The sequence below is a fragment of the Chenopodium quinoa genome, unplaced genomic scaffold (assembly GCF_001683475.1).
Source record: "Chenopodium quinoa cultivar QQ74 unplaced genomic scaffold, ASM168347v1, whole genome shotgun sequence".
Classification (NCBI taxonomy): Eukaryota; Viridiplantae; Streptophyta; class Magnoliopsida; order Caryophyllales; family Amaranthaceae; genus Chenopodium; species Chenopodium quinoa.
In genome coordinates, this window is record NW_018745684.1 from 6978156 (window position 1) to 7050244 (window position 72089).

General features: G+C 34.5%; 7 protein-coding genes and 1 pseudogene across 7 annotated transcripts; 6 read left to right on the forward strand and 2 right to left on the reverse strand.

Annotated features, from left to right (window-relative positions):
* Window positions 1-6230: 6230 nt before the first annotated feature.
* On the forward strand, window positions 6231-12818 carry LOC110717478 (eukaryotic translation initiation factor 3 subunit I-like). Its single transcript, XM_021896191.1, has 9 exons — window positions 6231-6362; window positions 6670-6861; window positions 8063-8278; window positions 10040-10167; window positions 10365-10487; window positions 10574-10663; window positions 11305-11391; window positions 12115-12194; window positions 12330-12818. The coding sequence occupies exons 2-9, from the start codon at window positions 6678-6680 to the stop codon at window positions 12403-12405; spliced, it is 984 nt and encodes a 327-aa protein (XP_021751883.1). The 5' UTR covers window positions 6231-6362; window positions 6670-6677; the 3' UTR covers window positions 12406-12818.
* A 7647-nt stretch (window positions 12819-20465) lies between these two features.
* On the forward strand, window positions 20466-20831 carry LOC110718011 (IQ domain-containing protein IQM2-like). Its single transcript, XM_021896813.1, has one exon. It carries the CDS (start codon window positions 20466-20468, stop codon window positions 20829-20831), a length of 366 nt encoding a protein of 121 aa, XP_021752505.1.
* Window positions 20832-22164: 1333 nt separating this feature from the next.
* LOC110718096 (polygalacturonase-like) lies at window positions 22165-25816 on the forward strand. The gene is made up of 4 exons (XM_021896897.1): window positions 22165-23735; window positions 24560-24849; window positions 24974-25202; window positions 25332-25816. The coding sequence occupies exons 1-4, from the start codon at window positions 23277-23279 to the stop codon at window positions 25551-25553; spliced, it is 1200 nt and encodes a 399-aa protein (XP_021752589.1). The 5' UTR covers window positions 22165-23276; the 3' UTR covers window positions 25554-25816.
* A 2140-nt stretch (window positions 25817-27956) lies between these two features.
* LOC110717941 lies at window positions 27957-29432 on the forward strand. The gene is made up of 3 exons (XM_021896739.1): window positions 27957-28223; window positions 28433-28491; window positions 28933-29432. The coding sequence occupies exons 1-3, from the start codon at window positions 28045-28047 to the stop codon at window positions 29070-29072; spliced, it is 378 nt and encodes a 125-aa protein (XP_021752431.1). The 5' UTR covers window positions 27957-28044; the 3' UTR covers window positions 29073-29432.
* A 13590-nt stretch (window positions 29433-43022) lies between these two features.
* LOC110717687 lies at window positions 43023-45636 on the reverse strand. The gene has a single exon (XM_021896450.1). It carries the CDS (start codon window positions 45296-45298, stop codon window positions 43151-43153), a length of 2148 nt encoding a protein of 715 aa, XP_021752142.1. The 5' UTR covers window positions 45299-45636; the 3' UTR covers window positions 43023-43150.
* A 14366-nt stretch (window positions 45637-60002) lies between these two features.
* Window positions 60003-63216, forward strand: LOC110717690 (polygalacturonase-like). The gene is made up of 4 exons (XM_021896455.1): window positions 60003-60477; window positions 61070-61359; window positions 62279-62504; window positions 62760-63216. Exons 1-4 carry the CDS (start codon window positions 60034-60036, stop codon window positions 62979-62981), a joined length of 1182 nt encoding a protein of 393 aa, XP_021752147.1. The 5' UTR covers window positions 60003-60033; the 3' UTR covers window positions 62982-63216.
* Window positions 63217-66583: 3367 nt separating this feature from the next.
* On the forward strand, window positions 66584-70268 carry LOC110717637 (polygalacturonase-like). Its single transcript, XM_021896385.1, has 4 exons — window positions 66584-67059; window positions 67309-67598; window positions 68502-68727; window positions 69307-70268. Exons 1-4 carry the CDS (start codon window positions 66637-66639, stop codon window positions 69523-69525), a joined length of 1158 nt encoding a protein of 385 aa, XP_021752077.1. The 5' UTR covers window positions 66584-66636; the 3' UTR covers window positions 69526-70268.
* Window positions 70269-70481: 213 nt separating this feature from the next.
* The window catches only part of LOC110718012, an 11581-nt pseudogene continuing 9973 nt past the window's right edge, over window positions 70482-72089 (reverse strand).

Sequence of the window (72089 nt, forward strand, 5' to 3'; positions counted from 1 at the left end):
GGAGTAAAAGGTGCGGAAAGTAAAGGTGATCTGGTTCCTCCGAAGAGAGGAGTGATCAGGCTAGTTGCGGTGGGCAACCTTGGAAGGAGTGCAATTAACGCTAAGTAAGGTCTAGCAATTAGTATGCACGTGGGGTAATATCTGAATTAGTTAATCTCCGTTTAATGGAGGCTAATCATATGTATTTATAGCCTCAAAGTACGTGCCCAATACTAGGTTAAATGGTAAACCTAGGACTGATTGGGCTTGCCTTGGGATTCGGGCCTTTGACGGCCGTTTTCCAGGTTGGCAAGTTATGGACCACGTGGCGTGACTTGATTGGTCCATGTTGGACCTCCTAGAGTATGACACATGGCAGTCCTTGATTGGTCCACGTGGCTGACACGTGGCAGGTGCTGAATGGTCCACGTGGCGGGGAAAAATCCCCTAAACAGTATGCATGCTATATTTTGTCAAAAATTCTGGCATATTGTTGGTGATGATGTTTTAAATTTTGTTAGTAATATTTTATGTGGTGTGTCCTCCCTTAACCATGTAAATAATACTAATATTGCCCTTATCCCGAAAGTGAAATCTCCCACAAATATGTCTGAATTCCGGTCTATAAGTCTTTGTAATGTTCTATATAAATTAGTTTCAAAAGTGATTGTGCTCCGTTTAAAGTCTGTCCTTCCGGCGGTTATCACTGAAAATTAGAGTGCTTTTGTCCCGGCCCGGCTAATCACTGATAATGTTCTTATTGCTCTTGAGTTGTTTCATACGATTAAAAATTGGAGTCGGGGTAAAAAGGGTACAATTGCTTTGAAACTTGACATAAGTAAGGCTATGACAAAGTTGAATGGGGCCTTTTGCGGAAACTTCTCCTCACAATGGGTTTTGATGGTAGATGGGTTAATATGGTGATGCATTGTGTGTCTTCAGTAACATAATCTTTTATTATTAATGAAAGAGTATGTGGGAAGGTGGCCCCAACTCGGGGTCTGACACAAGGGGATCCACTTTTCCCTTATCTTTTTATTCTGGTGGCGGATGCTTTTTCTCACATGTTGCATAATAAGGTTTAGACAGGTGAATTGTATGGGGCGAAAGCTAGTAGGAGACTAGGTGTGGGCCTGCTATATCTCATCTCTATTTTGCGGATGATGGTTTACTTTTTGCTAGAGCGACTCGACAGGAGTGCGAAGTGATAGTTGATATACTCAATAGATATGAAGCATCTGGTCAGAAAATTAATTATGAGAAGTCGGAAGTGTTTTAGTAGAGGGGTAAGCGAGAAGCAACAAGAGGAATTAGTAGAGTTCCTTCATATGCGCACGGTTGCCATGAAAATTCCTACAATAGCAGGGAAATCGAAGAAAGTCATCTTCAGAGCTCTTTTAGACAGATATGGAAAAAGTTGCAAGGGTGGAAAGAGAAGTTACTTTCGAGAGCCCAGAAGGAGGTGCTATTCAAATCAGTCATTCAAGCTATCTCGACTTATTTGATGGGGGTATATAAATTTCCGACTTCGGTGATCCAATGCATACGTTCGGCTATGGCAAAGTTCATCTGGGGTCATATGGGCTCTCAAAGGAAAATTCATTGGAAATCTTGGGAGGCGATGTGTATGCCAAAATGCCTTGGGGGTTGGGTTTCAAGGATTTGGAAGTGTTCAATGTTGCGCTTTTGGGCAAACAGGCGTGGAGGCTTGTTCACAAGGAGAATTCTCTTTTTAGTAGAGTCATGAAGGCGAAGTACTACCCAAATTGTTCTTTTCTTGATTCTTATTTGGGAAGTTTGGGTAGCTACTCTTGGAGGAGCATATGGGGTGCAAAGGCTTTGCTAAAGGAGGGTTTGATCTGGCACATTGGTAATGGTTCCATGGTTAATGTCTGGAGAGACCCTTGGGTGGCGGATGAGGAAGGGAGGTATGTGACGAGTAAGGAGGTAGAAGGCTTGAATAACATGAGTGATTTGGTGAATATTTCAAAAATGGAGTGGGATGAGAAGCTTATATCTTCCGTTTTTAGTGAGAGAGATAAGAAATGTATTCTCTCTATTCCCCTTATTGAGCAAGCTCCGAATGATGTTATCACTTGGGCATTTTCGAAGGATGGGTTATACTCAACTAAAACCTCTTATCTGCTTGGTAAAGGGTGTAACTTTGATTATTACTTTCATCAAGCATAGGTCGAGCTTTGGGGGCTGGATGTATCACCGAAAGTTTACACCATTGCAGCGAACAAGCGCAAACCCAACAGTAATAAATGGTCTGCTCCTCAGACTGGTTTTTAAGCTTAACTCTGATGCTTCTTTCGGTGAAGATGGTTGGGTTGGTTTGGGGATGGTGGCCTATGGTTGTGATGGAAGAGTGCTACTGGCAGCAACTCGTAGAGTTTGTGCGTGGTGGACTCCGGAAGTGGCGGAAGGAAAGCGCTTCTCTTGGCTACAAAACTAGCTAAGAAGTATGGCTATGAGAAAGTCATCTTTGAATCAGATAGCCAAATCCTCGTCAATCGGCTCTTAAAGACTTCAGTTTACCTGTCGGAATTTGATGGCGTGCTAGATGATATTCTGTCTTTTTGTAGTGATTTTATGCTTTGTTCTTGGTCTCATGTTAAAAGGGATGACAATTTTGCTGCGCATCACCTTGCTAAATTAATGTCGTTTGGTGTTTAACAGGTTTGGGTTAGTCATTGTCCACCAATGATTTCCCCTTATGTACTCTTGGACACTTTGTCCATGAATTAATGTATTAGCTCGGCTTCCCCTCAAAAAAAAAAAAAAGAAAAAAAAAACAACTAGTATCTATCTAGTTTCAAAAAAAAAAAAAAAAATAGTATGTATCCCATTCAATGCATAGGTTTAACTTTTTATCAAATCTTATGAGTAATATATAATTTTAATAATATTTGCTAAATACTTATATTAATTTAAGATATTCTTTTTCAAATTATTAATAAGTGAAAATAATATTTCACTACTTTCCTATTTCAAAGAAAATTGATGTAATATAAAATGCATTATGATTTGAATAGTTGACAATAATGAGATTTTGATTTAAAAAAAATAGGGAAATTCACATGGTGGCCTCTAGGACTCAATTTTTCTACGTTGAACACAAAACTTTTTTCCAACTCTCTTAAGTGGCACTCAAGTTTTGATTAATTAAACATAGTGCCCATTTTTAGGTTTATGGCTAACTTTTTTAGTTTTTGGTTAACCATAATTAATATATAAATTAAAAAAAAAAGTAAAGAATACCACCAGCCAGCCACCCATGGCATCCGGCACCTACCAAACCCCATTGCCCCCGGCGACGCCACGCCCAGATTCCCCTCCTCGGGTGTCGGCGTCACCCGATTTCCCTCCCTTCCCCTTCCCTGCTAACAACCGTAACTCCCACTCCCACCAATCGAAAACCCTTAAAAGTTGCCCAAAAGTCCGGCCGCCCCTCCTCACACACCCGAAAACCTAGCATCGGCCTTTTCGTGGTGTGGGCGGAAAGGCGGTCGGACTTTTTCGGCAAATTTTTGGAGTTTTCAAGGGGTGGGGGTTGGGTTACGGGACTGGATGAGGGTCGGGTTACAAGGGTAGGGGTTACGATGGTTAGGGAAGGAGAAGGGGGGAGGTCATGGTGGCGTCGGCGCCAAGGGAGGGGATCTAGGAGTGTCGGTGACTCAGCGCCGGTGACGAGCGACAGTGAGGTTCGACAAGTGGTTAGGTGGGATGGCTGACTAGTGTTTTTAATTTTTTTTATTTTTTTAATTAATTATGGTTTACTAAAAAGTAAAAAAGTTAGCCATAAAATCTAAAAAAGGCCACTGTGTTTAGTTTTTCAAAACTTGGGTGCCACTTAAGAGAGTTGGAAAAATGTTTGTCTTTCACGTAAAAATTGAATCCTAGAGACCACCATGTGGAATTTCCCAAAAAAATAAAAAAAACTAATGCAACCCTTCGTGAAAAAAATTAAATGGAAAAGCAAAATAAATAATTTACAAATTAGAATTATAGAACCAAAAAATAATAAAAATGACAAATTATCACAACTCTTCATAACAAAAAATATTTATTATGGACCAATAAGAATATGACAAATGGCATAAGAATACAAAAAGTTTATGTTATTAAATATAATATAATTATATATATGTTGAAACCCTTGGCACTAACCAAATTTTTGTCTAGTTTAGCTTTTGCAAGCTCTACATTACATTGATAGATATTCAAGCTTATCATGGGGAGGCACATTGTTAAATTTTGGGGAAAATGTATTTTCTCATTGTATTTTTCCCATTCATTCAAATTTTGGGGAAAATGCATTTTCTCATTGAATTTTACCCATTCATTTTCTTCCCCACATTACAATATATATAGACAATAAGAATATCTAACCCTAAAACCTAAATACATCACAATAGCTCACATATTTCTTTTCACAAGACCTTAACTACCTAAATACTATTTAATACTAACTCCTAATATTAAGATAATATCATATGATATTATTTTCATAATATCATATCTACATATACATTCCTATCTCAATACGCATATATATAAATAAGAGCACATGAACATCTTCAATGGTAAGTTACAAATCTACAATACCTTGTAGTTTACCTTGATGCATCAAATTTTTAAGCTAGTATATTTTGTAGCTATAAAGTGCTCCAATGGTGACCAATTGCTTATTATAACTTGGAAAAATAAATAAATAAATAATTAAAGTAGTTTTTAACATACACATGTCATAATTTATAAGTATATGAAGTTTTCTTTGAAAAATCAAGAATGTAGCTTGTTAGCGCAGGGTTGCTTGATTTAGCTATAATAATATTATCTTCCAACGGTAAGTTACATCCTTGCAATTTTTTTTTGGGAAATTCTACATGGTGGCCTCTATGTTTTTAAAATTCTACATGTACGACAAACTTTTTTTCAATTCTATCAAGTGCACTCTGATTTTGCAAAATTAAGTGTAATGTCCTTTTTTTTTTGTTTTATGGCTAACTTTTATAATTAAAATAGTTAAACTTAGGTTTTTTGGTTTAAAAATTAATTAAATTATATTTTAAAATACTAAAAAAAAAATAAAGAACCACCACTAATATCCTCTTCCCAGCCACCACCATATCCGCCAGCGAACAGATCCATGTACCGGCCTCCTTTTTCCTCTAACACCGACCTTCCCCAACCCTCCTACCCCCTCGCTAGCAACCCCCATCAAATCGCCAAAACCCTAAAGAAGTGCGGGGGTTTATGGGACGTCGGCAAAGGAAGAGGAGGTTTGGGGTACCGCCGGGGTCGCCACTGGAAAAGGAAAGGAGGTGGATGGCTGACGAGGGGATAGGAGGGCTTCACGGAGGTCAGGGTAAGATAAGGGAAGGTGGGGGTTGACTAGGTCGCCGGTTCGCGCGCGGTGGAGGAAGGGGAGGGGGTTCATTCCGGTTAGGGGAAAGGGAGAGGGGTTGAATCGGAAAAGGAAAGGGGTGGGATTATGCTGGTCGACTTGCCGACGGCTGGGTTGTGGGGTTAGGGTTTCAGAGAGGTGGTGGTGGCTGGGTTGGTGATTGGGTTTTTTTTTTTTTAAAAAAAAAATTTATTGTTTATAAAATAATTTTTTAATAAAAAAATTTAACGTTAACCATTTTAATTATAAAGGTTAGCCATAAAACCTTAAAATGGCACTATGCTTAATTAATCAGAATATGAGTGCCACTAAAGAGAGTTGGAAAAATGTTTGTTTTCCACGTAGAAAAGTTGAATCCTAGAGGCCACCATGTAGAATTTTTCATTTTTTTTGTATTTTTAATTTACAAGCAGGTCCTTTTTGTATACCATTAGAGATGCTCTTATATTTTCTTTGTTTATTTTATATTCATCACTTTCTATAGTTTCAATTTAGAAGCATTACTTTCCCTTTTAGTTAATAAAATTTCTCTATCTCTCCTATCACATGGGCCTAAGCCCATCAATTTGGGTCAACAAGTCGGGTTCATGTTAAATTTCAAGTCATTTCATGTTAAATTAGGTTAAATCGGGTCAATTTCGGATCATTTGGATCGGTTCATTCGGATTCGGGTTCTCTTTCAGCAAGTCTTGTTAGGTCAAATCGGGTCAGGAATTCAAGTTTGATTGGAGGATGAAGGTTTAATTTTCGTTTGTTATAAAGCCCAGCCCGCTTGGGTGATGGATTAAGACCCAGCCCATTTATTTATTGGACGGATCTGACCCATTTATAACTGGGGCAGGTTAGGGCTTTTAATAACGGATCTCCCCTCTCTCCCAGACTCTCAGTTCTCCATTGAAGCGCACTCAACCTCGCAAATACGCACTTGACGTTCTCCATTACAATCTACTTGTTCTCAGCATCTTCTGAGGTAAATTATTGTTTCTTTTAGTAATCATCATATCAATTTCACAATCTAGGGTTCAATCTAGGGTTTAGTTTACACTATTGTTGATTTAATTGTCAGTTTAGTCAATCTAGGGTTCTTCTAAGGTAGATTTTTCAACTATTTGTTTGTAATTTCTCAATTTATGATATAGTATAACAATCCAATTTGCTACTTTACGCAATTTACGTTGATATTCATAAGCGAGAAGAATTTTATACCAATTATAATTTTTGTTGCGTAATTTGATAACATTGAACCTAATTTGTTTGCTAATTTGTTAATTTTTTAGGTTAAACTATGAGGCCGATTTTGATGAAGGGCCATGAAAGGCCTCTAACATTTTTGAAGTACAATCGAGACGGCGACCTTCTCTTCTCATGCGCAAAGGACCATAATCCTACGGTATGGTTCGCCGACAATGGAGAACGCCTTGGAACCTATAAGGGACACAATGGCGCGGTCTGGTCCTGTGACATCTCGTGTATTACTCTATACCTTTTTTTGTCTAAATTACTTTAAATTTGAGCTCAATTTAGTGTTTGTTTGATTAAATTGTATTGGTTTTTTTTTGGTTTAATAATACTTAGGGTATGTTGATGCTGTCTATATAAAACTAAGGTCATAGCTATCCTGGTTATGTTGATTATTGATATTTTGTGTGTAGTGAAAGCAGCTGCTTTTTTGGCGATTAAGATATAAAGATCGAATTTTTCTAGCATACTGATAGTTTCGTAACTTTCGTTATGAAGTTGGTATTGGGGTGATTTGGATGATTGTTATGTAGGTAACTTTTAGTTTGTTACTACTCCATGGAAGTTTAAAGAAGGATATGGTTGATGGTGATGTTTGCTTATCCATTAATTAAAGGAATAAGAGGAGAGTCCAGAGAGGATGAAGGAAGATAAGTGGTATATGGAGGATTTGAGGAAGGTTCTGATTTTTTCTTTTTTAAAGTGGTATAGAGAGGTGTTCTGCATTTAACACATGTCTCGCAATTGAAACTTGTTTTATTCACTGCGTTATTGCAAGTTTGGTGCTGGATAAATTTAATTTGTTGTTAATTCTGAATTCTCTCAAGTTTGGTTTAACCCTGGTCACTTTAGTTTCTTTGAAGTTGTATTTGTTCTGAGATAAGTATTATGGATGAACATTTGAGAAAAAGTTTACGAGCTATTTGGGGGGGGGGGGGGCGGGGTTGTTAGGACTGTAGTTATGCAAACCTTAAAGTTAAAATAAGGAAGGGCAAATCATAGTGCAGAGATAGGGTTCCATGCGGAAAAGAGGATGAAGATAGGGGATGAAGTGTTTTTATAAATAAGGAAAGGGGGGGGGGGTTGGTTTGTGATTTCTTTAATGGTGGTTAATTGCTGAGTTGGAAGGAGGAAGATGGAGTGGATAGTATAGGGAATTTTTCATTTAAACCTTATAATAATTCTGTTTAATAGATATGGCATTATTATAGATAACCTTTTAAGGTTATTGTCAAACTTCATATTGTCTTGGTATAACTGAAACTTGGGGCTGTTTACTGAATGTTGAGCAAACTTGCAATGATCCTAAATCTTTCCTTAAAGAGCTATCATAAAATGTGGGTTTAATTTCATTATGAATATATCTAAAGTACCTACACTTGTTTAAAGTTGTGAATTTGTGCCCTAAACTGATGATTTCTCTTCTTTCAGGGGATTCTTCTCGCCTAATTACTGGAAGTGCAGATCAGACTGTAAAGCTCTGGGATGTCAAAAGGGGAGAGGAATTGCATACTTTCAAGTTTGACTCTCCTGCAAGGTCTGTGGACTTTTCAATTGGTGAGAAACTAGTCGTTATCACTACTGACCCTTTCATGGAGAAGACATCTGCAATTCATGTATATCGCATTGCAGAAGACGATGATGAACGTAAGTCTGTCTTTATGTTTTTGATTTTCTGGACTTCTTGGCCATCATTTCTGGCTTAGCAATGTTCGTTGGTGTGTTTATTTTTAACTACCATTTATTTCACTCACAAGCTTTCTTTTGTATTTCCTCCGTTTCTTTTTAGTTGACACGTTTCTTTAGTCACGTTTGCCAATGCACAAATTAAACCGTTAATATCTTTAATTACTAATAAGCAAAAATTATAAAAAGTTTGATATTTTGAAAATATATATCGTGACGAATCTAATAAGATCCCACATGACTATATTTTTCATTACATATAAAGCACAAAACACGGTCAAAGGGAAGTGTGTTAATAGTGCTAAAGTCAAAACGTGTCAACTAATAATAAACGGAGGTAGTATACTGTTTGTCTGAAACTCTGAACCCATTCCACCCTTCTTTGGAAAGAAAGAAACTAAGGTTGTGTTTGGAAGCAATTTTATTTGTAGATTTTCAAGTTTTAGGGGCTGGTATTGTAGAGTTGGAGGTACCTTCTACAAACAGTGCTTTGGAATAGTTAGAATTTGTAGCTTTAAAGCTTTGAATTGGTAGATGCTGGTTTTAGAGGTAGAAATTAGTGTTTCATTTCTTTTTTCTTTTTTGTTTATTCCTAACAATCAGGAAGCTAATTTTACCCCACACTAATTTTTGACCTGTTGATCTACTTTTGCATTTAATACATCTAATTGCTAGTAACAACTACTATTCTTAAGGGTCTTAATAGGCTGTAGGCGTCTTTTGTTTATGAGATATGTAATCTTGGCAGATGATGCTTTGGGGGCATTATCTACTTTTAGCAAGCATGTAATTCTTTTTTTGATTTACATTTTTTTATTTAAGAGGCTTGGGATACTTTTTTTCAGCTGAACAGAATTATCTTCACGTTGAATGGTACTTTGATTTTCTTAATAACTAGATTAGCTCAACTTGTCAAGCTGAATTCTCGGAACTAATGTACAAACAAGCCCCCAAATGTTTTGCAGTCCTTCAGTTGTCACTAAGTTTTTTGCCCTAATTTGTGCGGTCTCAAATTCACTAAGGATAAATGCAACTGTCAATCTGTAATATATGTGACTACTGATACTTGAAAGAATTTAGAAGTTACAATATATCATCCTGATATGCCTAATTAAACTTGGATATGAGACGATGCACAAATTTCATGCTCTTTTTTTCTTGCTGGCATGCGAGATTGTTGTTCTGCAATTTTATGTTTGATTTTATTTCTCCACTTGCTATTCCTTGGCTGGAATACACTAAGGAATCGTTGTATTTTGTCACACATTTAGCGATGTCTTTTGCATGTAGGTCACATTTGTTTTCTTCACTATCAAAAGGTTGATATAGGATAGCTTGTGGCCTCACATTGTACAATGCTGCTTGTTTCAAAAGAAGCATCCTGTTCCCATTTCAGATGATCATGTTTGCTTACTATTTAGAGAATGTGAGAGGCAGCCATAAATTCAGCTTAGCCTTTTGGGCTCTTGTCACCCCCACCTTTTTTTTTAATAAGCAACACGCAGGCTCTGTTTTTCAGTGAACATTACTTCTCATATCATGTGAGGAATTCATTAATTAGGCTTAGCCCACCCCACACCTTCTCTTATTTTGTAGGCTTTTGGTTTTTGCTTCTCTATCTATATCTTATTTGTGTGCGTATAATCATACACTTTAATCCCCTCACTTTAATTCTCGAAATCTGCTCCTGAAGATGACATCATTGTTCATATTGATTTGCAGAGAGTGATGAACCTGTTCTTGTCATGAGGGGCCCAAATGGAAGAATTAATAGAGCTGTTTGGGGGCCTCTGAACAAGACTATTATAAGCTGTGGTGAGGATGCTATCATTCGTGTATGGGATCCTGTGGTAAGTAGCAGTACCAATTATATCATTTTATTTTGTTATAGTTGTTATATACTTGTATACAGATAGCCTTGGGTCTTGGAATTTCATGAAAGAACAGTGCACTTTTTAATCCTGTTATATGTTTTACATATGTTTGGGGTTCTTTTTTCTGCTTTTGCCATGTTTGGTGGTTTGACTTTTAGTGCTTCAATTTGCAGACAGGCCAAGAGATAATGTCAACAAAGGACCATGAAAATGGTCACAAAAAACCAATAACATCACTTTGTCTATCTGCAGACAAGTCGCATTTCCTCACTGGTTCGCTGGATAAATCAGCTAAGGTTGTATATCTCATGATTATTGAATGAATAAGTAGTGTTGATTGATGGTTCCTTTTGTACTAATGTGGTTTGTTTTCTTTCTTCAGCTCTGGGACACAAGAACTTTAACTCTTATCAAAACCTATGGTACAGAGCAACCTGTGAATGCTGTTACCATGTCTCCCCTTCTGGACCACGTATGTTACTTGATTTTTAATTTTATTTTTTAGTTTTTTTAATTTGTTGTTGCTAGTTTTACTTGCTGTGTGGTTTCTATATCTGTGCTGCTCCAGTTTCCCAAGGAAATCTTCCTTTGGGTAACAAATTTGGTATTTGAATGTTTTTCACTATAGGCTGTTTGATGCGTTTTAAGCTCAACTGGATCAACATCTATGTCTCTTTCTTCTTGTATCCCCAAACCAATTATTCTACTCTTCATTTTTTTTTTTTTTTTTTTTTTTTAATGTTAGACAGCAGTCAGCTGTCATCACGAAGCATGTTTAGTGAGAGATTTGTGTGTGATATCAAGGGTGGGATAACATAATGTGATTGATGTATTTAGTTTTTGTTGTGAAAAAGTGACTCAGTTATGTGCAATTATTATTTATTGTGAAGTGGTATACTGATTATGACGGCTTTTATCTGACTTTAATTATCCTGCTTGAGGTTGGAACCTTTTTAGAAGAGGTATTTGGGGTGATGATGATAATAAAGGATACCTTTAAATTGTGCATGTGGTGCAGCAGAGCTTTATGTTTGTCTGTGTATTCTGTAATCTCCTCATGTACTCCTACTGTTAGACTACTTCACATTGCTTGAACTGTGTTTTTTTCTATAGGTTGTGCTTGGAGGTGGTCAGGAGGCATCAAATGTGACGACTACAGATCATCGTGCAGGAAAGTTTGAGGCAAAATTCTATGATAAGGTAAATTACAAAAATAATTTTATGTGAATGAATTATTGCTTTTGCTATTAGTATGAATGGGTAAATATGGGACTGAAAGGACTTGTCAGCTTACTGATACTTTGAATTGCATTCTGTCCATAAATAGTATAAACTGCTTCTTTGTAAAGATTTATTGCATTTTTATGTCAATTCCTTCACGTAATGCATAACTGGTCTTAGAAAGAGCATGTAATCTCCCCAATGCTCATGCCTGTAGTATAAATATGCTTTATTTTACATATTTTTCCATAGTCAATCAAGATTACATGATATATGAGTATGTTATCAGCTTAAGCATTGCACATCATATGTTTTTTTGAACTGGCACCTATCACCTATCACCTATCACCTCTTAGTAGACTTGTAGCAAACATGTATCAAGGCTTTTGCAAACCAAACACCTTAAACACCTAACTTTTCTATTATAGAGCTTATTTTTGCCTAGTAAATTTAGCAATTCGCATCATATTTCTTTTGAACTGGTATCTAACGCCTCTCAGCAGACTTGTAGCAAACATGTCTCAAGGCTTTTTGCAAACCAAAAACTTAAATACTTAACTTTTCTATTTTAGAGGTTTTTTTTGCCTAGTAAATTTAGCAATTACTTTATGGTATTGGTTGGAAAGAAAAAATCAATATTCACTGTAACTTGCTGAATTTAAGAATTTCCTTCGTTATTAATTTGTATTATTTTGATTGTAGATCCTAACGGCAGAAATTGGAGGTGTTAAGGGGCATTTCGGGCCTATAAATGCCTTGGCGTTCAATCCTGATGGTAAAAGGTAAATAATCCCGCTAGATTTCATCTATATTTAGTGCTTTTTATTTATCAATTTTTCTTTGTTTTTTTCCTTTGGAAGAAGTTATCATAAGGGTTCATGGAAGATTTTCTCAAGTATTTCTGTTGTGTTATGCAGCTTTGCCAGTGGAGGTGAAGATGGTTATGTGAGGTTACACCACTTTGACCCGGATTATTTCCATATCAAGCTCTAACCATCTTGAATTAGCCTTTTTATCAAGTGTGGTTTGCAACGAAACAAGAAAATTTTCCAGAGCAATTATGAAGACACTGCTACTGTTTTTCGTAGAATAGCCTATACAGTAGCTTATAGTGCTAATGCTGTCCAGAAGCAGCTTATTGTATCTTAGCCTGGTTTGAGCTGACCTTTCTTTGCTTCTTGTGGCTTTGTTCTACTGGTGTTCTTCTGTTGTTTGGTAATAAATCTTGTTTTAATTGCCAAAAAATTAGTCCTTTCTATTTTTTTGGTTCACTACAAGATTAGTCTGTAGGCTTTCTTCTATTATGTCACAAAAACAGCCTTGTACTATTATTTATTACGGAGTTGTATTGTTACTATAAATTCACTGGTCTTCAGCAATACAAGTTTTTGGTGTATCCTTTTCAATGTTCTCTTCTTGGCTTGCCTTGTACTCCATAATTTAGAATTGGCAATCCTGACCCAGACCTGATGACCCGACCCATGATCCGAAATTGACCCAAAAAATCGACCTGAAACCCGAAATTGACCTAACCAGACCCATACCCGATCCGAAAATAGAGTTGATCTGATCCTGACCCGGCACCCAAACTGACCCGACCCGAAATTGACCCAAAGTTTTTGACCCGAACAAACCCGTTACCTAAAATTGACCCGAACAGACCCAACATCTGAAATATCCCGAACTAAAATTATTTTATAATTGAACTAAAAATGCCTGGTATTTAAAATAACTCAAATTGTTCGTCCTCAACCGTATCTAAGCTCATAAACTGATTGATAGTTCTTATTATAATAATAACAAAATATAAAATTATTGATTTGATCTTGATCCACAAATGGAACAATCCGAACATGACTTGACCTGGTTTTGACCCAACTCGAATATGATTCAAACATACTTGACCCAAAAATGGTCCGACCTGAAATTAACCTGACCCGAAACCCAAAATGACCCGACTCAACCCATACCCGACCCAAATATTACCTGACCCGAAATCCCGACCCATACCCGACCCGAATGACTCATTTGCCAGTTCTACTCCATATAGAATTGGTAAACCAATCTTTTAGAGCTACTTACTCAACTTTTACATATTGAATTAATGTAGCCTATGGACACAAATTTTACCTACTAATACACTATCTGTCTTTCCCCTTTACTTTTATACTATCACATTAGCAAGATCTTAATACAGTATTAAAAGTTCACACTTGATGTTTAGATGGGAAGACACTCCAATTTTTCGTTGGCCTCTTACTTTAATTTTCAAACAACAGCAAAGTCTTGGTCTCGAAATAATCCGGGGTCGGCAAACATGGAATAAGATTTTATCTTACGGAGAGTAAAAAATTTGAAAAGATGAGGTGATGTGTTAAAAGTAAAACCTATCCTATCATAATAGGACACTGTCCATGTCGAAGTGTCCAAATAAATAAAAAATAACGGGCACGATATTTAGGTGTGTCTGAGATGTATCACACTATCACTGGCTCACAACTCCAATAAGTTTTGATTTTCAATACGGACACGACTGTTAGGTGAAGTATCCATATATCGTAGGTGATATGTATGACGTATGTTAGTCGGTCAAAGGAAGTGAGTAATTAATTGGATAATTTGGCCATGCACGGTGCATAAGTATTTAACCCTAGTGTTGTACCTCTACCCAAATAGTTTCCTCACCCTCACTCAGGCACTCAGCATTCTACTTCTACCGGCAACGACGACAGTAGTGACAACCAAATTTTGCGACTACCATCCGATCTCTCCGATTTTCAAGGTTAATTTCTCATATTTTAATTCATTTTATTTGTTCTTGTAATTCATACGCTGTTTTCAGTTTTCTTATGTGTTCTATTATTTCTGATTAAGAGGTTTATGAGTTTTGTATGTGTAGGTTATTATTACCTTGCAAACATCAATAATAACTTGGATTTATTTATCATTCTTCATGCTGTGAAATTGTTGTTTACATGATTAATCTTGTGTGTACGTATATCTTTATCTTGGATTGGATTTAGTATTATTATTGATGTTTGCATTGGAACCTACCTAGAATCTTATTATTTTGACTGATTAATTAGTTTTGTGTTAACATATACTTTGTATTGGTGGATAAAATTATTAACATGATGTTTAATTTGGCGTGGCAATGTTTTCTTTAGTTAATCCCTTTCCTTTTCGAATCAATAATCATCTTAATATTAGTGACCAATTTCCTTTCTTTCTTTCTTTTTTATATATATATATATATATATATATTTTTTTTTTTTTTTTTTTTTTTTTTTTTTTTTTTTTTTGTGGTTTGAGTCTCTTATATAAACTTGTAACATTGTTAGTTTTGCGATTAAGAGTTGAGGCCTCAACTTATTTGCTCAATAATTAATTTGAAGGGAGGGAAGCTTATACTACCGCGATCAAGATGGCACGCAAAGGCTTGATGGAGCAAGACTTGAGCAAATTAGACGTGACAAAATTACATCCTCTATCACCTGAAGTTATTTCTAGACAAGCTACGATTACCATATTAGAAAAAAAAAAAAAAAAAACCGCATTACTAATTCCATTTGGTTTGCGGTTTAGTTCGATTTTAAACCTTCACCTCTAATCTTCACAGCCACCTCAACCACGACACGATGCCACTAGCATCACAACCACCACCATCATCACAGCTACCTCAACCACCCAAAACCAATCACAACTACCACCATCTCTGATCTCCATCATCCCGCCGACCTTCTTCCTTCTTCAAGCCCTTTAGGCCGGTTTACGACGGAACAAAACGAAACCCTAGTAACAAAGAGTGTTAAATAGAATCATATCAACCCCTAATGGAAAGTATATTCTTCGAACCAAATAGTGTAAATTAGGTCAACCGTGGTGGTGGCGGGAGCGTTGGTGTAGCTCATGGAGGAAGAAGGTGGTTTCTATTATCCGTCGACCTAAGCCCTATTACCTTCATAACTTTGATAGATCTAGCAGTTTTACTTTACTACGAGTACTTCTATTTAACTCAGGTTCCTCCCATGATAATCATTACAAGTTTATATGAACTTGTATTTTTTTTTTTTTTTTTTTTTTTAAAAAACTATTATTTTTCATTATACTCAATTATTCTCGTTAAATACCAAACGTAATCATAGAAAATTGACGGGAGAGTGATATGTAATTACAAACTAGTTTGGGAGCGCGGGTGATGCAACGATATTTTTAAATACCAAGTGAAAATATAAACTTTTTTTTTTTTTTTGAATGGAAATGAAAAGATTACATTGAGTGTAAATAATATCTTGTAACCATCACTTAGGTTTAAATAATAATAAAATAAAAATGGTAAAATGAGTTGGGGAAAGAAAGAGAGATGGAGTAGTATTTGTTTACAATAAAAATGCTTAAAAACTTTAGAATTTTTAATAAAAAGTACAACTTATGAATGTTAATTAAGTAATGAAGTAACATTAATTGTGGAATAGAAACAACAAATACAATAGAGTAAATATGAATTTTATTCATGGTAATTGACTACTTGATAATAACAGTGGTAATGAAAAGTTGGAATTCCAAGGGACGTAATGGTTTAAATCTAATCCAAATATTAATGTGTGGTGTCATGTCATCATTTATGTGGCGCTGTGTCATAAATTTCATGATGACATAAGAATGACATATGTCGTCAACATGTTAATCCCTTGAGTTTTAATAATATCTATACTAATATATTAAAAGGCGTTCCCAAGAATGTCCACATGTCACGTAAACCCCATCACTACGCCACGTCACCCACTCATTATGCCACGGGGCTATTATTTCCATTTGTGTTTTCATTGCATGTCATGTACTTAAAAAAAAATTAAAAAAAAAAAAAAAATCTCCACAAGATTTGAACACACAATCTCTAATTCTAGACCTAAGTGTCTTACCACCAAGCTATGTGATTTTTTATGCAATTTTTTAATACAAAATATTAATATGTAGCAAATGATAATATGAACAACAAATATAATTACAAGAAAATTGAATCACATATTACAACGTATATTAATGATCAGTTCCAAGTTATAATTCAAGACATCATGCGGGCGCAAAAACTAGTTATAAATGAAACTCACCTTTCCCCTACCTTTCTCTCCGTCCCCTTCCTTTCTCTCTTCTACTTTGTGATCCAACCAAAGTGTTTGTCATCTAAAAAAGATAAATGCTTCAGTAATTTTTGGTTATGGGGTTTTGGTTTTATATTATGTTTCCGTGAAAGAGAAATTTCACCTTTTGAATTGGCTTTTAGCCCTTTTATGGCTATTAGGGCAATTAGATGGTTTGTTAATTGTTATATACAAAGTTTCCATAATATGGTAATGAGTCGAATTTTAATGACACAACATCCTTAATGTTTGATGTTAGAAGTTGAGATTTGAGATAGGTCCTTCATGTTGATGTCTTGGATCATCAACCAATAACAATCTTCCTTTCTAGAAGTAGTTCTACGATTTGTTTTACAAATAGTGTGTTGTGTATTAGTCATTTTAATAATGATGGGAGAAAAGTTTTTATCAAAAGCAAGAAAAAATATTAAATTTTAACCTATGAAACTACAAAAATAACAAAATTGGAGCTTTCCACTCAGTAAATCAATGAAAGCCCTTTTAAAATTCACTAATTGAGGCTAACTTTTAAGAGAGAGGGGAATAATATGAGTATCTGCTAGTTAAATTGATGGGTTAAAATATTTGAGTTGATATTTTAAGATTTTAAAAAAGCAAAATTTTAAAATAAATAAAAAATATTCCGTATGAAATAAGTTAAAATAGTACATCTTCGGAACTCATGGTATGCTATGGTTACCAATTGGATAATCTACTCACTGAAATATAGATGATGAAATTTAATTTGTAATATTCAATCATATTCCATTTTTGATTTATGTGTATCTCTTGGAGGTTGATTATCCACTAGCTTAGTTAGACAAAAGTTTTGTTCAGACGCACATCTTCCTTGTTCAATTAAGGGATTGGATCACGAAGGGAAAATATTTCTAGGAAATACCGATTGATTAGATTAGTAATTAGTTATTTCAAATCTTTTGCTTAGTAATCGGAAAAGATGATTAGAAATGCTTGATCATGTGAGATGGTAATCATTGGAAGACTTAGAGATTAATTAACCAATAATTGAGAATAACATTATCATTAAATCCCATGTGAGTTCCGTAATGAATGAAAGAAACAAGGGAATGTAGTATCCTTATGTACGGGCAGCTTGTGCGACTTTGCTAGTAATTTTGATAATATAATATTAAGCCTTAATTATTACTGTATTAGATTATAATAAGTGAATTACTTGACCATTCCAACTCTCAAAGTAATATATTTTCTCTATTATCAAATAATTAAATGAAAATAGAATCATAAACAAATTCATCATGTTCCTCCATAAATTTTGGTATTGGTTTATGGTTACATTCACACTTTGAATCCATGGCTTTCTTAGGTCCTTCTCAATTTATAATGTGTAAGTGTACATCTATTATTGTTAAAAAGTCATTAAGAAAAAGGAATGAAGCCGAAATCGTGTGAACAAATGAATGGAAACACAAAATAGTGTTGATTGTGTGGTGTACAACAAACATTATTACGACTTTACGAGTAGAATTTTATAAAAATTGACTAATGCTTGTCCATGATATTGGAGTCCTGGCCTATCTGAAATTAGATATATATATATTTCTTGAATCAAATTCAGTGTACAATCTTTCTTATATACAATAGTGGATGGCGTAATTCTAGGCTAGAATGTTTACATTTACTTTAATTACAAAGAAAATCCCATTTTGACTATTTATAGTCAAATTTTTAAAATTTGACCAAAAACTAACGTTAATACTTAATAAGATGAAATATGTTGTACACAACCCTTAGCTTATAGCTACACGTAAGGAGTTAAATATGGAAAAAACAAGCGAAAATATAACATTAATTATACTGTTTTGTGTGTAATTTTGTCATGTATTCCTACATTAATATCAAATTAGAAAAGGTATTAAATGCTTATTCTTAGCCTTTAGGGCTACATATAGCATTATCCATAAAAATATTTATATGAGATATTGTTGGATTCGTCTACATGTGTACGTAGAATAAATATGAAATGGAAGGAGTATAATTAAGATATTAATGGTTAAAGTGTATTTAGAGACCGAGCAAAGTTAAAATGAGACTATCTATGTGAAATGGAGGGAGTATTATTTTGAAACTAAGGAACTGTATGAGAGATAATCATGGAGTAAATTAATATTCTGTCACTATCCTCAAGATTTTTGCTTTTTTTCTTTCTTAAATTTTCATATAATTTTTTTTTTTTTTAGGAATATCTTAAATTCTCATTTTAATTCAATACCAATTACGGAATAGTAAATGACGGAAAGTATGAAATCGAAATTGTCATTTCATAGCAAACAAACTGAGGTATTTCTCTTACTCCCTCCATCCTTTTATTAGATGTCTATTTTTAGTATTTATTACTCACATAATAAAGAGAAATAGACATCTAATTAAGGGACGAAGGGATCAAGGGAGTAATTTTTTCTAAATTTTTAGCTCAAATTATTTCCTTAAGAACCAAAATGACCCCAAAAAACTCAAATTGAACAATTTTATCAGCTTTGATAGTTTGATCCAATATTGACAAGATATGATCCGATCTTATAGCAAGTATCATTCCTCGAGATAAGAGATGATCAATTTTGGCCCGTTTCGCTAATCTGGCCCGATCCAATCCAAAAATAGGGCTTGATTGGGCAAGCCAAAAACCTCTTATTTTTCAGTTAAAAACCCAATTCTAGCCTGAAAAATCCACCACCACTTTCTTACGAGTTTGGACATGAAATTTGATGCTAAGTCCCGACATGAATATTTTATCACCTCTACCCGAGATTCCTACATGTAGTAACAACTATGGTTTCCACATTCTATTAAGGCTTAGCTTTGTCATTTCCTTTTGACCATATACTAAACTAAGCCGCCAATGGTATGCCTTCAATCCTCTTCATCTTTGTAAATTGTAATCATGAAGGACAGGTTTTGATTATTAATTCATCAAAAAATTATTTTTAAAAAAAAAACTTAAAATTGAAATTTTAAAATAGATTTACGAATCAACTGTTGCACTAAAAAGTTGACACATAATTAGCACAATAATAATGAAATAACCTTACAAAAAACTTTATGTTATATTGTTATAATAAGCTGCATGAATATATAATATAATTAGGGAGGGTCAACAAAAATCACATGGTAGGCTTATCTCTAGAATATAATGAATTTGGCGTAGAACAAGGCAACGTGATTACATGATTAAACAAGTAAGATCCCTGACATTTTCACGATCAATTATTAAATGCATCAAGGTTTTATGAACCTAATTATCCAGCCCAATCTTTGCTTTGTTAATTGTTTCCATCGAATTAGCAATGTTGTTTGAGTATTAGAGATAACGTATTATCTTAACCTATTAATTAGGATATATATGGCATGCTTTTTAAATTGTCTAATCGTAGTGTCTTCCTAATTTAAGGTTCAATGTATTGGAATGTGTGTTAACGGATTATTAACTTATACTCCGTACTAATTGATGTGCGTTAAGCCGTTAATGGAGTATAAGTTCGTACTAATTGATGTGCGTTGATGGCGTATATGTTAATACTCATTGTGAAATGCAAATGCTTTCATTGTTAGCATCACAATATCTTAGAATAAGGCTTTCAGTGTTTCACCAAATCCCTACCCCTAGCACATACATTGTTTTCGATTATTGAGTAACTGATCGAATTGTCTCATGTGGTTAATTAGCTAGGTAGAAGTATGCATATATGACATTTTTTTAAAGCACAATGTTTGAAATTTTATACTATTCACCAACCGAAAAAATTGGGTGAGTCGGACTCACGGTGAGTTCAATATATGTGACAATAATAATCTAATATCTACAATAATAATTATATAATATTTGACAATTATATTCTATATATGACATTAATATTCTAATATTTGACATTAATAATGATTATTGAAGGTTCTTTTAGCTTCAAACAAAGAGAATCTGATACGCTGATCTCAGTTATTCCTAATTCTCCTTTAAAGGAGGGTTTAGATACCCAGCTGCTGAAATCGAATAATGTATATCCTCAATCGCCGGTTGCTAATTTTGGTAGTCCCAAAGATGAGGCTGCTGTCAAGTTGCAGAAAGTCTATAAAAGCTTTTGCACCAGGAGGAAGCTAGCAGATTGTGCTGTCCTTGTGGAGCAAAGCTGGTGGAAGCTGTTAGATTTTGCAGAGCTTAAGCGTAGTTCTATATCCTTTTTCGATGTTGAACACAACAGCATGAGACTGCCATTTCGCATTGGTTTAGAGCAAACAAGTGATTGAAAATTAGGAATAACTGAGATCAATGTATCAAATTATTAGATTATTAACGTCAGATATTAGATTATTAATGTCAGATATAATCGACTCACGGTGAGTCCGGTCTCACGCAAAAAACTTCTCTTCACGAACACTTCTTTAATAATGTTTTTTATAATTTATTTATTGAAAAAAATATAGTGATTTTGTTAGATGAGTCATAAAATTTACTTTTATAATATCAACTTCATCTAATTTTACTACGGTACAACATAATTTAAGATATTTAAGTTATAATATATACATTGACAAACGTAAAATCATAAATGTTGTGATAAAAAATAAAGTACGGAATACTCCGTATTATATAGTAAGAACAACTAGTTATATTAATACAGTACGAAGTATTTAGGAATTAGGTCCAAAAACATTGGTTAATTCTCTGTTTTCTTACCAAGTTCTTTTTACCAAGCCACATATATCACGATCCTAGTTGTTGCGTGAGCTAGAATATTTTGTGAATCGTAACAAATGGCAAATAGGCTGTTGGTTAGCACACTTGCCCCAGAATATATTTAAGTAATCTTTTCATCATCCATTCCTACTACGGAGTAATTACCAACCTCATGTCTAGAAGAAATTTACATAATACAGAAAACAAAATCCAAAAGGAAAATTGTAAACTAATAATTCCACCTTTACCCCGTCTTCCATAAATAATCCCACCTTTTGAAATTTCAGAAACAATCCCACCTTTGACAGGGATCTTCCACTAATGATTCTTTTGACCTATAACCTGTTAAACCGGTTAATAATTTTTTTTCTTAGTCTTTCTCCTTGGACCACCAGTCCACCACCATTCCACCCACGCAGCTCCTTCACTCACCATACCAGCCTACCTGCTCACCACATTGACACCTCACCTAGCACCAACAACATGCTGCTGCCCTTCTCCCACTTCACCACCAGCGGCAACCGAAAGCAGCCGCGCTACTACTGCAGCCAACAGCCATCGCACCAGCCACGACTCACGCACCTTTCTCACAACAAATTCGCAACAGAAGCTCACAACAAGCAACCAGCTTCTGCAACAGCCGGTAAACCACCGCCTAACCCACCTCACAACGCCGCATCAACGCGCCACCAATGCAGCCCACTTACAACCGCCGGACCTCCAATTCAATAGCTGCAACATCAATTCACACCCACAATTCAGCCCCTAAATTAACCCCAAAAATAATTTAAAAGAAATATCAAGGGTCGATTTTGGGCTTTGAAGCCTGAAAACTCCATCCCCAGCCCCTAAAAACCCGACCCATCCTTGAAAACCCAAACCCTAGCCTTGGAAAACTCGACCCCAGCCACCTTCCTCAAGTTAGTGAAGGAGAAGAAGAAGATACGAAGAGATCATTGAGAAGTTGAGATTAAGTCGGACGCCTAGGTTGGGTTGCCGAGGAAGGGAGGCGGCTGCGACAGTGATATGGAGGGGCGGGGGTGGGGCTAGCCCCGATAACAATGGCGGGGGTTAGGGGTTTTGTTTTTTTTTTTTTTTTTTGTTTTTTTTTAATTTTTTTTAATTATAAAAAATAGAATAAACCAACTAAAAGTCGACACGTGTCTCATAACCTAGTAAAACCGGTTACCAAAATAATTTAACCGGTTATGGATTGTTAGTGGAAGACCCCCGTCAAAGGTGGGATTGTTTCTGGAATTTCAAAAGGTGGGATTGTTTATGGAAGATGGAGTAAAGGTGGGATTATTAGTTTACATTTTTCCAATCCAAAACTAAGGTAAAAACATTAATATCCAAGTATTTAGTGGTCGAGTGAAGAGTGTTGCATTGCAATTTGCAGTATCAACAAAATAAATAGTATACTAACTCTAACAATTAACGAGCTTTATGTGTGATTTGATCAATGTAAGACGGTTGTATTCAAAACTCGTGTTTAAAATAATACGGAGTATTTCTATTTCCCTCTAATGAAATTTAGTAACAAACTCAGGTTCAACCAACTTCCTAATTAGATCAAGCAACTAGACTACTAGTACATCCCATATTATATATTTTAAAATGATAATTTGTTACATTAATTAATTAGCACAATAACCCAAAAAACTGAAAGGTTGCTTTACGGCGCTTTACGTTATGGCCTTTTTCGTCAAAATGTAACGGTAATTCGGTAATGATCCTCTACTCTTTCCCACCATCTTCTCATCTTCCTTTAACTAACTTTTCAACTCCCACCAAGGCTATTTTCGTCATTTCACCTCTTCAAATTCTCTCTCCTTAGAAAAAAATCTTAATCAAATGAAATAAAAATAAAATAAAAATATTTCTATGTTGTTATTTGAACTACCTTCAAATTCCTATAAATACCCTTTTAAATGCATGTAATGTTCCTCAACACACCCAAACTCATATACTAACTCTAATATAAATTTTCTCCCTCTAGAAAGTTCTAATTTAAAATGGGGAGAACATTCACATTTTTTTTCTTTACACTTTCTCTCCTAAATTGTGCTCTTATTATTGCAGCCAAAGGAGTAGGGGGCGCATTGTACAATGTTGCCACATTCGGGGCGAAACCCGATGGGAAAACGGACTCTACCAAGGCGTTTGTGGATGCATGGGCCGCCGCTTGTGGATCCACAGGGCGGCCCACAATTCACGTGCCCCAGGGCCGGTTTTTTATTAGTAATGCCATTACTTTCAACGGAGCTAGATGTAAGAACAAGGGTGTTAACTTTAATATTAAAGGCACCCTTGTTGCACCCTCGAATTATCGAGTTCTTGGCAACAAGGGTACTTGGCTAGCTTTTCAATATGTCACCGGAGTGTCGATCTCCGGTGGAGTGTTGGATGGTCAAGGTGATGGTTTGTGGGCTTGTAAGGTGGCCGGCAAAGGCGGGTGCCCAAGTGGACTCACGGTGAGTGTATATAAATCTAATTACATTGTCATTCTTTCTAGTCATACTCCACGTTACATGAATTTGGTCACCAAATTAACGAAGAAAAAAAAAAATGTAAATTGGTCAATGAAGTCTCAATTAGTACATTTATAAAATGAAAAAATCAAAGGTCTTTTAGTTCCATAAATTACATGACTTCAATAAGAAAGTAGCTAAACAATGAATATTTTCTACAAAAAATTATGCTAAATTTGATGATTACCCATAAGCAAACATAACCTCAATTTTTATAAAAAAAATAATTTATCTAACTAAATTCAAAAGTGGTCATATAAGTCATTTCCAAAAATTATTATCAACTCCTTAATAATTATGTCCCCTTTAAGACTAAGACGTTTTAATACAACCGTTTAAGTGGGAGTAGCTTACATGTGACTTGATCCAGATTGCACGGGGGTGCAACACGGAGTTAATCAAGCATAAACCATATAGGAGTATTACGTAATTGACATTATTATAATTGTAATAGCATAACAAATTAACAGCCCATAAAATAATGATAAAGTAACGAACATAATACACCTGAAATTCCATGTGATTGATTGTGTCTAAACTATAGTAAAAACATTCATTATCTCAGAGATTATATAACACATGATTTTGATTTGGTTTGTTTGAGTAAATACTACCTTCGTTTCTGAATGATGGTACGCAAGGAAAATAATTAGTACGTGTATAATGTACTTGTCGTAAATGTAAATTATGATTATTCATTTTGCAGATAACTTTATTTTTTAGAGTTAGCTTATTGAACGTTATTGTTGTTTCTATGGTACATGCAGAATATTGGGTTCACAAGCTCCAAAAATATTGCGATCAAAGGATTAACCTCGCTAAACAGCCAATTATACCACATTGTATTTGTTGGTTGCCAGAATGTGAAAGTTCAAGGCACGAAAGTTTCAGCCTCCGGGTCGAGTCCTAACACCGATGGAATTCATGTACAATCATCGACTGGTGTAACAATAAGAAGTACTACTATTGGTACCGGAGATGATTGTATCTCAATTGGCGCCGGAACCACGAATATGTGGATGGAGAACATCAAGTGTGGACCTGGTCATGGTATCAGGTATATAATCCTCAATTTTCACCTGGAATAATTGTCAATACACAACCTAAAACACGTGGATAATACGATATTTTTTCCTATATTTTGCTTACCAAAAAAAAAAAAAAAAAATTTAATTGTGCAGCATTGGAAGTCTTGGCAAAGAGATGAATGAGCCCGGAGTACAAAACATAACAGTGAAGACGGCAACATTTACCGGTACTCAAAACGGTGTCCGAGTCAAGTCTTGGGGAAGACCTAGCAATGGCTTTGTAAAGGATGTATTGTTCCAACATATTACTATGGTCAATGCTCGAAACCCCATTATTATTGACCAAAATTATTGCCCTGGAAACAAAGGTTGTCCAGGAAAGGTAACAAGCCTTACAATTTTCGACTTTTATGAATTATATATATCTATATATCAATATATATATTTACAAAAGCACTTTTTAATACTTGTAATTTGCAGTGTTAGCTAATCTTCGTCTATTTTTTCACAGGTCTCAGGAGTAAAAATCGACAGCATAACATACCAAGATATACACGGATCATCAGCTTCTCCGGTTGCTATACATTTTGATTGTAGCGCGAAAAACCATTGTACAGGGCTAAGATTGGAGAACATAAAGCTTACCTACAACAACAACAAACCAGCCTCCTCAATGTGTGCCTTTGCTGGTGGATCAAGCTATGGATTAGTTCAACCTAAAGGGTGTTTGTAGAACTATATTTCGAAAATTTTCGAGTTCTTTACGTTAATTCTTCCCCCATTTTTTTTGTATGAGGGAAAGGGTGTACGTTCCACTAATTGATATTTCAAGGCAGTGGAGTATTGGAAGTGCATGTAATGTTGATAGTACATGCCTCCAACTCTTTAAGCTTGAGTGTATGTTATTATCATATTTGTATAAAGGTGTTGTGTTGTTTTGATGCATGCTTAATTTGTATGTTGATTTCCAAGAATGTAATTGAAATTGCATTATAATTATTAATTGTGAAATTTTAATTTCAATGGTAATTTTTCGGATGTTTTACGACAGTCATTTGAAAAATGACTACCATATTATTTTAATAATATATAATATGACTGGCTCGTTTTTTCACGTTATAAAATGGCCAAAATTAGTCTTATAACACCTACAATGTTAATATAAATTTTGAAAATTTTAATCCAACATAAAATAAATATTTTTTGAGAAACTATGAAATATGAATAAAAATTACATAAATGATACTAAAAGTTTGATAAATCCAAAAAATGTTAATAATAATATTTAATACTATTAATAAAGTAATATAATTAATTATTTTGAAAAAATATGTCAATTATGAACTATATAATCATTAAAACATTATGGTAGTCATATTTCAAACGACTACTGTATGTAAAATTTTCATAATGTTTCAGGCTTTTTTTATTTTATTTATTTTTTTTTTTTTTTTGCCCAAGTTTTATGGTGATACTCCATATTATTAATGTTTATCTACTAGTATTATTTGTTTTTTTAAAATTATTGTATATAGTATGTCATGCATACATTGTTAAATTAAGCCTTGAAAAAGAGCATTTATGGACAAAGATTATTATGATCTACTTGCCTCGTTTTCTTCTTAAGATCGAGATATTATCTCTTGAATACGACCGTTGTCTCACATTCACACCCAGGCTAATCAAGGTTTTTTTTTTATTTATTTTTTTCTACACAAATTCTTGAGTATGCATGGTCCCGTCATAAAAAATTAAAAACCTTGATTAAGGTTGACGTTTATTAACATATTTTAAAACGAGTTAAAATTATCGTAAAAGTATTTAAGAGTACCCTTATATATATTTACACAACTTACCATTTTTCTAACATATATTTTACCCTTAAAACTAAATTAAAACATTTATAATGTATTAAATTAATCATATAGCCTTAATAGCATGTATTCATTAGAAATTTAGAAACTACACATTTAAATACAATTACAAATTAAAAGTTAACTGACCCTTAGAGAACTTAGAGTTGCCATAAAAGTTGTTAAAGTTACTTCAAAACGTCTCACAATATAATTAGCATAAGCCCGTTTAAAGTATTTCATTTTCTGAGACTAACTATATTGTAGTCCACACTAATAAATAATAACTCTAAATGTTAAAATAAGGTAATCTAGAAAAATATAGTATAACCGTCTAATTCATGAAATTAGAATAATCTAGGTATGAAAAATCTTGTAGAGAAAATTAGAGTAGAGAAATGTAAATGTAAGTAGACAATTCTAGAACTAACTACAGGTACAAGCAAGAATAGTGGAGTAATGAACCGACATACTCCACTATAAATACATGCTATGTATAAGTATGTAATTTAATGTGTATGTATGTAAGTTAAGAGCTCGTACAAGTTAGAGAGTAAGAGTCTGTTAAATTACAAGTAAAATAAGTTTAGATTAGTTTTAATAAGTTCAGATTAGTTCTAATAAGTTAAGTAGAACATCTTTTAAATCATTATATTTGAGGTATTTGAACTTTAAAGTAGATTATTTCGGCCCACTGGTTGGCGGTTCAGGCTCGTCGTCGCCGTGTGCTTTTATAGTCCTTATAGTCATTAGTTCTTGTTTGTTTGATTTTACTATCTTAGAACTTCTTGTCAAAAAAAAAATAAAAAAAATAAAAAAAATAAAATTTAGTAGTTTAACGTATACCTACATGCTTAAATTTGTACAACCATAAAAATTCATAAATTATTTATTTATTTGTATTTTGACATATGCTTAATAAAAATAAATTAAAGTTAGATAATGCTAAAAACATTAAATTGTATCTAAAACTAAAATATAATTAAAAATAGAGCAAAGAAAAGGAAAATACAAGCAATACACCTTAGAATGAGTACCTTACAAAATGCAGAAGACACGGAAGGAAAACAAAAAGGTGACAAAAATGAATGTGTGTGTGTTTTTTTTTTTCCAACAAAAATGGCAATGAAAAAAGGACGTAGAACCACACATATGTGACATATCTATTACATAGAAAAATAAATTTAGAAACGGTTCTTACGGAGTTGAATTCTCTCTTCCTTTGGTTTTCCCAACATTCTTACTTTAAAAGGGACATTTAATCAAAAACAATAATTAAAACATAATACGGAGTAGTTATTAATCTAACAAGCCAATTTTATTTCTAGAGATACATATATATATACATACATTGAAAAGTGAGACAGAAAAATGGCGTGTAAAAGAGGAACATCCTTGGTATGGATGATGGTCGTGGTTGTCGCGGCAATACTGGTGGCTGAAAATGGGAGGATGTGCTCTGCATTTGACTTGGGAGAGGCAAAAGAGGCCGTGCTGGACAAGGCTGAAGAGGCCAAGGATTGGGCTTACAACAAAATCTCCGGGTCCGGGTACATATTTACTTGTCCCTGATCTGTATTTCGATCATTTTCATATTCTCTGACCATTTAATTACAATTTTTTTTTTTTCCGCACGTCTTAATTCATCATCATGTACAAATAATAGTTACTCATAATTGGTATCCTTATCAAAATTAATTTAAATTTGAGTATGAATTACAAATGTAATTTTTAAGTTTTATGTATATTTTTTTGACAGGAAATTGAGTGTTAACCCACAAAACATGAAACAGGCTGCGGAAGATATGATGCATGATGGTAATATAATTTCCTTTTTTCTAAATAAATGTGATCCCTTTTGTACATTATTTGGTCTAATTATATTTATGATAATGCAACTATTGTACAAATGATATTATATTTTACAAAATTTTAATCACGTATATTATCATTCATATTCTTCATTACACCTCATACATGGTTGGATCCTAAATATTTCAACAACAAAAATACTAGCTTAATTTGACACCTAGACACGTATGTACTAGCTAAGTATATGACATGAATAAGTACTCGAGTCATTTTTTTTTTTTTAGCGGTAAAATGGAGGGATGAGGATCGAACCCCCAACCATTTGGGGGGTGATGGAGGGACTAACCATCCCTTCATTTCCTATGTCCTTGTACCCGAGTCAAAATAACATGTTATTACAATATGATAAACTCGGTAGAAATTTACTTTCACTGTTGATTTCACCAGGTACGAAATTCGCATCAGGAAAAGTACACACAGTTTCGCACTCAGTGAAAGACGGTAATGAAAGGTTTTATGCTGAGGCGAAGCGCGACGCCGGGCCAGCCTACGATTCCATGGCTACGAAAACCGTCAGGGAAGATTAATTTCATTCATATAAGACATAGCCTGCCTTATAAATTGGGCAAGGTTTCTTCTAAGATGCATTCAACGGTCTTAAATTAATTTGTTGATCAGCTAGTTTTCCTTCTACTTTAGGATAAAACAATATACATGTATTGTTTTCATGATACGATAATAAATGGTGAAATATTTTTAAAACTTTTGTTATAAGCTAAGTAATAATAAGTAATTATATTTGTAGTGAGTTAGAGTTGATAGTAGGTATATGCATGTATAATAACCTTATAATCTTGTGTCCTAATTGATGCCGGAGATTATTGTTTGAGTGTAGAATGTACCCCAAAGAATATTTAACAATATATGTAATTATTGTTTAAGAGCAATTTGCATAAGTTTGAACACGTACTGTTTCTGCATATCATGGTGAAATTGTTACGATTACAAAGGAATTGTAACCTCATAGGCACATACGACCTGTTGTGAAAGGCAAGAGTATTGATCAACTATGAAAAATTATTGTAATTAAGACATTATCACCATATCTTAATTCTCTCAAAACAGGATATTTCCAACTTTAGCAAGTTTAATTTCTGGTTCCTATTGCCCTACATCTTCACATATAAAATATTAAATTAATTATATACTCCCACATCCAGCTCAAAATTATCAAACCAAATAAATTTGATCAATTAGTACTCCGTACATGTTACTATATATTTGTTAGAGCACTTACAGTAGAGAAAAATTTCTCCTCTAGAAATTTTTTTTCCCCAAAAAAGCACCCCACCAACGAAATTTCTCAAAAAATTCTAGAAAAATTTCTCAACTTTCATCTTACTGCTATGGGCTGACTATTGGTGGGGTAGGGCGCAGGTTTTGGTCTTTTTTTTTTTATTAATTTCGTGTGGGGCCCACCAAAAAAATAAACATACAATAATTATTCAACGGTAAAATTGCAAAAGTTGTGGTGAGATTAAATGTTAGCCAATGATCTTCTTACACGTGTCATTTTTTGGAAGAGCTATTCTAACAGTAAAAATGTTACCGTTTTTATTGAAAAACGGCTATTTTGTATACAGTAAATTATTTTCTTAAAAAAAAAAACAAAAATTACCAACGGAAAAAAAAAAATTTCTCTATAAGTAGACATCCATTTTTCCATATTTTGATACAGATAAAAATATCGTTTTTCACTCTTTAAATTCCTTAACAGTATCATTCAAGTGTTTAATCAAATTTTATCCCCTAAATTTTTGTGTTATTTTGTTCCCTTTTTTAAAAGTAAAAATAAATCCTAATAATCCCAATCGTTCACAAAATGTGAACGACTTTGATCCTTCATCACTTATGAATCATCCACAATTTTCTCGGTTTTTTCAAATGTATGGAGAAAATTTTCCAAATTTTCCTAATATTCCTCCACAACAACCACCTCCAAAAGAAACGACTCCACCAACTCACCAAAATTACAACCAATCTCCACAAGTCTATTAAGGAAGTAATAGTCAATAATTCATTAGTGATGAAGAAGAAACTGTTCCAGAGACACCCCAGTATCCCCCAGAGCGAAATAAGCCAATTCCAGTTGCAACAAACACCGTGATTGATCTGTTAAAGAAAAAGAAGCTCTAATTGAGGCTTACTTCAACAATTTCACACACGCAATTATTGGCAAAGATAGAAAATTTGCTGACCTTTGGAGAGATATACATTGAGAATATCATGCGGCTCATCTATCTCGACCACATGAGATTCTAGAGCGGAACAAGAACATGTTAGAGACTCATTGGAGGAGGATGGCTGCCGACCTACTCATCTGGGCAAGTGTTATGGAAAAAGCTGGTAAAATAATGGGAAGTGGGTACAATGATAGTGATGTGGTAAAAAATGCCCATGAATTGTTTCGAAGGTCTTGTCAAAATTCACCAAGGAATTTTAAATTTCAATATGCGTGGGGAAAGGTGAACGAATATCTAAAGTGGAGAAAGTTCATGAGGTGGGGTCTGAATAAGGAAGAAAGGAAGAAAGTTGACGCTGAACACGGAAAAAGAAGTTGAAGAGAGCAGCGGTAGTGGTAAAAGAACTAGAGACGATGCTACTAGTTGCTTTGTATCTGGAGGTATAAGTCGCCCTGCTGGTGTTAAGAAAGCCAAGGCCAGAAGAAAAGGCAAAGGGGTAGCATCAGAAGATTTGACTGTTGTTTGTGAACAGATGAAAGTTTACAATGATAAACGCGATGTTGAGGTTACCCTTAAACAAAAGAAACTTGATTTTGATATGCAAAAGGAAATGAGGAAGCAAAGACAACTAGAGTTGGAGGAGAAAAATCTCCAAATGCAACAAGAGAAGATGGAGCCAGATAAACTGAATCGAAAATTCGATACATTGCAAGTGTTGTTGTCTAAGACATCGCTTAGCGAAATGGAAGAGAAGTTTAAGCAGAAATTACTCAAGGAACTGTACGGGTAAAAATGAACACTTAGTATTTTGGCTTGTCATTGTGTAGTGATGTTTTTTATGGTATTGTGCCAAACACCTCCACATCGAAATCAACGTAATAATACAAATGCTCATGTTCTGGCTCAAATGGATAGAAATCATGAACAAGTGCATAACCAATTGTTCAACGACTACTTTGCGGATCCTCCACTATATAATGAGAGTCAGTTTCGCTAGAGGTTTCGGATGAAACGACCTCTGTTTTGTAAGATTGTGAATAAGATTGTGGAAAATGATGAGTTTTTTCCAGCAAAGGCGAAATGCATATGGGAAGTTGGGGTTGTCTGGACTCCAAAAATGCACGGCAGCTATGAGAATGTTAGCGTATAGGGTGGCTCCTGACGCAGTTGATGAGTATCTACGTATGGGTCAAACAACTGCACGGAAATGTCTACAAAAATTCTGTGAAGGGGTAATCAAGGAATTTGAAGATGAATATTTACGAAGCCCGACGAACGAAGACCTACGAAAGATCCTTTATAGAAATGACCAACGAGGTTTTCCAGGGTGATTAGCAGTATTGATTATATGCATTGCGAGTGGAAGAATTGCCCAAATGCATGGAAAGGTTAATATTGCGGACGAAATAAGAACACAACCCTCATTTTAGAAGCAATTACAGATGAAGATCTATGGATATGGCATTCTTTTTTCGGTATTCCAGGTTCTTGTAACGACCTTAATGTACTTTACCGTTCACCAGTTTTCATTGATGTTTTGCAAGGTCGAGCACCTCCCGTGAAGTTTAATGTCAATGGCCATGAATACAACATGGCTTACTACCTAGCTGATGGTATTTATCTGAGTTGGGCTACTTTTGTGCAAGGATTTACCAATCCTCAAACTCATAAGCATAGGGCTACTTTTGTGCAAGGATTTACCAATCCTCAAACTCATAAGCATATGATTTTTGCTGTACGACAAGCTGTTGCACGTAAAGATGTTGAGCGTGCATTTGGTGTCCTACAAGCGAGGTTTGCAATTGTACGACAACCAGCTCTTGCTTACGATGAAGATGTGCTAGCTGACATTATGAAGGCTTGTATAATAATTCGTAACATGATAGTAGATCGAGGATGAACGAGATACTTATAAGAATGCTGAAGTAACAAGAAGATATTACGAAACAGATCGCCCAATGTCGCGTCTAGAAGGTGAAGCTAGTACAAGTGGTACCATAAATAATGATGAGACATTTCAGTTTCAAACAAGACGTCCTATCGACATTAATAAGTACTTGGAGATAAGGGACGCTATGCGTAATAGACGAACTCATCAATCCTTGAAAGATGACTTGATAGAGCACATTTGGGAAAAGTTAGGTGATAATAATCCTTAAAATCTAAAGACGCAGTAGCTGAAAAAGTCTTTAAAAGAAATAAATCTTAAGTACTTTTCTTGTGTTGAGAGTGCTGATGCAGTAGCTGAAAAGAGATTGTATGAGATTCAGGGCCAGCTGAACAGTCACTACTAGAAATAGGCCAATTTACGACGGACCAGTTCCGACGGACCAGAAATCCGTCGGAAGTTTTCGACGGAATTAAATTCTGTCGGAAATTTACGACGGATTTCCTACGGAACACAAATCCGTTGGAATTTATGGGTTTTTCGACGGAATATTCCGTCGGAAACTTAATTTTTCGACGGAAATAAAATCCGTCGGAAATTTCCGAGGGAATTTTCCGTCGGAAACCTAATGTTCCAACGGAAATAAAATCCGTCGGAAATTACCGACGGAAAATTCCCTCGGAAATTACCTTTTCCGACGGAACATAATTAAATAATAAAAAAAAATTCCGTCGGAACATAATTAAATAATAAAAAAAAAACAAACCTAAAACCTAAATACACGGACCACTACCTAAAACCCCCCATTATCTTTCATTTCTCTTTCCTCACCCCGCCTCTCTTCTTCTTCTCTAGCTTTCTCTCTCCTCTCTTCTTCTCTAGCTGCATTATACTCCTCCATTTTTGACATATATATCAAAACAATAATTGACATATATCAAGCTCCTCTTGTTCCTCGTTCCTCCTCTTGCGTTTCTTGGTTTCTCGGCGTTTCTCCTCCTGTCCAAGCAACGTCTGCCGGTGGTTTGAGCCCAAGCAACTACGACATCGACTTCTCGTTCCTCCTTCAGATCTAGGTTTTTTTTTCGATTTTTGATTGTTGTAATGTTAGATCTAGATTATAATTAGTTTTTGTTATAATTGTAATGTTATTTGATTAATTTTAGAAGATGATTGTATATTTATTTATTTTGTTTGATTTCATTTTTTATTTTCGATTTTTGGTTTATATTTCGATTTTTTGTTGTTTTTGGCTGATTAATTTCAGAAGAAAATTGTAATGTTATTCGATTTTGGTAATTTTTTCGATTTTTGGTTGTTGTTTCAATGTTGTTGGTTCGTGGGTGTGGTGGTGGGTGGGGGTGGTTCGGCGGTGGGTTGGGATTGTGGTGGGGTGGTGTCGGTGGGCTGGGATTGTGGTGGGTCTGGGTGGGTATAGGGCCGTAGGGGGGTAGGGGTGGGCTGGTGGGAAGGGGGCTTGGGGTGGGCTGGTGGGTAAGGGGGGTGGTGGTATGTTAGGGGGGCAGGGGGTGGGCTGGTGATGGGTTAGGGGGGTGGGTTCAGGTAAGGTGGGTGGGTGGGTTTAGGCTAGGGCTGGTGGTGGGGGTGGGGGCTGGTGGTAGGGGTGGTACTAGGTTTTTTTTTATTTTTTTTTAATGTTATTTCCGACGGAATTTCCGTCGGAAGTTTCCGGCGGATTTGTATTCCGTCGGAAATTTCCGACGGACTTTCCGTTGACCGGAATTCCTCTTCCGACGACGGAAGTTCGTCGGAAATTCCGTCGGAACAGTGTTTTCCGACGGAATTCTGACGGAAAAGGCCGTTTTCCCTACAAAAGGTTTCCCGACAACCCGTACCGACGGAATTTCCGTCGGAAACGGCCTTTTTCGATGGATTTCAGGGTGTTTCCGACGGAATTTTACCGTCGAAAATGGCCTTTTTCTAGTAGTGAGTGATCCCACAAATGAGGGGCTGTTGTCTAAGGAGTATGAGGCTAGGAAAAATTATGCTAAAGCTCACAAAGCTAAATTTGACTTTCTAAAGCAGAAGGTTCACTGGATGAAGGATGGTGATTTGAATACTTCTTACTTCCATGCTTGTATTAGGAAGAGAAGAATGCAAAACAGAATTGGTGGTGTTCATGATCATGAAGGAAATCTGGTAACTGAGCCTTCCTTGGTGGCTAATGCTTTCTTGTCTTACTGCACTAATCTTTTGGGAATAGATAACAGTGCTTAAAGAGATATTCATCCTTATGTTATTGGTGCTGGGGCTTGCATTACAGAAGATCAGAAAGGTAGTCTGTGTAGACCTTTTAGTGAAGAAGATGTGAGAGTCTCAGTCTGGAGTATTAATGAGGAGAAGGCCCCTGGTCCTGATGGTTTCACTAGCAAATTTTATAAGGTCACATAGGAGGTGATTAAACATGATATATCAGCTGTGCTTGATTTTTTCAACCAGGGGAAGCTTCTCAAGCAAGTCAATGCAACTTCTTTGACCTTGATCCCAAAGTCTGATAATGTTGTCCATGTGCACCAGTTTCGACCAATTGCTTGCTGCAATGTTTTGTACAAAATCATTTCAAAAATGATATGTAGTAGACTGAAGGAGGTGCTTCCTGGAATCATAGGAGAAGGTCAAGGTGCTTTTATCTCGGGTAGGTTTATTCTTGACAAAATTATGGTTTGTCAGGACTTATTAAAGGATTATAACAATAAGAGGAAAGCTCCCAGGTGCACTATAAAAGTTGATCTTAAAAAGGCGTATGATTCTCTTAAATGGAGTTTTATTGAGAAGATGTTGGTGGCTCTGGGTTTCCCTGACAGATTTACTCATTGGGTGATGAATTGTGTCACCTCCCCTTCTTTTTCCCTTATGATTAATGGAGGTATACATGGCTTTTTCAAAGGAGCTAGGGGTATAAGACAGGGGGACCCTATGTCTCCCCTACTGTTTGTTTTATGTATGGAGTATCTAACAAGACTGCTATGCAAAGTTGGGCAGAAGAGACAGTTCAAGTTCCACCAGAGATGCAAAACTATCAAGCTGAACCATCTTGTGTTTACAGATGATCTGATGCTATTTGCTCATGGGGATGCTCAATCTGTGAGACTTTTAATTAGAGCTTTGCGCTCTTTCCATAAAGTTTCTGGATTACAGGCTAATCAAAGCAAGACTGCCATCTATTTTGGGAATATGGCTGATGATGTGAAGGCTGACATCCTAACTGATTCTGGTTTCATAGAAGGGGACTTCCCGGCCCTTTTAAATATCTTGGTGTTCCTCTTAACTCCAAATATTTGAAAGTTCATAATTTTGATGCCTTGATTGATAAAATGATGGCTAGCATTACTTGTTGGACTTCTAGGAATTTGTCTTTTGCAACCAGATTGACCCTCATTAATTCTGTGCTCATTAGTTTCTATTCCTATTGGGCACAATGCCTTTTGTTACCTCAAGCTGTAATCACCAGAATAAATCAGATTTGTAGGGCTTTTCTATGGGATGGTTCAGCAAGCCTTTCAAGAGCCCCCCTATTTCTTGGGATTGGGTCTGCCGTCCCAAGAATTCAGGTGGCTTGGTGGTCAGGAATTGCAATCTCTGGAATCGAGCTGCTCTTAGTAAATTTGTGTGGAAAATTGCTTGGAAAAAGCACTCTCTATGCGTACGATGGGTGCATGCTGTGTATATCAAAGGGAAGGATTGGTGGCATTACACTCCTAGTAAAGGGGCTGCTGGGCATTGAAGTGGATATGTAAAGTGAAGGATGAAATGAAAGATGCTTTCCTGAGTGATCAATGGACAGAAGATAGCTACAGCATCTCTGAAGGGTACAACTGGTTACAGGGGCTGTTTCCTAGGGTCAATTGGACTGACTAGATCTGGAATAGGCTAAATATTCCAAAGCATTCTTTCATAGCTTGGCTTGTTATTATGAGAGGTTGAGAACCAGGGACAAGCTCATGAAATTTGGGTTCTGTGAAGATAACCTCTGCTTGCTGTGTGGAGACTTTCCTGAGGACCATAACCACCTGTTTTTTTACTGTAGCTACAGCAGGGCTTGTTTGCGTAGAATCTATCCCTGGATTGATATGCAGGTGAAGAATTACACTCTTGTTTCAGCATGGAAAAGTTGGAAGAGAAGATACACCGATTCTGTGAAGAGGAAGGTGGCCCTTGACCTTGACTGCTGTGCTGTATTACATATGGACTGCAAGGAACAAAGCATACTGGGAGCAGGCTGTCATTCATCCTAATTCTTTGTGCAAGATGATTTACAGGGATGTGCTAGACAGGAGTCAGCAATTTATCAGTAACAAATGGAAGAGAAGTCAATGTAGATGGATGTATAGGTTGAAAGCTAGTGTAATTGTGTAATTTGCTGTTTTTTAATTTGTAGCTTGTGTTGCTTGTTTGTCTTTGTTTCTCTTTGGAGGTTGTCTGGCCTTTGGCTGTGTAGTTTGGAGTTTTGAGGCTTTGTCCTCTTCTTTTGGTAATAAAATTGCTTACTTACCAAATAAAAAAAAACAAAAAAAAATTAAATCTAATGACGCTTTAATCATCATGTATCGTAATCATATTTCACATTTTATTAATGTAATGTACTTCTAGTTTTATTACTTGTATCTTACAATAATCATTATTATTTAATTAGTTCGTAATTAATTAAAGTCATAATTTTAATTAATTACAATTTAATTATCGTCAAGTATATGGGTAGGAAATATTATGGATAGTAATTAATATAAAATTGAAAATAAGTAAGAGAGAGAATATAGTGGGGTATAGTAAAAAGTAAGAAAGAGAATGGTGAGGAATTTTTTGGTTTGTTGTTGGTGGGATGAAAAAAATTCTTTCATTAAAAATCTGATGTGGAGGAGAGGGAAAGGTAGAGAGGGAGTGAAGAGGGATTTTTTTTTTTTTTTTTCCTCTGATGATAGTGCTCTTAGAACTTGTATGTACTTCAAACATTAGCTACGGTAATAAGAAATAGGAGTAAGTCTTAGATAACACTAAAATTGACATTGGGCATAGAGTAAACACGACATGATACATTTATTATCGACATATATATTATAAGTATCATCTCCAATTTATTTAAAATTATGAGTAAATCTAAGGAAATCCTAATCTTTGAATTAAGTTAATATGATACGTTTCGTAAGATAATTTTTTTTTTTTTTTTTCTAAAAATTGCCGCTTTAACCTATTTATCTCTAGAGCTACGATTATTTCCGAGGGGCTTTATACAAGTGATGAATCTGATGATTATTTTTTTAATTTTAAGACAAACTTTTAAAAAAATCGGGTGTACAATAAATTTATTATACTTCCGTGGTAAAGTTTCTCTAAAATAATTAAAAGTTACCCTTGAAATGAATAAAAGTTACCTTAATATATAAAAGTTACCTATGTTTTATTGAGATAAAATTGCTCATGACTTAAAATCACATCTAGTTGAAATTAAATGAGTAATTAATTATATTATCCTTATAAAACTTATCCGGTGCCTATTTATATTAAAATCGCATAAATTTTAAATTTATCCAAAAGGGCTAAAAGTTACCCTATATTTGATAAAAGTTATCTAAACACTGCTCCATGTACATTAAAATTATTGTAAACCGCGTGTATGCAAAAGTTTTTATAATTTCAATCATTATGTATGCAAATGTTGGAGTTTTACTATTTTTTCACCATATGATACAATTTAAATCACAAATAAATTCAATATTCTATACGGGTTTATAATATTTTTTTTTTTTTTTTAAATATTGCGGTTTTTTAACGTGCAAGGATACTAATTTTTTTCGACAATATTTACCTAATAAACTTTATAATATATTGCTACCTCCAAGAGTTAATGTATTTTAATCAACATTCTACGGTGTTTATCTACTAACACTGTACACACCTATTTTGTAAAAGGTTTTTACAATTTGTTTTATTTTTAAGTCACCTAGTAAGTAATATCATTGTGAGGTCGGAATTCTAAATTATATCAAAAAAAAAAAAAATTATCCTTTTCTTAAAGCAATTTAATCAAGATATTATAAGTGTTTATCCGAAACTAGAATTAATCAATTAATTAAAAACTTAAGAGACTAAATAATAAGTTAACTTTTTATGAGATTTATGTATATGTAAGAAAAAATAGAATACCAAAAGAAAGTTATTTAACTTCCTTAAAATTACCATATAATGAATGTAGTGCAAAATGTTACATGAAAAGAATTGTGAATTATCGCACGAGTTTAAATTATACAGGCAAGTTTTTAGGATTAACCTCAATGTATAACATTAGTGTTGAAATAGTCATATTACTGTAATGCTAAAAGTCTTACTATTGTGAATTTGTGATTACTAAATCCCATAAGAGTGAAGGAAATTATAACAGTATTGTAACGAGTGCATATTTACTAGTACTACCAGATACAAGTATAATTTTAGAGATTCAAGAAAAGTAAGCAAGTTTAGGTTGAAGGTTGAACTACACCAAAAGTTAAAGTTGACCACATAGAATTGGTACAAAATGGAAATCCAATTTGGTTGAAGAGCTAATAAGTTTTGGAAAAATTGGAACAACTCCAACCCCAATATCTGGGTGAAAAAATTGCACCAAATTATTGGTAGACTTTGCTTTAGTCAACGCCTCACTTCATAGTCTAGATATATAGAAGTGGTAAGAAATCTACCTTAATTACTTGACTTCCCCCTTTTTTTGTTGGGTTTTTACCAATTGGTCCAATTGGATTTGTAGTCATTGCTTTATTGACCGACATTACTAATGATTTTAGCATTTGATTTTGGACAAAGGGTATATTACTTGATGAAATATGTAGAGTTGTTAAACTTTATTTTCCAATATACTCTCTCCGTCCCATAATATTTAAAGCGTTGGACTTTTTTCACTATCTATTTATTAGATTTGATCATAATTTTTTTACTAACATAATAAAAACATACGGAGTATTTTATCATATAATATATTATTACATAGATATTAATATAAAGTTTCATAATATATTGTTACATAGATATTAACTAGGTTTATGTGGGGTAGACATAAACTCCTACTAAAAAGATGCCACGTCACTGCAAGCAAAAAAAAAAGGGAGGGAAAACTTGGGGGGGGGGGGGAATATTTTGGCTTTAGGCGCCTAAATGCTAACTTGGGCGGGAGAAAAAGCTTGGCGCCAAGCCTCATTTAATGCTTTATAATCTCACCAACATCTTTTCAATAAACAAATCAAGAGGTTGTTCATACTTCAAAACTAATGGTCGGAGAATACAACTGCAAGCATGGAGGCCATTAACGACGGTGAGTTTTCCGGTTAAGGGAATGTTATTTTTTTTTTTGGATAATAAAATGCGTTAAATGCGAAAGCAGAATGAGTACTTAATACTTCACTAGACGAAAAAAGTAAAAAGGCACTAGTTCAAACCCCCCCCCCTTTGGCACCGATTTTGAACTGTTGGGGATTTGAGGGATGCCAATTCCATGAAAATTTGGCACCGGTTCAAAACCGGTGCCAACTACTTGATTTGGCACCGGTTAACCGGTGCTAACTACTTGATTTGGCACCGGTTAACCGGTGCTAAAAGTGAGACCTGCAATTTTTTTTTTTGGTTTTAGCTAGATTTGGCACCGGTTAACCGGTGCCAATTACACCTCCAAAAAAAAAAAAAAAAAAAGGTTGCGTCTTTTTCCCTCAAACATAATGCAATGAATTACAAAACACCAAAAATCCCTCAAACAAAAAAACACCAAATCGTATCATACATTAATCACACACACACACACACACACACACACACACACACACACACATATATATATATATATATATATATATAACTGTTATTTTACAATTTAAAAAAACAAATATAAATCACGCTAACAATGTATAACAAAACTTGTTAATCGAATCTTGAATGCGTAGCTTATTCTATGTGGAATCCTTGTAATTTTTTTTTTGAAGTAATAATACCACCTGCATCATAAAACACCAAAATTAATAAAACAAAAAGGCGCAGAGAAGAGATGAGGAAGAAAAATGGGACATCGAAAAAAAAACAAAAAATACCCCGAAAAACCAAGAAATCAAGATTGAAAAACCCAAAAAAAAAACCAAAAAAAAACCCAAACAAAGCCTAATAATCCATGCAAGATACCCAGAACCATAAAAGCCCGAAAAAAAACCAACAAACCCAGAAATATTGAACCCAGAAAACCCAAAAAAAACCTAAAAAAGTCGAACTACATCCAAAAAACCCAGAAAGTTCGAACAAAAAAATGAGACATCCAAAAAAACAAAAAAAAAACCCGAAAAACCAAGAAATCAAGATTGAAAAATCCAGAAAAAAAAAACCAAAAAAAACCCAAACAAAACCTAATAATCCATGCAAGACACCCAGAAAAACCATAAAAACCCGGAAAAAGAAACCCACAAACCAAGATTTTTTGAACCCAGAAAACCTAAAAAAAACCTAAAAAAGTCAAACTACATCCCAAAAACCCAGAAAGTTCGAACAAAAAAACACATAAATTCTGATTTTCTAATAATTGACGAAGAGAACTTGAATAGTTAACGGAAAAAACCTAGAATCAAGGCAATTTAACATCATAATTGAACCAAAACGCAAAACTAAAGAAACCAGAAACCCTAACCTTAAACTTTTGATTTTCTAATAATTATTGGAGAGAAGAACGGCGGCTGGTGATTGCATGAACGGCGGCGGCTTCAAGATGAGAAACAGATGAGGAAGAAGATGAGAGATCTGAGAACGAGAGATTAGAGAGATCTGAGGATTTTAATTTGGAGATAAGGGAGATGAGAGAGAACGAGCGCTTCAAGATCAGAAAATAATTAAGGAGGGTTGATGAGAGAGAATGAATATGAGAGAGAGATAGAGGCGATGAGGGAATATAAGAATGCAGCCGAATTTTTTTTTATTAAATTTTTTTAATATGGCACCGGTTTGGCTTGAATCGGTGCGAAAGCCCACCGGTTTTCTTTTTTTTTCTTTTTTTTTTAATTGGCACCGGTTAACCGGTGCCAAAAGTCTGTATTCCCAATCCCTCCCAATTCTTTCCCACCAGTTTTCAAAAATCGGTGCCAAAAGTGCGGTGCCTATTTCCTTTTTTCTACTAGTGCTTGTATTGAACTAATACACTCCATACTGGTATTGAACTCATTTTCAGTTCTTTTACTTTGTTCAGTGCATAAAACATTCGATAGTCCACAACTAGGAATTTAAGTTATTGCCATAGTGTAGTAACCTTGAATTTTCCAGTCCAATTGAAATTGTTAGATAGCTATCATTACATACTGATTCCGAATAAATCTCACAGTAGTTATTTTGTTATATGAATCTTCTAATCTGATTTTGACAATTGGAATTTGTACATAACATTTGATGATGGAGAGAGATTCTGAAAACCCCAATAAGAACATGTATTGAGTTGTAGTTCGTGTTAACAAGATTCAGATTAAAATGATAACGTTAAACAATATTTTAGTATCATAGATACTGATATTGAAAAACCTAAAAAGTACATGTTTTGACTTTAAGTTGGTGTCACTACCCTTTGTAATAATTATGTTTGTTATTAATATAGTAACAAATAAATTATATTTGTAACTTTTTATTTCCTTTGATCATATTGATAAAACATTATTGATTTCGGGGATGATTCAATCAATTAGTATTTAAATGTCTCTAAACTACAATTCAATCAATTAGTATTTAAATGTCTCTAAACTACTAAAAAAAAAATAAAAAAAAAAAAAAAATAGAGTATGCAACGCATTGCTTTTCATAAATTGCAAAAAAAAAAAAAAAAAAAAAAAAAAAAAAAAAAAAAATGATGGTTACAATTTCCCTTCACTCTTTTGGGATCTAAGACAATTCTTCTTCCTTTGTTTTTAAATGTTGTTTTTGACTTAATCACTGTCAAAGGAAGAAGATCAATTAGGAACGGAGAGAGGAACCCATGATTAATCAAGTTAAATTGAACCTAGTAAAAATATGATGATTACAAGCTCTTTGTTATTAGGCTATACTATCAATAACTATATACTAAAAGACACACCAGCAATGACACGTGTCGATTTTTGGTGTGTTCTTAGTATATCTTTTTTTTAATAATTAATTACTAAATTTTATTTACGGATGTTATTTTAAAAAAAAAAAAATTATTTTTGTCAACTATATAAACGAGCAATAATATTTACCATTTTTATGTTGATACTCAATTAATTACGGAATAATAAGGAAATATATAATCTTTTTCAAGAAGATGTATTTTTGGTGGAATATTTTTTAAGAATATGATCTTGATCAAATATTCCATGTTACTTCAATTTTTATTTTATGCTATAATTAAATTAATCTGTCAAAAGTAATTAAAATAACGTACCGTGCACGGCACGGTTATTAATATGCATAAACATAAGAAAAACTTTATACATAGGCAGTTGATTTTATTACAACTTATAAGAAAAACTTTATACATAGGTAGTTTTTTAATTTATTGCAACTTATAGCATTGAGCTCCAATTGATGCATCAAGTGTAAGCTCCATACCAAACTTCTTCTGTGTACTGAGCCAATGACAATCATCAAACAAGCATTTACGTTCGTCAGTTGGTTGGGCCACATCTACTGGGCTCAGGAACTTGGGCCCCCATGCAGGAGTTCCATCCTCAAATGAATTATGGGTCAGCCTCCGAATATTCGACCCATCCACATTTGCAATGAATATCTCCCCATAAGGCTGATAATGATGTGGGTTTGAGATGGGCTCAGCTGATACTGCAGCATAATCTGAAGTAAACACAATGCTCTTCCCATTTGGGCTAAACCACGGATGATTCGCGCGCCCACCCGATCCACTTTGGATCACCTTATGGAGCCCCGTTCCATTCGGGTGGATCATGAATATTTCGAAGCTTCCACTACCCGGGTTCTCACGATCGGTTGCAAACGCGATCCATTCCCCATCGGGTGACCAATTGCACATAGTGTCGGTCCATGGACCCTTTGTTAGCCTATGGATACCACCCGTCTCACCTTCCTCGGCGTCCATGATGTAAAGATTCTTATAACCCGATCTGCCTGACCTAAACACGATCCATTTACCATCAGGTGATGGTGATGGGAATGCATTGTTTTCACCTCCATGGGTTAACTTTTTATAGCTCAAATCATTATCATCCACGTTAATTGAAATAATATCAACTTTAGTCCTTTCAGATGCAAAGTTTGGACCAACACTAGTATAAACCACACCTTTTCTTACCGGGTCCCAAGCAGTTGTAAAAGCCATTCCCTTATGAACCAACCTTTTATTCGACCCATCATGATTCACAACATAGAGAAATCCATCATCCAAATCAGCCAAATAAGCAATTCGATCACCCGTGGGGGAGAAAGATGGAAATGACCCGTCAACCCGAAATATAGAGACATCGGGTACCGGATGCTTAATATTTTCAAGTAGAAGAATTTGATCCCCGCCTGTTTCCTTCTCTCCATTCCCCCCACCCTTACACTTATGGTACCCTACTCGGGTTCCATCGGCTGATAAAAACGGGTTATAGTGGTGGTTTTTGGGCGAAACGGGCCGGGTCACATCCTTAAACACCTTATTCTTAAGATCAAACACCTCAATATGTCTATAATTAGATTGAGGTCTTCTAGTAGCTACAACAATAAATTCATCATTACCCGGTGAAGTAGCCGGAGTGAAAGCATGCAAACCCGGTGGAGTGACCCGCTCCACCACCACCACCTCCGTCTCAACTCCACCAACTCGTGGAAGACTCGCCTTGTAAACACTCCACCACCCATCATTCTCATCCCTCCTATGAAAAAAAATCGTATGATCATCAACCCAACTCGGCCACCCACCGTGCTCAACAACCTTGACCCGGCCCGACCCGTCTCGAGTCAAAAACACATAAATATCGGTACCAAGCTCCTCCACCTCCCCACCCCACCCTTTCTCACCATACGAAGCCACGGCCGTGTAAGTCCCCGAAGGCGACACCGCGGGGCTAAAGTCCGCCACCCCAACCGGTGTCAACCTTCGAGTTTTACCACTAAAAATATTCATTGAATACACTGCTGCCCAACTAGTCCTAGGCACACCCGAATTCTCATGAGTCGACACGTAAACCAACTCTTTCCCAACTAAACTCGGGCTATCCTTCATCGAAACCCTCGACCTAGTTCCCTCTATTAAAGGAACTCGTACTCGATCTCGATCACCCGCCTCGAGCGCGAACCTAAACCCGGGCCGAGTCCCTGAATCATCAGCAACATGAACAGAGTCAAGGAAAATACTGGAGGTCCCGTTTCTTTCGGTGACGTATATGATCTGGAGAGTAGAAGATGAAGTGGGTTGATTTAAGAGAGAGAAAATGGAGGATGAATTAATGGGGAAATGGCCATTAAAATTGACTGAAACTCCATCAGTGAGTTTGAGCTCTTGATGATTGGAAGAAATTGATGGTGGAGATTGAGTTATGCTAATTGGTAAAGTGTAGATGTCGAATTTGTACCTTGATCTTCCTAGTGTTGTAAAAATTATGGATGATTTTGGGGAAGATGATGAAAATTTGCAAAAATTGATGAGAAATAATAATATGATGAAATTAAAAATTGGGTAGTTCATATTTTATGCAAATTTGAAGGTTGATAATTTTATAATTGTAGAGTTTATTGTACTGAGCTAATTGATAAATTAATAACTTTAGTAAAATGTTTCGGTTTTACAGAAAACAGGCGATTTTCAGGGTTTTTCTTGTTTTTTCCCCCAAATTTATGATAGAATAATAGCGTAAATATATGTGGATATCATGTTGAATTGTTGATAAGGTTGGTTCTTTATTAGTGAACATTAGTATGACACTTAGAATCTTAGATAGTGATGTATCTTTTATTTTTGTATTAATAGTACTAGAATTTTCTTGTAATGGAGATTGATTTGAATCATAACTTATACATACGTAGTAGTATATGGACTTTGAGCAAGGAGCCAAGGATGATGATAACAATAGTTATATACTTATATTTCTTTTGTATTTTAATGTTTGCCTTATTTGTTTGTTTGTTTAAGTTAATTCGACCTTATTTTTGGTTGTAGGAAATCATAACTTTACTCTCGTATTAATTATGGAATTACTTGGCCTCATTATTTTTCTCTTGTATCAATTATTTACATGAATCATTATGGAATACAAATAAAATTATTCTTATAAAACAAACAAAAAGAGATGAAATTTAGGTGGAGTTAAGGTAGGCTATGGTCTCATTCATTATGATTCAATTTGAAAATTAATTTTGTGTAGAGTAAATTTCATTTACTCCTTCCGATCCTTTATAATTCAAATGTTTAAATTTTTTTTTTTCACTGGTCACAATTATTTTTTTAGGAATATGACTTTTGGTTTGTAGTTGTCCAAATTTTTTTAGAAAGATTTGTGAAATCTTTTTATTTTAATAAATTAATTAGGGAAATTCTCAATGGTGCTCTTAAGGTTTCTTTTATTCTCAATGGTAAACACTAAAAAAATAAATTATCAATGGTAATCTATAATTTGTAAAACTAATTCAGTGGTAACATTAGTTAAGCATTTTAAAGAAATATTAACCATGGTTAATGTTTTAAAAGGGGGGGAGGGGGGAAGAGAAATGTCTAAAATACCCTTATTTAAAAATAAAATAAAAATCCACCCACTTCTTCTCCCCATCCCCTCCCCCATATTAGTTAGGCTATAGTCTCATTCATTATGATTCAATTTAAAAATTAATTTTGTACAGAGTAAAGTTCATTTACTCCCTCCCATCCTTTTTAATTCAAATGTTTAAATTTTTTTTTTCCATAATTTTGACCATCATTTTATACTATAAAATAAAATAAAATGTTTTTTTTAGGAAAAGGTAGTACGAGCATTTTATTAAGTTAATCAATCTCCGCCAGAGTTGTGATACTCCGAGGGAACGGACCCATACAAGCTAGAATTGACTTTATTATGTCACTGAATTTATTTTAATGTATATTATTAGAATTTCAAGTTTTTATGATTTTTACTAATATGTGATATAAAAAATATTGATATATAGTCCAGTAAGTGTATTATGCAATTGAGGGATCATCGATAGCTTGATTGTTTTAACAAGTGGATTACCATTGTTCGCGTCTAGCTATAGGGCGTAACTGTGGATGTAGTTAGTTGTGCAAGTAGCTGTAAACTGTCAACAAACCATTAGGTAAACTGTCAATAAACTATTAGCTGTGAAGATAGATATTTAAAATATGAGTGTATGGTAACTAGTCGTTAACTAGCTGCCAACATCTAAAAATCAATATTTTTTTTCCTAATAGTACATAATAAATTTTCAATAGCTACTCCCTGCGTATTTTATTATTTGCTCTATTTCTCCATGCGCAAAGTTTTAGTGGAAAGGTAAAAAAATAAGATGGAAGTGGAGTTTTCTTAAATATAAATAATTTAAGAAAAAACATAATAATCAATGATCTCTTTTATTGAATAAATTGAGCTAAAAAAAATGATGTTAAATATCCTAATTGAATTCATAATAAAAATAAAATATATGAAATGTTAGCATTACATCAGTTTAGTGCTTTTTGTTTCATTATAAAAAAAATTAGATGAATTTATAAAGAGGTTTTAAATGTAGGGAAAAAAATCTATATGGGAGGAAAGAAGGAAAACGAAAGAGACCAACTATCAATTTTATTATCTTTTTTTTTACTCCATAGGAAATTTTGTAAGTAGTTAGTAAATTTAGTTATAAAAGCTTTTAGGAAAATGTATAATTAATCTACCTTTTTCAAATATTACAGTAATTAGCTTTATCTTGAAATGGAGAAAAAAAATATAATGTCATTTATAATTTTGGAGGGAAATTTTTTTATAAGAACCTAACACATGGCAGTGGTGATGTAAGCGGTAATTACTTTAGTATTAGTTATAGAAGATTATTGATAATTGATGATTATTGATTGTTCAAAGTTTTCAAAAAAAGTAATCAAATGGAGCAAGTAATAAAATATGGCCGTTAAAGGAAAGTGTAGCAAGTAATAAAATATGGAGGGATTACTTTTTAACTTTCAAGATAATATTATTAGATAATAAAAGCTGCCCTAACCACTATATTGCCAAACCCAAACACTCCTTTTATTTTATTAAGTAGTGATTTGACTTGCTCAAACCACTAAAAGCTACTAAAAAAATAGTATAGAGCATGCTCTGTGTATATATGAGTATTGTAACATATTTGCTTATTTATATGAAGTCAGCAATTTTTTTTTGTTTGCTCATTTATACAACCGAGCAAAATTTCCCAACCTCTTCTTCTCATTTCCTACTATAATTCTATAAACTTTTTTTTTTTTTTTTTTTTTTTTTGGGAAATTCTCTTTGGTAACACTATGATTTTTAATTTTCTTAGTGGTGAATTGCAAAAAAAGTTATTATCCTCGATAAACTCCAATTAATTAGACTAAGCCATTGGTGACATTAATGATGCTTATTACTAATTCTTTAACCATGGTTAACATTTTAAATTAAAAAAAAAAAAAAAAAAAGCTGTGATGCCTAAAATATCCTTATTTACTTTGCCCAACCACAACTGTCTAATCATTCATTAAAAGAGGAGGGTTTGTATAATTCTAGAGATCGTCTATGTAACTTGACGGTTGCATATTGTATATCGTGTGTTGCTTATTCCACTTTTTGTGGTAGTGAACACTCAAGCTTCCTTATTCATTACCATTCGAAATCTTTCACTGAGATTATTTCACAATTACAACTCGATTTTTTGTGAGAAAAATCTAAGGCTAGTTACATCTTTGATCTGGGTAAATTACTTGAAGTTGGTCGAGTGTCAATTGAAGACGATTTGAGTGCGTCATTAAGGGATTTTGTTTGGGAATTCTAGGTAATTGAAATCGTGTTTGGGGTGAAATTTGATCCACACTACTACATTGGCATCAAAGTTCGAACTTTGGGGAAATATACCACCATTGAGTGTGAATTGGAGCCAGGTATGTGTTTCTTTGTGCTTTACATTTTGGTATGCTCTGTTTTTGGGTTTCATGGGGTTGAATATGAAATGTTGTTGATTATATTGGTTATTTTTGTGTGACTGATGATGGTAATTGTTAAAGTTGTTATTTTTATTTGTTTAGTTGTCTGATTAATAGGTTATTGTTGTTTATTGTTGGATTGTTATGCTATTTTAGAGCAGATTCTTACACGTGTTTGTTGGTTGTTCACTTGTGTGATTGATGCAGATTGGGTGACAAGATTGTGTTACAATTTCAATATTGGGGTAGAGATGTGTCTGTTATGGTTGATGATGTTAATAAGGTTAATTTGATAGACCTTATTATAGAGTATTGGGAAAAAGCTAAGGGGCAAAATATTGAAACACCCCAAAACCCCACATTTAAGTATGTGTATAAAATTCAACATGTTAAACTTGAAAGTGATGCTGATTTGACGAAGATGTTTGCTAATTTGCCTGATAAAATGGAGATATACATATGAGTTGGGGATGGTGTTAAGGATATTAAGGTTGTAGCAGCAGCAAGATCACTTGTGAAAGGAAAGCATCTAGTTGTTGAACCTAAAGTAGTTAACTTTAGGAAAAAACTCACACCTAGGATGAATAAAAATCCTGAGTTGGTGGAAGCTGAAGTTGTTAGTAAGGCTGATTTTGATAAGCATGTTCAGGCATTACATAATTCAACTAATGTGCCTGAACTTGAGATTATTACTTATGATATGGATGAAACCTGGGTTGATATTAATGTCGATATGGATGTAAACTCTCCAAGTAAGGGTAGAGGGAGAGGGAGTGGTTCAGCAAGAGGGAGAGGGAGTGGTTCAACAAGGGGGAGACGGAGAGCTTCTGGGAGAGGGAAAGGTGCTGGTAGAGGTAGAGGGAGAGGTCTTGGTAGAGGTAGATCGAGGGAGGAAAAGAGGGAATGCCTTGGAGAATTGGTTCAACATTTCCCCTATTCCATGGCAAATTGACCAACTTAATCAACCTGTCTCTGAAAATGAATACCATGTGCCTCATGACATCCTCACCCAAGATAGCCAAGCCCAACCATATACCCAATCATTGATACCTCCCTTGTAATACATTGGTGAGTTTGGTGCTAGAGATAATTCAGGTGAGAATGATTCTTCTAAGTCTTTTAGAGTCTCAGCCTTTTTTCAAAGGAGAATGCCTAGGACCACTGCTATGAGAAAAGGGCTTGTGATTAGCACTAGTGCAAGTGGAGGGGAGAGTGATCTGAATAATGTAAAAACTGGGGATCAAAATAGAAGGACTCTGTCTGTTAGCTTAGGTGAAGACAATATGGATAAAGTTTGATATTATATGATGTTGAGGATGACAGTGAAGATGATGGCTACAGTCCTAGTGAAAGGTCTGATGAACAAATGAGTGAGGAGACATAAGATGAGAGTTTGGAGGTTGAAGATGACATGCCTAAGGATAAATATGGGCCTATGATTCAAGATTCTTATGATCCTTTTGAGGATGAACAGTTTGAGTGTGAGAATGAACAGGACACTTATCTAACCAAGTTATATAACAATGGAGAAGTATATAAGGATGAGGGATTTGGGAAAATAGTGCTGAAGCCATGACAGTTGTTCACTGACAAGCAACACCTCAGGGATGTTGTGAGGGATTATTGCATCTAGTGTGGATTTTCAGTTGTTATAGACTATGCTAGCAATTTTAGGTATAGTGCTAGATGTTTAAATGTTAACTATGGCTGGAGATTGCATGCATCTGTTCTTCCAGATGGTATAACTTGGGCAATTAAAAGCATACAAAACTCAGAACATACATGCCAAGGACTTGAGACCAGAAACAATATGGTGAATGTAAAGTGGGCTAAGATGGTGTTACTTGAAGATATCAGGGCAAATAATGATATCCTTTCCAAGTCTCTGAATGAGTTATTATGGAAGAGATATGGAGTTAACGTGGTACATAACACTTTATACAGGATTAGGACTAAGGCTCTAGAGGAAATTCATGGTGGGCATGATGTTTCATATAAAGAGTTGCCCATATATTGTGATGTTATAAGAGAATTAAACCCAAATTAAACTCACTAGCTTTTTGTGCATGGAGCAATGTTGGTCCTGACCGGCCCTTGATGTTCAGTAGCATCTTTATTACTTTTAAGGCTGCAATAGATGGGTTGAGTGTTGGATGCAAAAGTCTTATTGGTGTGGATGGAGCTCATCTCAAGGGCAATTATGGTGGAGTGTTACTGTCTGCAGTTGCTCTTGATGGAAATAATGAGATATTTTTAGTAGCATGAGCAATAGTTGGAGCTGAAGATGCTGAAAACTGGAAGTTCTTGGTATGGCACTTGAAAAATGCTTTATAAGAAAGTGGCAGGGGTGATGAGTGGTGCATAATTTCTGACAGGCAAAAGGTATATAAGTAATTTCATTACCTGATTTATCTTCCTTTAATACAATAATGATGTCTTAATTTAGTACACATTTCTGCATGGTATTGATATTGCCCTTAATGAGCTGTGGCCAAAAGTAAGCAAAAGGTATTGCTGCAAGCATTTGGTGAAGAACTTTTAAGAGTTCTTTTCCTTGTTTATTGATGTTCCAACTATTCTGGAGGGCTACTGGGGCATTCAATCCATTCACCTTAAAAAAGGCAATGGTGGCTTTGTAAAAGGCCAATCCTCAAGCTTTTGTTTAGCTGTCAAAGGTTGGACCACAATCAACATGGTCAAAGCATGCTTTCAATCCAGTTGTGAAGTGTGATACCAAAACATCAAACTTTGTTGAAAGCTTCAATGCTACCATGAGCATTGATAGATGCAGACCAGTGCTGACTCTACTTGAAGGTAAATTACTTTCCTTTACCTCTTTAAGTTAGTGGTAATTATTAGTGCAAATGCTTATCTGTGTCATCACTGTTAATGCAGGGATTAGAAGACTAAGTATGGTTAAATTAGAATGGCTACCAAAAGGGAGGTATGTGAGAGTTGGAGAGATTATATTTTCCCCAATATCATGAAAAGGTTGCAAGTTATGAGCCATGAGTCAAGGACATGTAAGTGTTTGAAGTCTGGAGTTGGAGAATTTGAACACTACTAGAAAACAAGCGATTTCCGATGGAAATTTTCGTCGGAAAACCCGTTTCCAACGGAATTCCCATCGGAACCGGTGGTCGAAAAAGCTTTTGTAGGAAAAACGACCTTTTTTCGACGGTAACACTTTTCCAATGGAATTCAGGCGTCGAAAAAGATTTTCCAGCCCCAGAATAGTCCGTTGGAAATTTCCGACGGAAAATGCTGTAAAATAACAAAAAACCCACCCCACACCGCCACCGCCACGACCTATTACCACCTCCATTCGGCTAACCTAGTAACCCCCCCCCCCCCCCCCCACCAAGCAGCCCAAAAAATACTCCTAGCCACCTAGAACCCAATCATCCACCCAAACCCACCTAAGCCTAACCCTAGCCACCATATAGACCACCGCCACCACACAAAAAAACCCACCACCTTCCACCACCGCGCTCCCTACTTTCCTTGCCAACATCTTCCCTCGCTCTCCCTTCCTCCACTTCCCAACCCAACCAGAAACCCAACCAGCCACCAGCTCCTAACCCAAACCCTAAGCCCAGACCTAAGCCCACACCCAACATGAACCTAGATCCACCCACCAACCCACACATAACCCTAACCCTAACCCTAAGCCTAAGCCTAACCCTAGCCACCATACATACCACCGCCACGACACAAAAAAATAAAAACCACATCAGCCACAAGGCTCATAACCAATAACGGCCACCACATCCCAAAAATAAATTTAAAAAGAAACTCAAAAACAAAATAAAAAAAATTAAAACACATGAACATACCTTAGAAATTAAAATAGGCTCCGAATTCACATCGAGTTTGGTTTAACAAACTCGATGTGAATAGGCTCCGAATTCACATCGAGTTTGGTTTAACAAGGTCAAATTTGACCATGAAAAGTCTAGATCTAGACTTTTCATGGTCGAATTTCTCCTTAAAAAATTAAAACCACGGAGCGACATTAGGCCGTGAAGGCAACGACGTTAGATGGGGGTTGCGGGTTTTTGGGTTAAAACCCTTAAAAAATTCGGTGACCAGAAAAGAGAAGAGAGGAAGAGAGAGAGAGAGAAGGAGAGGATTAGGAGAAGAGGAAAGAGAAAAGGGGAGAGAAAAGAGAATCAGAGAAAAGCGGACGAGAGAGAAAGAGAACAGAAAAGAGGGGGGAAGAAGAGGAGAGAAGAAACATACGAGAAGAAGAAGAGGAAAGATAGAAGTAGAACGGGAAGAAGAAGAAGAAGAGGAAAGAGAAAAGGAGAGAGAAGGAGAACATCAGAAAGAAGGAGAAGGAGAAGGGGAATGAGTAAGAGAAAGAAAATAGGGAGAAAAGAGAGGGAGCGCTTAGGGTTTTCTGTAAAAGCCTTTTTTTTTTAAATTATATTCCGACGGAAAAATTCGTCAGAAAAAGTACTTTTCGACGGAAAATTCCGTTGGAAAGTACATAAATTCCGACGGATTTATATTCCGTCGGAATTTTTAAATTCGTTGGAAAAATCCGACGGGATAAAAATCCGTCGGAATTATCAATTTTTCCAATGGAATAACGTGTCTGTCGGACTTTCTGTTGGAAATCAACCTGATTCTTGTAGTAGAAGTGTTGGATGGAAAATCTGTACTTCCTAGCAACCTAAGGGAAAAGACATGTGTATGTAATGCTTGGCAATTGACTGGATTGCCTTGCAAACATGCTATGAGGGACATCTTGCACTCAAATGAAGACCCTACGAAGTATATTAGTGAGTGGTACTCAGTCAGAAGGTATAAACTGACTTATGCCAACTCTATCAAGTCCATACCAGATGTGGAGCAATGGCCTGACAGTCATTATCCAGAGATAAGCCCACCAACAATGAAAAGAAGAATAGGAAGACCTGCCAGAAATAGGAGGAAGGAAGAGGGTAAGCAAGCCAAAGGGAAGAGGTCAAGGATTGTGAAATGCGACAAATGCCAACAATTTGGGCATAATTCACAAACATGCCAAGGTGGCTTGACTGGAAAACAAAAAGCTGCCTTAGGTGCAACATCTGATGCTCATAGGGCTGTGCACTGTGCGGTTTGTGATTTTTTCAAACCGCACCAAACCGCAATTCTATACAAAACGCACCGAAAAATGCGGTTTGGTGTGGTGCAGTTTGCGGTTTTTCCACGATTTTTTTACCTCACAAATAATGATTAAAAAAAGTAGTTTTATTTTGTGATTCTGAAGTTAATATGCAAATATTAAAACTCATTTTTTTTAATTCTTAATTAACTTATACTCAAATATTATGTCATATTGACTCTAAGTCTCTAAGAAGAAACTAAACCTGTCCACCTTCAAAAGTGATTAACAATTCTAGTAAAGTCAAAAGTCCTACTTACATCCAACATCAAAATAAACTAATGGTGTTTAATATCTAGCACACAACATAAAACACTTGTTTATAATAAAATCAGTAACCCTAAAAAATTTTAAGATCTTTTTTTATATTTGTTTATAATAATATATATTATAACATCGGTTTTACGGTTTAAATCGCAAACCGCATTAAATTGCGGTTTTTAGTGCGGTTTGGTTTGAATTTTTTTTGAAACAGTCAAATTTGAAAACTGCACCGCAATTTCCAAACCACGAACCACACCAAATCGCAATTTTGCGGTTTGGTGCGGTCTAGACCGCACTCTGCATAGCCCTAGCTGCTCAGACCAAAAAAAGGCAAGCACCAAAGCAAAGAAAAGGAGTGTCTATGAGCCAACCAGAACCAACAACAGTGGCATCTTCATCACAGCCACAAAGAGTGTCACCGTCAAAGAGAGCTAAGAGGGGTGTCTCAGCATCACAGCCTGCATCTTAGTGTCTAAGGGCTAGTTGTTCATAATAGTACATGGGCTTTTACTATATTCAGACAATTATTTTGCTTCTTAGTTAACATTATGTGTAATGCATTAATATGTTGTGCTTTTACTTGTTAGATGCTGATTTTTTGGACAAATTTGGGCTCAATGGGTTGATGTAATATTTTGCTTTATCAAATCTATGATATATCAACATTATTATGAAGTAAAAACATTGCAAGCAACAATATATTGTACCAAACAATAGCAGTAGCAATTTTATACATTAAGATAATCAAAAGTACATCAATTTTCATTCATTTCCCTAATACATATCCTTCAACATCAACATTCTATGCCAAACTCGAAATTCGCAAACCCTAATTCACCATACTGAACCCATTTTATCACTTTGCAACAACAGATAACATAACAAAGTACATAATTAGAGCCATCTTCACAATTAATTTGATGAAGTTCAGTAATTCATCCAGCCTTGAATTAACAGCAAGAATAACACCTTGTTCAACCTCCAATTCATCATCAACCCTGATTATATCCTCCTCCTTCAACTAAGCGAAAAAATCGCAGCCCCTGCACTTGAAAAATAATCTTCTTGGGTTCTTCGTGGTCTCTGAAATCTTCACCGCAACCACCTAGGGGGGAACACAATCGCAGCGCACATGCTTAGCCCAAGCTATCCTATCATCCATGGTGATAGGCTTAATTTAGGAGGATGAACGAGTGTTTTTCATGGTGAATAGAGAGAAATTGAGGAAAATGGTGTAAATTAGGTTTATATCAAAAAGGGGAAAATCGATTAGGGGGGATATAAGGCAATTACTTTTGGAGGGAAAGTCAGATTTAGGGAAAAAAAATAGGGTTAAATTAGTCATTAGGTCAACAGTTAACCATGGTTAAGCTTAAAATCAATCAGTAACAAGCATCATTAATGTCACCAAGGCTTAGTTTAATTAATTGGAGTTTACCAAGGATAATAACTTTTTTTGCAATTCACCATTCACCACTGATAAAATTAAAAACCATAGTGTTACCAAAGAGAATTTCTCGTTCTTTTTTTTTTTCTCTCTCTCTCAATATGTACAAATTACAATAATTTCGGTTGAAAATAAGTTTTTTTTAAATAAGACTTTACCTCAAATCAGACCAATTCAAACAAATAGGCCTTTTTTTTTTTTTTTTTTTTTTTGTTGTTGTTGTTGTTGTTTAGAGAACCACAAAGGCAGGTGATGAGAATCGATCTCAAGATCTCCTGGGATCGGGAGGGAAACTCTAACCTCTTGAGCTATCCCTCACTCTCCACAAATAGGACTATTTTATTCAATACACATGAAAAAGAGTTGTCCGTTACAAACAATTCACACAAAATAGACCCGAAAACTAAAGAAAAAAACACGAAAAATCTATATCAAAAAGGTAATACGTACAATCATCCATTGCAATCCTAATAAGTGTGATTTTAATGTTGATTTTGGTGCCCTTGTTATGATTTGTTAATCATTCATAGAAGACTAGAGAGGAGAAGAATAAAAGAAGGCTTTTTTTTTTTTTTTTTTTTTTAACAAAAAAAAAAAGTAAGGGTTAAATATGATGGAAAAATAACAACATACTTTGAACTCCTTACTTATGTTCAATATGCTAGGTAAATTAAGTTGGGTTGCATAGTGCTATCCGGTATATCGTTTGAATCGCTTTTTCTTAGATACTCTGACAAAATAACTACATACTTTGAACTCCTTATGTTCATATCTCAGATATCTAGAGATCAAATCTCAGATAGCTAGAGATCAAATCTTGCTAAATGATGGTGCTTAGGGGTAGAGATTCTTTTATTACCTTCTCCTTAACACCTTAACGTTTGGTCCTCAATGAACTAAAAAAAAAAAAAGTGTGTTTAGATATGGTCGGTGTCTGTCCTTCTCCTTAATTACCATTGGGAAAAAAAATGTTCTACACCATATATATTGATTCAACTACATACATAGACAAAATCAAGCAAGTTAGTGAAAGCAAGTTCTATAAACGTAACTTTGAACTATCGTCTTCCAAGTTACGCTTGCATACATGTCAAGGTAGTGAAAAGTTTGATATACAATACTTATTAGGATGTGTGAATGTGTCACTGTTAGAGATATGATATTATCAATATCGGAAAATATATGTGTGATATATTTTCCGTATTAATCTTATTAAGAGAGTAATATATTTAGGTTTATTTATGTTAAAGATATTAGTTAGTGAATATATCTTAGGATATATGGTTATGGTAGATATCTTTTAGAAGATTGTTTCCTATCTTATGATCTTAGGTTTTGTATATATACACTACCTATTGATGAATAATAAATGAAGAAAAGCCATTCATTCTCTCTTTCACCCCAATTTGTCATGGTATCAGAGCTGGTTAGATCTTGGGAGCGTTCAAAAAAATTCCTCCCTGCCGGTGGGTTGGAAATTAAACCCACCGGTGGGACAAAACTATAATTTTTTAAGCTTTCGCATATTAATGTTTTCTTAAGGATTTTTTATACTGTTCAGTGATGATGAATTAGATGAACGTGAGTGGTTGAATGGTAGCTAGTGGGTTTATGGTGTCTTGACTCTTGAGGCAAAGATGAACAAAGGCATCGATCTAAGTTTTATTTATTAAAAAAAAAAAAAAAGATTTTTCGGCTCTATTGTGTCGTGAGACAAGATATATTGGTTTTCCTTGTGCCGTGAGACAAGGTTTATGTGTGTGATTCTCTTTGTGCCATGAGACAGAGTTGTGATATGATTCAAGTATAATTTTGCTTTTTGGATTTGAGTGTAGTTTTGCTCTAAATTAAAACCAATAAGAGACTTGAGTGTGGTTTGCTCTGAAAAACCAATATTTGATTGGACCTTGGTTTTGTTCGGGAGATACCAAATTAAATATGACAAGTTCGAGAAAAAGAGATGTTCTCGTTGTAATGTTTTTTTTGTAGGATAGAAAAGAATGACGTTCCTGTTAAGTTGATGATTGATGGGTTCGAAAAGTTGAACGTTCTCATCTAAAAAAAAAAAAGTTGAAGAAAGTGAAGAATTTCCAATTGCAACGTTCATGTTACTGCCGTTACGATTGCGGGAGGGTGTTAGAGATATGATATTATCAATATCGGAAAATATGTGTGTGATATATTTTCCGTATTGATCTTATTAGGAGAATAATATATTTAGGTTTATTTATGTTAAAGATATTATTTATGGTTATGGTAGATATCTTTTAGAAAATTATTTCCTATCTTATAATCTTAGATTTTGTATAAATACACTACCTATTGATGAATAATAAATCAAGAAAAGCCATTATTCATTCTCTCTTTCACCCCACTGATGAACCATAAATCAATAATACTAGCAAAAAAAAAAAAAAAAAAAAAGATGGTACTCTATAAGTATGTTGCAACTTCCAAGTAACAAAGTATAGGTCCCTCTTTCCATGAGCTAAATTTGTATATTCCAAAAGGTGAGCTTATTGTGATCTAGTTAAACACATATACATATTTCATTTTATTTCCCATCTCAACCTATTCATCATTTCAAGTAGCGTTTTACATTTTTGTGTCTGTACTATGAATCATAATATTACAAACTCCCTCCATTCCTTTATGTTTGTCTCATATTATTTTTCAGGGTATCCCTTTAATATTGCTCAATTTGTTTGTTCTCTACTCCTCCCAATCTCTTTTCATCAATCCCACTTGCAATCTCAGCTCATATACACAGATCCTGTTTCACTTCTTTTCAATTTAAACTTGAGCCTATAAAACAATCAGTCAATCATATATGTAACATTGCTATAGGTAAACTCGAAATTATATGTAATACATTTATACATTGATTCTTTCTTCACTAGAAGGTACAAATTTGTACTTTCTAGCACTGAAAAGGTACAACAAGAAAGAGAGAACTCATAATACGGCAAAAATAAATAAATTGAGTAGAACTCTCCAATAAGATCCAATGGCCAATTGTTACGGCAACAAGTACTCCGGCATCTCTCCACGTTTCACGTGGCAAGAGTTAATTCGTCCATACCGAAGTTGGCTCGATATACTGTACACACATATTTATGTTCATTGGATCACCCATTTTTTTATATTTTCTAAAATTCCATATTTCATTTGTACGATTGTTTCTCCTACTAACTCACATGCATCATACATGTTATTCTTCCCCCTTAATTCCCGCCTTTAACTTTGCACTTCTGACTAGACCACCTAAAAACTACTATACATTTTTGCAATTTATTCTTCATGCATAAATAAGCAATATTATCATGATAATTGACACTAATTTTGGCCATTATGTGGCTTATAAATGGCCAATCAACGACAATACATATTATAGAGTTATAGAGTTATAGGTAGGTCTATGTACTAATTCGTAAATTCTCAATTTGATTATTCAATTGCTTACAACCTCTTCTAAATGCATGTTTTTACGACCTCTATCTTCTAAGTACATGTTGGACAATTAGATTGATATCATGACAATATAATGTTTGTATTACATGCATGAAGTTTACTTCGTGGGTAGAAAGTTGATTGATTTGAACTAATCTTACATCATTAATACTCCCTTTATTTCCGAAGATTATACTCATTTTTTATTTTGCATGAGCCGTATTTCAAATAATTTAGCTTATTACTTTTAATTTATTCCATTATAACAAACTCTTAGCCTTATACCATCATCCATCTTACTTTATATGGAGTTCTATTTACATCTTTTCAATCACTCTCTTCTACTTTATCTACTTATTTCGTACACCCACTTACCTTTTACTTTACATCTCTTACTTTATCCACAATTTTCTTATATCTACCCGTGCAGTGTAGAAGTTAATATCAATAGAAATATATGGACACATATCCTAAACATAATTCAAATATTGAACCAGCTAGCTATTGATGTGATAACTAGACTCACTAATCTTGTCAATCCTTAAGCACAAACGCATTTTAATAATTCTTCAAATGTTTGATACCTAGTATAAAGTCAACTAGGGTTTGTCTCAATTATTTTATGGAGGTTTTAATACATTAATACCTATTAGATTAAACAATATGAAGCAGAAAAGTAGGCTATATTCTTTCTTGCATTGTTTAAAAGGGAGACAATACTAATAAGATCCTCATTAACATTAATCATATAATTAATTATACATCTTCACATGCTCATAAAGATTACTCGAACATAAGCAATGACACCATACGTACTAAAGGACATAAAAGACTTAAAATAACATGATTTATCTTAATTAGTTGACTAATAATCATTCTTAAGATCTAGAATCAACATTATATATATTACACTTATTATAGCAACTAAAAAGCCACAATTATAGCACCTAGCCTTCTTTCCCTAAAATTTGCTAAGGAAAGATGGTTAAGTTATTTCCTCTTAACAATAGTACTAAGCTCTTTATCATCTCTTTTTTAGTACTTGTTTTAGCAAAGCCAAATGCAGCAAAGAGTGTAGTAAATTTCGGGGCAAGGCCCGATGGCCGGACCGACTCAACCCAAGCCTTCCAAAAGGCATGGTCTTGGGCTTGTAGATCGACAAGGCCCGTCACACTCATTGTACCACATGGAAAGTTTGTGGTCCGGCCCATGTTCTTCAACGGTCCATGTAGGAAACAGGTCACGTTAAGGATTAAGGGTACAATCATCGGTCCATCGGATTACCGGGTTTTGGCCCGGTCAAGTGTATGGCTAATGTTTTACAATATTAATGGTCTTGTTATCAATGGTGGTACCCTTGATGCTAGGGGTCACGACTTTTGGTCATGCAGACATCGTATAGGGTATTGTAACAATGGAGCACAGGTATAAACATAATGCATTACTAATTTAAATTTGTTGAATGGATATATAATTTGTTTGTGGTATTTCTGTTGATGAGTTTAGGAAATTTTATGTAGTATATGTTTCTAGAAAGCTGGTAAGTTGATAATATATCAAGTACAAGTACTGTAACTTATTATAGATAAAATGTACTTTTTGTAAAAATTATCTAACACCTCGTAATTTAATAAATAGATCGATTTTATTTAAGAAATAGTATTTGGTCATGCAAGGCAAAAACCAAGCATGTAAGATAGTATACATGCATGTTACGCCGTTTGAATGTAGAAGTATGTATTTGTTAGATGTCAAGAACAAGTATGTTTAGTTAAATTGAGGTCGTAACTCGTAAGTAAACGCACATTATGATTCATGCGAAGTATTAAATTCAATAATTATCATATACGAAGAAGTATTCCTCATTAATAAAGTATTTAAATTGGCTTATACGATTACATAGCTTTTTAGTCTCGCTCTTTTAGCATATAGCAATATTGTTGTTGTTGGTTTTTTTTTTTTTCAAAATCTATATCATTCTCATAATTTGTTGTATTTTTTGTTTAATTTGGAGCAGTCTATATCATTTGTATCATGCAAAAACGTAGTGTTGAATGGCCTGAAGTCACTGAACAGCCAAAAGAGCCACATGAGTATAAAGAACTGCAACAAAATAAACCTCAATCACTTGACACTAAGAGCTCCGAGTGGGAGTCCTAACACCGATGGCATTAACGTTCAACACACTAATCACTTCACCATTTATGGTTCGCTGATTAAAACCGGAGATGATTGTATTGCCCTTGGACCTGGCACCCAAAACGCCGTCATTAATAAAATTGCTTGCGGTCCTGGCCATGGTATTAGGTATGTCTCCTCTTTTTCTGATCTATTTCTCTTTATGTAATACAAAACCGGCCTATTCTATTGTTCGTATTTCAGTGTCACGTTAGTAGTTTAAATTATAAATATATGCAAGTCATAATTGATTTCGAATGGAAGGAAGGGATTACCTTTTCATTTGATGGAGAAGCAATTAAATACGGAGTTTTTGATTAGCATATAATAAGGATCCATTCAATGCCTGATATTTTAAGTATATAATTGTTGCAACTACTGCCTTCAATTAAGGAAGCCTGCTGTAAAAATTGAATCTAGTACTAGTACAATGTGAAGCAATTAAGGGTGTGATTATCTACGTTAACTCTTGTGTTTACTTTTAAATCTTCTTTATTTTTTAATAGTTGAGTCAGGCTTCAAGCAAGAATCTAGGTCTATATTGAATCTTACGAGGTGTAGGAGTTAGAGTTCGATCTTAAGCAATAATAGTCTCCTTTTGTTTTCCCTTTATTTGTCGGAGGGAGAAAATAGCCTCGTTTCTATATCCGAAAGTTGTATTTGCCCATATTATTTCTAGTTGCACCACATATTTGTGTTGGTGCAATACAAGTTATACAACATCTCGTAATCTGTAAGATAATATAGGGCATTAAGGGTATTGAAAAAATGAAAACAACTCATAATTATGCTATACAACCATTTCGTATCACATCCTAATTCTAATTGTTGTAGCAAGGTTTGTAAAATTATGTTGCACTTCTTTAATTAGTCCGTCACAAAATACCTATATTCGGAGTCTAGCCCTTCCTATGCCTTCACGGCTTCACCCCCTAAACAAAATATATATGGAATATCATATTTATTTATGCACAAGAGTTACTTGTATATCTTAATTGTATGAATGTCGATGTAAAATTAAACTATAATTTTCTGTTTTAATTTGCAGCATCGGTAGCATGGGAAACAGCCTACGAGAAGCTGGAGTAGAAAATGTAGTAGTGTCAAACGTAGGGTTTTGGAAGACAACAAATGGTGTAAGAATCAAGTCATGGGCTAGACCTAGCAACAGTTTTGTTCGCGGCATCACATTTCGAAATCTCAACATGTACAATGTTTATAATCCTATCATCATCGACCAAAAATATTGTCCAAATAACCAATGCCCTCACCAGGTAATATTTTACTCCATAAATCTTTCAACATAATTAAATCCACTTAATTAAATGAATAATGGAACGTGATATGTTTAGACATGTATTTCAAAATCCACCTTATATGCTTTCATGTAGGCTAGGGTTGATAACAATCACTGCAAGTCGGTGTTTACTTTAATTTATACGATGCATAAGCTAATTTATATTACTACACATCAATTATCTATTACTAAAACATACGAATTACTTTTTTTTTTTTTTTTTTCTTGACAGAATTCCGGAGTGAAGATTAGTAATATAAAGTACATAAATGTAAAAGGAGTATCAAGGACCAAAGAAGCAATAATATTTACTTGTAGTCCAAGCAATCCATGCACAGGGATCAAATTGAAAGATGTAAGGTTAACTTTTGGGAATAAACCAGCAATATCAAAGTGCAGCTATGCTCGTGGAAGTAGTCGAGGCAAAGTTACCCCTCGAAGTTGCTTATATTAGAACTCATTTCTTATGAGTTAATCACAAATTGATACAAATTAAAGAAGCTTTTTTAATATTTTAGCTTCTTGATTAAACTTAGCTTAATTGTATGTATAAACTTCAATGATTGATGGATTATATATAAATGGTTTTATTATTACATTAGGGCTCTGTATGTTTTAATGGTAAACATTTTTGGTATGGAAAATGATTTGTCATTGACGTTTTTGACTAAGGGACAACATAATTGTAAAAATGATTTTTCTTTGTTTGTATAATTGCAAGAATACTTATGGAGGAATATGAGAGTCTAAAAGATGAGATGGATGAGACTAATCTAACAATTTGTTGTAGTCTTGAGGATGATTTTCATCTGATTCTCTGACTGTATTCGAGAAATTGATAATTGCAATCCTACATAATTTTTCACCTATGAAACAATTTCATGACAATAATAATACAACAAAGCAAAAAAAGCAAATCCTCCCTCAAAAGAAGAGAAGAAAAACCCTGTCTTTCGAAGAAGAAAAGATCCCCCTCTAGATCGAAAGAAAAACCCTATCTTTTAAGGGAGAAAGTTTTTCTTAGAAGAGGAAGAGTTATTAAAAACTTAAAAACAAACAAAATAAAGAGAAAGGAACGCAAGAAACAAAGATTGAAGCTTTCCATCGATTAAAACCGACGAAAGAGGATGGAGGAGATAAGATAATAATAATAATAAAATTAAAGCATATTAACAAATGTATAAGCATAGCTGAGTATATGTAGGCTAAAACAATAAGCATCTAACAAAAAAATTAGTAATTGAAAATTTGTAGAAAATGAACGAGACTAAAGAATGATTTAGGGCATGTTTAGCAGTATTTTTTAGTAGTTTATAGGTATTGACCGAGTCAAAACACTACTAAATAAAAATTTGAGTGCTAGGCAACGTATTGGCGTTGGAATAATATTCAGTAGTGCAAATGTAGCCTTTATCAAAAGCTAAAAACTATTAGCCTTTAAAAAATTAGAGAGGTAGTTGGATTTTTTTTTTCCTCTGCATATTTAACATTGCTTTTTTGGTTGCATTGGAATTGAATTCCTATGATAGTTTTACATAATATAGGAAGTAAGTTTTTCATGTATTTCCTAGGAATTTGTTAAACTTGTCTGGTTGGTATAAGGATATTTGCATATCATGTAATAGATGTAAATTTTAAATGACTAAGGGGAGGTGAGGTAATTAACTTCCTATGATATATGAGATTGAACTCAAAATTCGTAGCTAATTGCAATTTCTTCATTTTGCAAATTTCATTTTAATCAAACAATAAGGGATCTAAGCATTCCTTAAGTATTTTTATTGCTTATGTCTAATAAGTGCAACCCATACAAGCACATAAAGGTAACAACGAACTATTCAACCACTACCTTATCTGATACAGATACTCAAGGGGCGTTTGGTTCAAAAGGTTGGAATGGAGTGGTATGAGAATCAGCACCCCAACTATATGAATTAAAAATTCATTTACTTTTTAAAGTTAGTTTGGTTCACTATACTACTATCAAATTATTAATGAGAGAGGGAAGTATGAAGGAGACCCCTTGGCGTAGTGGCACAAGAGGTCGCCTCGCATCCTCGAGGTTCGATGTTAATTAGCAGCAAATCCCACCCCCTACCCCTCTAGGGTGTTGCGAGCTAGATTTGTTATGATAGAAGCCTTCGATTGGGGTCCGGTTGACCTTACCACGTAAAAAATAAAAAATATGAGAGAGGGAGGTATTGGTCAAAGACTCAGAGTGTTAATATTTGGGCCATGCATATGGGTTTATTTCCTTTTCTATTGGGCCTAGTTATCCTCTTTTCAATCGGCCCAACTTGAAGTTACTCTTTGGGCCCCCAAACACCGTCAATACTGCCTATTACATACTAAACTCAATTTTTTTGAGGGGAAACATACTAAACTCATTTAATGACAAATAGTATTAATTTAACAAAAATTATACCAATAAAATTCAAAGGAAAATAATTTCAAAGTTATATCTGAAATCGTTGAATACAAATCGTACAATAATTAGTGATAACATTATGAAACGGCGAAACGCCGAACATCTTCGCGCATCACATTGCGACATTTGCGAGAGTTAACTTATGGTTTACCTTAGAGGCTTTGACGGCTTAATAATACACATGTTTTTATGTCTTACTTGGATTTCTAAAATTCAACTATTATGTACTATTAGTACTTTATATTATGACCTGTACTTAGCTTGTTCTCAATTATCACATGGCAATATTCACTTACTTTCCCTTAAATGCGGCTTTAAGTTTGCGAAGCCAGCTTCTACATTTTAATTTGCTGAGTACAAATTCTATATGAATACCAAAATAATAGTCCCTTTAAAATGAAGCTAAATCATTATAAATTTTAAAAGGGATAATATATGATCGATGCCAGATCTACGTACATGCATACGTGAGATATGTATATACAAACATCACATCTTTTAAGTTATAACTTGTCATAATTGTAGTCATATGCTTCATGCTTGTATAGTTTTAAGCTAGCTATTAACAATTTAACATGGTCCAAGTAAATGAAATGCATTAGATTGAACGCATCGTATTCACCAAGGTTAATCTAAGCTTTTTAATTAGTATTTTTCATATCGATCAAGTACAAATTTTTTGTAGGACAATAGACTAACAATTACGTAAAACATATGCTATGTTATCATTAATTAACTTGTCTTTCGGATGATATTAACACATTCTATAAGATTTATAACCACATTTTTCTTAAACCTATTCATCACGTAAACTTTCTCTCTTACTTTTTATTAAACTTTGTACATGTAGTGATTAGTATTTATAGTGTCTATATAGTTCTACCCTTCCCATGTCTTTTAAGTAGAGGTGTTAATTCGAGTACTTGGGACGAGTTCTATAAGGCCGGGTTAGGTCAGGTCGGGTCAAATTATTTCAAAGTTGAGTCACGCTAAATTATTGTGTTTATACGAGTCAAATTTGAATCGGCTTTTTTTTAGGTCGAATCGAATCTGGTCGGTTAATTTAGTGTTCGTTACCTCTACTTTTAAGTACCTAAATTGACGTTATGAAGTGGTAGTTCCCAATTATTGGTTTAAAATTTTAAATGAGTTAAAAATGAGTTTAAAAACACAGTACCCTTCACCAAGTAACTTATTAACGACAAATCAACAATGAGGACATTCAGACATTATTAAGTACAAGGATAATCAAAATGCATAAAATCAATAAATACGTGAAAATATTCCTAGCTTATATTGTACACTTCAAAGATTGCAAGTTGAGGATACGATTGTAGGTCATAATTGGCTCATTACCCAAATTAATGAGTATACATTGATTATAAATTTAATTATGCTATTGCATTATTGTTTCTTAGGAACTCTGTAAGATTCTCATGAATAATCACTAATTAAGTATGCATCTTCACATGCTTAGTACGTATTTGATAACGTAATTTACTAACATGCATGATCTAGCTAGATTAGTTGACTTACAATCATTTATAATAAGATTTACACGTACTCTACACCCAATTATTCATTATATATAAGTCAAGTTACTTATCAATTTATCATAGCAAAATTAAACAAGAGCCTCAAACTTAAACATCTTCCTCTCAAACATAATTGTATAGGGAAGATGGTTAAGGTTTATTTCTTTGTTATTTCTCTCTTATTACTTGTTCTTGTAAAGCCAAATGAGGCATATAGTGTGGTGGCTTTCGGGGCAAGGGGAGATGGCCGGACCGACTCAACCCAAGCCTTCCAAAAGGCGTGGGCTTGGGCGTGTGGATCGGTTAAGCGTGTTATACTTGATGTACCATCAGGTAGATTTGTGGTCCGACCTATGTCCTTTAACGGACCGTGTAGAAATCATGTAACCTTAAGAATGAGGGGTACAATAATTGGCCCATCGGATTACCGTGTGTTGGCACGTTCAAATGTGTGGCTTATGTTTTACAATATTTATGGGCTAACTATTAATGGTGGTACCATTGATGCTGGAGGTCATTCCTTTTGGTCATGTAGGAAGCATAATGGATATTGTTACAATGGAGCTCAGGTACACTTCCTTCTTTGTTCATAGTTTCATAGTTATATAGCATGTCATTCATGTGTTGGTGCGTGCATGTCACACACTCATACTTCGCACACTGAGTATGTACTATGACAAGTAATTGTTAGCTAACAGTTAGCCATTTAATCTTATCACTCGCTCATTTACGTTATTATAAATATATAGCTAGCATTGTTATGACTAACCAATCTCAAATTTCTCATAGTTACATTTTTGTTTGTTTGTCTGGGGCAGTCCATATCGTTTGTATCATGCGGTGGCATAGTGGTACGTGGGCTAAAATCAATGAACAGCCAAAAGAGTCACATGAGCATCAAGAATTGCAATAATATGGCTCTAAGTTACTTGACACTAAGAGCTCCGGGCGGCAGCCCAAACACTGATGGCATGAACATTCAAAACTCTAATCGTATTTCTGTTTACAACTCCGTAATTAAAACAGGAGATGATTGTATTGCCATTGGACCTGGAACCAAAAACATGGTTGTTAATAAAATTGCTTGCGGTCCTGGCCATGGTATAAGGTATTAGCTTCTCCTTTAATTTAACCCCTTTCCTCCTATCCGTCATCTTATATTAAGTTTTCACACAATTTTACTGAATTTTTGTATGCACTGGTATCAAATCTGATAAGTAATAATGCATTGATATTCTAAACTAGTTAACTGCCAATACAAAATACCACAATAAATTTTTAATTAAATAATATCTTGAGGGGTCATATAATGCAGAGCAAATTTAAAAGGTAATAGATGAAGTAATTAGCATGGATCCAATGATAATACATAATATTAAAAAAAAAAAAATTAAAAGTCTTAATTCTCCTGTAAAACCTACGATTGAAGGTGGTTAGCCAATTAAATTGAAGTAAACTCCAGCCAAATATTAATATTTTTGGTGTTTTAGGAGTAACGATCAGGTTTTAAGCAAATATTTAAGGTTGAATATGAATCTATCGAGGTTCAATATAATTAAGTTGCTTCCCTCAAAAAAATATATATATATATATATATATATATATATATATATATATATATATATATATATATATATATATATATATATATATATATAATTAAGTTGCTACGTACATAGTAGTACACTAGTACAAATGAAAGATTATTATACTTTGATCAACTTCTCTCACATTTTCTAATTTGATTGCTCTTATAAACTTTCTGATCAACTCTCAAGATTTTATTATTCAGAAATTATAAGTAAAATACTTTTATGAAAACATACACCCCAAGTTCTAATTTATTATTTTAAAAAAAACGTAAAATCATTGTGTATGAAGATATATTATTTGTTAAAGTATGAAATCAATTATCGGAAGAATTAATTTAACGTATTATTGACCGTCATGTTATCCATATTTGCTTAATAAGAATACGTATCTAAATTATCAATAATTATTTGTATTGCAGTATTGGAAGCATGGGCAACAGCTTACATGAAGATGGTGTACAAAACATAGTTGTATCGAACGTTGTATTTTATAGGACAACATTTGGTGTTAGAATCAAATCATGGGCAAGACCAAGCGACAGCTTTGTCCGTAATGTCATATTTCGCAACATCATCATGGAAAATGTCTATTATCCCATCCTCATTGATCAAATATACTGCCCTAATAACCAATGTCCTCGACAGGTAATAATTCTTGCATCAATTGGCCAAGTAGTACTCTGTACACACTCTGTCTCATCTTATACTACGTATAATTCATCACGTAACATTTCTAAATAGCGCAAGATTTCAAAAGAGAAAAATTGATAGACGATGTTGCAACACATTGACATTTGTAGATTTATTGTTACTATACACCTACCATATACTTCCTCTGGTTTTTATTAGATGCATCACTTTTGAAATTGCGCCGGACTCTTAGACAATTTTTATAATAGAGAGAGATAGAGAGAAAAAATATAGAGGGTCCATGTGATATGAGAGAAATAGAGATATTTATTGACTAAAAGAAAAAGTGATGCATCTAGATTGAAACTTCCATATATAAAAAGTGACACATTTAATAAAAAAATGGAGGAAGTATTATAAGGTAGTAATTGTGTGCTATCGGTCTAGGTTAAGTTGACTCATTTTTCGTAGGCTTAACTTATTTTTCACTTGTGCACATGAAATGAATCCAATAAAATAAAATGATTGATCAAAGTTACATACACGTCGGCTTTGATCTTTTGCTCACATATACTATCTTTTTTTTCATGGCAGAATTCAGGAGTGAAGATAAATAATGTGAGTTACATAAACATAAAGGGTACATCGAGACGCAAAGAAGCAATACAATTTACTTGTAGTCCGAGTAATCCATGCAAAGGGATCAAACTGCAAGATATCAGGTTAACCTTTGGGAGTAAACCAGCAATTTCAACTTGCAGCTATGCTCGCGGATTTACTCAAGGAAAGGTCTCCCCTCGAAGTTGTTTTTAGACTTCGTTCCTTGGAAACATTTCTTCCTTTGTCCGGGTGTAATATTACATTCTCTCATATTTGTCCTCCACACGACCTCTGTACACATGTTCATATGCCGAACACAAGTACAGGGGTCACCAATCGATACTTGAAGGCTTATTAAGCAATTAAGCCTTTCGTTTCAACTTGTATACACTTCAAAGAATGATGGCTTACAACTATATAGCTCGTTTGTTGATATACTTTCATGTAAACAAAAAACGAAATAGCCTGACATTGTGGTTTATTATATCTTGATGATACTACGTGTATCATTATCCATGCTTTTAACCTTTGATTTTGTTGTGTTGTATTTGAAAAGTGTACTTACTTCATTTGAAAGTCTTAATAAAGTTTCCATTGGAAAAATGTTTATGGATTGACCATGGGGATTCATAACCTTCATACACATTGTGATAAATTTTTAACTAGTCACTCTCACATTAACAACTCAATCCATAAGGACTTTACACATCTATTACAATCAGCTCGTCTTATGCGCGGTTGGCCACTTGTAAAATAAATAAAGTACCCTCCTAAAACACTTATCGACTGACCCTTGTAATATTGACCGAGTAAGTGAGTAACCCTTATAACACTGACGAAGTAACTCTTGTAACACTGATCGAGTAACCCCTATAATATTAACAAAGTAATCATAAAATGGTTGGCCACGCCGTATGGCCAGCCACATATAAGAATTTGTGCATCTCTATATTATATATCCCGATCCAAAACAAAAACGTCTGACACTAATAATCATACTCTCAAAAATAAATGAGAACGCTTGGCAAAATCCAAGGTTAGCTTAGTCACATGTAAATAGTGAATCAAAAGAAAATGTAAGCTACACTTAAAATCGCAATGTACTGCATGATGAGCTTAGGCAGGCGAACCATTAATCTATATACAATAAAACAGGTTGGACTTGCTGCTCAATTAGACAACCAATCGCTTTGCTTGATATGATCAGAGGCGCTTTCACTCATAGCGTAATGAATGAACAACCTGATAACGATGAGTGGTACGTAGAATATAATGCCATAGAGCCAAATGACACCAGCCCAACCCCATCCGATCCCTTGGATTATGCTCCAATCGGTATAAACAGCAATGACAGTTGCCAACTGCCAAGAATGGGAAGCGAGTTAAGCTTATTGTCCAAGCACCAAAAAGGAAGCAATGCAAACATATCATGTCATAATCAGGAAAATTAACGATGTGATTATCAGGTGAACGCACAGACACATCAGAAAATAGCAAGCGTCATAAACCAAATTTGACCATCTTCGCGATTGAGTCACAAGTACTAGGCCATGTATACTGATGCTAACTTGAAGGTACATTGCAGATGCAAGCTTTCTGTAGTCACTGCTATGAGCTGCTTCCATGAGGCTCGTCACTCCAAACACCCGCTACAAAAATCAAGAAAGCAGATAAACATATATTACTCCATCTATATACTACATTTCTGTTTAAGAGCGTTCCAACCGAGGGAGCCCCCAGTTCCTCATTATGAGAAACACTTTTGTTTCTCATAATAGCATTTTGGAAAATAATATGATGTTTTTCACTGGTGGGGACCGTGTATGTGTCATGAGTGGGAGCCCCAGATCTTGACACATATCCCATGAGAAACAAAACTTGTTTCTCACAATGAGAAACAAAGAATTACCCGTTCCAAAATACAGAACAAAATTAACTTTTGACAGTGTAATTGAACTTAATTCCTTAAAAAGACCCCGGTTTAGTTCCAAATTTATTTTTGAATGAAGAGTAATGCAGATTAATATCAATTCTATAGATATATAGTAAATAGAAATGATCTTTGTACCTGAAAGAAATCCTTCTCGAATGCTATCCAGAAAAAAAAGATGGTCATGAAAGCCAAATAACCACCTAGGAAGCCCCCAATGATCAGGCACCTTAAGAGAATGTCTCGTCCGATACATTCCATAGGTACAGCTTAGAACTGCAATGCAATGATCTCTGTTACATACAAGAATACTTTCAAAATCGACTGCATCACTATAGATACATCTCAGTAGTCCAAGACCAAGGCCTCGTTGTAACGAGGCCTAAAAATATTTATTGATAAACATGTAAGCACAGGATACATAAGACACACCTTCATTGAAGACAACAATTTGAAGCATCATTATGGGTGGGAAATTAAATTTCCATATGAAAGCCAGCAGCATGAAACCAAGCTGTAACACGATAACATGAGGAAAAAGTGTTAAGCGGAGTCAATTGAAACTTTTAGCAGGTTTGATGTTTCGAAGTTAAAGGATTAGTTGCTTACAGTCGTGTAGACAGTTATTGCAAAGGTGTGAATCTGAAAACAGAAGGGAAAAAAAAATTAACTCGTAGATGAAATAAATGAGTCATGTATTGACAGTATTACAATGAAGGAGAGCACAACGGGGACAAAATTATGTATTAGGCCCTGTTCTTTTCACCTGATTTTTACACCTCACAAAGGTATTTTGTTGATCAACTAGTGTAATTGTTATACTTTTAATTTGATTTTTATTGATAAA

Bases quoted from the DNA above. Each gene is read 5' to 3' on its own strand.
- LOC110717478 (XM_021896191.1), top strand. From the start codon at position 6,678: ATGAGGCCGATTTTGATGAAGGGCCATGAAAGGCCTCTAACATTTTTG. The intron at 10,168-10,364 runs GTAAGTAGCAGT...TTCAATTTGCAG, and splicing joins TTCGTGTATGGGATCCTGTG to ACAGGCCAAGAGATAATGTC. The intron at 11,392-12,114 runs GTAAATTACAAA...TTTTGATTGTAG, and splicing joins AGGCAAAATTCTATGATAAG to ATCCTAACGGCAGAAATTGG.
- LOC110718011 (XM_021896813.1), top strand. From the start codon at position 20,466: ATGATTATTGAAGGTTCTTTTAGCTTCAAACAAAGAGAATCTGATACG.
- LOC110718096 (XM_021896897.1), top strand. From the start codon at position 23,277: ATGGGGAGAACATTCACATTTTTTTTCTTTACACTTTCTCTCCTAAAT. The intron at 24,850-24,973 runs GTATATAATCCT...TTAATTGTGCAG, and splicing joins GGACCTGGTCATGGTATCAG to CATTGGAAGTCTTGGCAAAG. The intron at 25,203-25,331 runs GTAACAAGCCTT...ATTTTTTCACAG, and splicing joins ACAAAGGTTGTCCAGGAAAG to GTCTCAGGAGTAAAAATCGA.
- LOC110717941 (XM_021896739.1), top strand. From the start codon at position 28,045: ATGGCGTGTAAAAGAGGAACATCCTTGGTATGGATGATGGTCGTGGTT. The intron at 28,224-28,432 runs GTACATATTTAC...TTTTTTTGACAG, and splicing joins AACAAAATCTCCGGGTCCGG to GAAATTGAGTGTTAACCCAC. The intron at 28,492-28,932 runs GTAATATAATTT...TGATTTCACCAG, and splicing joins GGAAGATATGATGCATGATG to GTACGAAATTCGCATCAGGA.
- LOC110717687 (XM_021896450.1), bottom strand. From the start codon at position 45,298: ATGAACTACCCAATTTTTAATTTCATCATATTATTATTTCTCATCAAT.
- LOC110717690 (XM_021896455.1), top strand. From the start codon at position 60,034: ATGGTTAAGTTATTTCCTCTTAACAATAGTACTAAGCTCTTTATCATC. The intron at 61,360-62,278 runs GTATGTCTCCTC...TTTAATTTGCAG, and splicing joins GGTCCTGGCCATGGTATTAG to CATCGGTAGCATGGGAAACA. The intron at 62,505-62,759 runs GTAATATTTTAC...TTTTCTTGACAG, and splicing joins ATAACCAATGCCCTCACCAG to AATTCCGGAGTGAAGATTAG.
- LOC110717637 (XM_021896385.1), top strand. From the start codon at position 66,637: ATGGTTAAGGTTTATTTCTTTGTTATTTCTCTCTTATTACTTGTTCTT. The intron at 67,599-68,501 runs GTATTAGCTTCT...TTTGTATTGCAG, and splicing joins GGTCCTGGCCATGGTATAAG to TATTGGAAGCATGGGCAACA. The intron at 68,728-69,306 runs GTAATAATTCTT...TTTTCATGGCAG, and splicing joins ATAACCAATGTCCTCGACAG to AATTCAGGAGTGAAGATAAA.